Source organism: Stylophora pistillata, chromosome 2 (genome assembly GCF_964205215.1).
Source record: "Stylophora pistillata chromosome 2, jaStyPist1.2, whole genome shotgun sequence".
In the NCBI taxonomy this organism is placed as follows: Eukaryota; Metazoa; Cnidaria; class Anthozoa; order Scleractinia; family Pocilloporidae; genus Stylophora; species Stylophora pistillata.
Window position 1 is genome coordinate 52,395,448 of NC_142520.1, and position 60,948 is coordinate 52,456,395.

The window sequence follows — 60,948 nt, forward strand, 5'->3', positions numbered from 1 at the left end:
TTAGTAGATCTTGCTTCATCCAGTTTTTTCCTCTGACATATCCAGCCTTCAGTTTGCGTAACTTTGACTTTTTCTTTTCCATATAATTAATCAGATCAGATGACGAGATCTTTTTGCATTCTTCCATCAAAATAGCCCGGCTTCTTTTTCCTTTCTTGGTTATCTTTCTTTAATTTTTCCCTAATTCGCTCTAACTCAGCCTTTGCAATCGATTTTCTTTTTCTCAGGTCAATCGCTTTCTTTTCAAATTCTCTCTTATTATTATTATAATTGTTATTATTATTATTATTATCATTATTATCATAAGTATTTGAACACCTGTAAAAGCCCACTTTCTTCGTGAGAGAACGTGATTGTTGTCACGCAACCGCTCTAAATAATCTTGTAGTTTCATGCGAAGCTAGATCATCGAACGACGAAGAACTAAAATTAGGGCTAAAATATGCATGGTCCCAGTCGTTTGGCAATAAAAGGTATTTAGAGATTGGATAAGCCACCCGAGGGCAGGAAACATCTCGCGTTTCACTTGCAAAAAGGACTGGGATAGAGAAGAGAGCTTTTGGTTGAGAAATGTTCAGCAAGCAACCGTGGACGATAATCCTACTCTTGTACGCTGGATCAGCAGTGATCAGTGATCTAATCGGCCCAAATTAACGAATATAAATATAGACTGAGGCAAGACCGATACAACGTAGATAAGTTTTAAGACGGAGCACCGCTGACACCGCTGGATATGCTTGAGTCCTTGTTACTAAATCCCATTCCTGCTTCTGTATTTCTCGAGATGCTCCGGTTAGATTTGCAATCAATTGTGTCGACGCTATATCATACTTTCATAGAAATAAGCTGCGACTGTTTAAAGCCAGGACCTCAAACGATAGTATTACCAGAGCCACAGCTTTGTCGTCATGGATGAAACGATCGAATACGAAGAAGAACAAGATAGGACTCGCGATCAGTTAAACACGGATGAACAAACGATTACGGGTAGCCATGATGTCACAGGAAATACAGCAGAAAGCGGTGTTCCCTTGTCAGAACAGTTGGCCTTTATCATGGAATCAGAACAGGGATTACAGAATCTAGGGGCTGTACTGCAAAGATTTCCGAGTACAGATGAAAATCTTACAAACTCCCAGGATATGGTCGAGTCGATAACGAAAGCGGAAGTGGGAAGACCTTCGACACAAGAAGACGTGGGCTCTTTGACAGCCAGTGAAACGACGACAACAAATATTGCTTTGTACGACAAGGATTTTCAGCGCAAAATCATTTCGCTGCGACACCGGAAATCAACCAAATTAAACCTGAATGTAGAAAAATGTCAAAACGTAGCTGTAGGCGATGGCGCGGAAGTAAGCATCTGCTGTAACAACAACGGGTTTAATAATCAGAACAAGAGGGCGAAATCAACCTCTTCCCCATCGAATGAAAATGTTTCTCTCTTGCAAGCCGATGGAGATATCAAAAACCCGATCTCCTCGCCAAGAAAACAACCGAGGAAGCGATTTCCGCAGAAGAAAAGTAGCAAAAATCATGCCTCGAAAAGGAATTCCTCAAGAAAAATGAAAGCAGAGTGGCAATTTCCAATGTGTTTGTCAGATTTCACAGATTCTGTGAGACAGGAGAAAGACATCGATCAGTGGCTTAAACAACTTAAACAGACCTTGCTTCCCAAAATACAAGATCTGGATGAATTCGAGTTAGTAATAAAGACTATGGAAGAAGATGGAAGACCGAGAGAAAGTTCAATTCCAAACCGTATCGAAAAACTTGACGAGGCTATTCAAATAGCACTAATAACGTCCCTGATGGAAGAGGAAGAAAAGAAAAAATACCAGACCTTGATAATCGAACTGCAGTTTGCATTAGCAGAGTTTTATATAAAGGAAGATTATCTTAAAGCTTTAAATTGTTTGAGAGAGTTGGAGAGAGATCTGATCGAAGGATTCGAAAGTCAAAAATCTAGACTCTACGCCAAAATGGCCAAAGTTATGGAACTGTGCTTAGAATCTTCCATAGACTTTACTAACAATGAGAACGAGCTAGAAATCGCTCCTGGAACTCAGTTTACTGACCAAAACCTGGATGATGTTGTCTTGAGTTACTTCAAAAAAGCTTTAGAGTCGAGCAACAACGAGGCTTTTCTTCAAATATCTTGTTATTTAGGAACGGCATCTGTCCTATTGAAATGCTGCAAGGGACAAAATGAAACTAGGAATTTGACACAAGTGCGAGAGAATTTGAGATCAACAGAAATCCTCTTCAATCGTATTTCTCCAGCATTGAAGTGCCAATATTACTTGGCTGAGGCATTTTTGCTCTACCACGAAGGACGGTACAAAATGGCGAGGGACAAACTAGAAACATTGAAGGCTCCTAAAATTATGATTGCCGACGAGGAAGATCCTATGGTGAGGTTGGAAAGAGAATGCCTAGGTTCGAAAAGGTTTCAGTTTCTCAAAGAGGAATTAGAAAAAGCACTGGCTGAAACAGTTCGCTCTGGAGAGGCGGTTTTCGAACGCATGGCAATAGACGACTTTCTTACAGATTTGAATTTATTACAAGAGAAATTGTAGATCTAAATTACAAGTGCCCGATTTCTGGCTATGAAACAACTCCGCTTATTTCGAATTTTCAAATATTGTATTATCAATTGCAGTTGATCTAAAATGAATGTTTTATCTAGCTTTTAATTTTAAAGCCAGTGAGCCAAACCTTTGTCATCGCCGAAACGTGAGGCAAATCTAAAATTTTGGGAAAGCTATAAAAGCTAGAATTCAACGATGTTTTTTCTGCTTAACTGTTTCAGTTCCTATGTCAATAAAGTTGAACTAACATTACAAGTTGATATAAAATGAATGTTTTATTTCAGAGATGTATTCTTGTACAGCCAGAGAGCCAAAACTATTTGATAGAGGTTGTGAGGCAAAATGAAATTTTGAGATAGCTAGAAAGGGTATAGTATTTAGGTATATTTATCATACAACATATATCAGGTATAATTATTGTGCTCAAGTTTTCGTAAGGAGAATTTTGTCAATAAAGTCAAACTTAAGTCTTTTTTTCCCGTGACGTCAGCCTACTTATATAATTCCTTCAAATTGTCTATTTATACGACATAGTTATAGTTTCAGTTAAGTTGAAAGCTGCCGGATCACCTTGTTTTGATCAATTCTTATTTGACTGTGGGCTATTTGACTGTGGACTATTTGAGGTCGCTTCGACTCACGGTTTTGAGTTCGATTTTGCTTGAACTCTTTTGAAGCGTTTGCTCGTATGCTTTCCGCAATTACAGTTTTCACTCAAAATATCCGATATTTCGGTCCTCGAAATCTAATATTTTGTAGCCAGACAACCTTCACAGCGAATGCTACCGTGACATTATTTTTGCCATCATGTATGATGTGACATCATTTTCTTTTTTTACATTTTTCTCCAACCAATAGAAACTATGTATATACGATGATGCGCAATAAAGATATTTCAACTCTTATTTACATAGAGGAACCCTCTCGCCTTTGACAGCCGCATTTTGATGGAGAAATAGAGTTTCGAAATTACATTCTTCGTTTCAAAGGGCTCAGTTACAACAAATATATCACTGGGGAATTGATTTCACAATACCAAGAGTGAAAAATGTTGCACACCTAGAAACAACGTGGAGAAAATATGAACTAAATTTTAATGGCCGAGTGTAATGGCAAACAAGGACCTCATGACCATAATTCTGAAAGTACTTCCACTAAAAATTGTAACAGAAAGGAATTAAATAGCCTTCAATGCTGTGATTTTGATGGTCAGCAAGTACAAATCGACGCTACAGGTGTCGATGTGATAAACGTGGACTTGATCAGCAATGGAACTGTTTTGTTGGGAGATGACTCGACTGTGAAAATTTGTCAACAGTGTTTTCGTCGACAGACACAACATTCGACACAACACTCAGAAGACAAAACTAAGGGATCGGCGGATGGAAGTGGAGTGCTTAGGTCGAAGAAACGTCGAAGAAAACGGCGAAAGAGATCCTCGCAAGATCCATCGACTTCTCGGAAATGTGTCGGAGACGGAAATTCGGCCGATAGTGAAAACTCAGACGGCGATGAAACTTCGGCATTCCAGGATTTCCTTAATAATGATTCTGACGATGATTAGTCAGGTTGTACTGAGTCAGAAACATGCCAGCGGAGCCGAAGACAGTGGAGTTGCCAAAGGTGAATCGTGCAAGGCAGAAACGCAATTTTAAGGCACTGAAGTTTCGCTTTCAACTGGTCGGTGCTTAGAGCGGACGAGCAAGTCGTAAGGCAGACCACGCTGAACATATCATCAGTCAAATTCTATCAAAATTTAACTATTTTTAATATTTCTGATAACAAAAGAAGTCTCACGTTTTGCGTTTTTCACCTACAGTTATAAATGACTTGAAAATATTATTTATGCCTGTTGATTTTGTGACATAGCCGATGTCTTACATGACTTCCATCATGAAACTATTCCATGCGAAGTAATTTAGTAATTTTTTTTTTTTTTCTGTCATTTTGAAAATTCCCCTATCTCGTTTACCTCGCCAGAAGTTAAACAAGTTCCTCTCAAAAAAAAGAAACCGATTGTTGTTCGAGCTCGTGGCTATTGTCCAATGATCTGTTTCAGTCGAATGAAACTGAAAGCTACACAGGACTTTTCCCCTGAACTTTGATTGTCCCACCTTTTGTCCTTAATATTCCTAAGACGATAATTTTCCAATGAAAGTAAGACTAGCTGCATCAGTATGACAAAAACAATAAATCAAGCAAGATCGGAATCCTAAACATCACAACTACTCGAAACTGAAAGTGTCGAGAGAGCAAAAATTTCATGTGTGCCCTTGAACTGTCTTTAAAACATGCAAGCTTTCCATCGCTGAAACTTGCTACATCAGCACTAACTAGTTTCTTACTCTGTTTTTCAGCTATGTTTGAGATGATGATTTCACACAAATGTTAGGAAAATTTACGAGGAAATATCAGCCGTTGGTTCTCGCGCAATGAATTCAGTTCCATGGTTCATTGAAACCAGTTTTTCAGTTTCCTTTCAAATGTAAGGACTGATCCCGATCACAGTTGCAGCTTCGCAGAGCACATCCGTCAGAAATGGAGCTCGAAACGATGCCTACCTGTTTCAATGATTAAACCCAGATCTCAGTTGTACTTCAACGTTGATATCTAAGTCCTTTATGTATTGGTTATTATTTGAGAAGTGCCCAGACCATTGTGATCAACTTGGTCAACACCGGTATCCCAAGAAAGGCTACTTCCGTTTCCTTGAATGAAAAAATCGAGTCACTTAAAAAATGAAATTAGACGCAAATTTGTGGTAAGCAGCTAATTACGCTCGGTTAGCTGAACACGTGACACCTACGCTTGGCGCTCTGAAGGCTGGGCCTGCGTGACGATCCTACTTTGTGCATTGCGTTGACAGTAACTTACGTGACAAGGCCAAACAAAGAGGCGAGGGGGAATTTTGCATCTCTAAAATCCCGAAAATGTGCTTTCCCATTCAAGTAACTTCATTGAAAATGCAACCCCATTAAAGTTAACCCAGTCCTGAAAATGCAACTCCACTTGGAACTTCCCCGTCAGCCTATAACCAGGGGAGTACCCCCTCCCCCGGGGCTATAGCCTCATCGTTAGTGTTGCGTGATATTCCTAAGAACGATGGCTAAGGTGACTGTCGTTACGCAGCACCACAAAAATGGTGACGCACTTCAGCTCAGGATAGAGTCCAAACTGCATAGAACAATCCAAACCTTTTTTTTTTTTTACAATCCAAAACTTACCGATAGAGACAAATACCATCATGAAAAACTAGAGGAGAGATTAAGCAGTGATATTATCGCTAGTATTTTGAACACAATATACATTTTTACTTCATTAGACGTACTCCTAAACAAACAAAGCCATTAGCCGTTGCATACCGGCGTCCATTTTGAAATCTGATCTTCATTAGCGTGGAAGCTAAAGCGGAAATCGACATCTCCAAGTGTCTTGTTTTTGTGACTAATTATTATTGCACTAATTAAAAACAACCGACTCTTAAACTAAATATTTTCCCGAATTGAGAGGATTAGCGATAATCATACGAATTTTTCTTCAATGAATGATGTAGGCGCCAAGTTTAGATCGAACTTTCGTTTTGCATTGTAGGAGAAAAATCAGCCAATCAGAGCGCGCGATAAAACCAACCACAATAGAACACCAGATCCTAACAACCATTGTTATTGAAATATTGAAACAAACGGTCGCCAAGCATTCTCCCACGAAATATTTGAGTTTTAAAAAGCTTCGTCAAGCAACCACAGAGGTGATACAAGCATAAAATATTTAAGATTTCGCGAGGAGTTGTTGAACGTGGGATAGCTCTCAGAGGAAATAACTGAGAAGAATTGAGAATCATCGTACGCCATTTTTGATTCTCGAAGAGCTGCTTTCGAAATTTAACTCAAGAGCTTCATTTTGACACAGCTGTTCGAGTCAAACCGTTGAAACTGTTTGCAGTTAGTTACAGTTTGGATTTTGTCACCTTCTTTCAAGCGAGGCGTGTAAAATAACGATTTGTTCAAGCTGTAATGCGAATGGCTACTACATACATCTAGTTGTGGGAACGTTAATTTTGCAGAGCGTGAGCTGTAACCCTTGAAGACGGTATATTCTGACAGCTGTTTCCTCATTGTGAAGTTTGAATTCGCCAAGTTTTATTTATCAGCTTTGTATGAAGGTGCTTTGGGGAAAGGTGACAACTTATTCGAAATGGCGAGCAAACTTTGGTTCATGTAGAATTCAAGAACGTTTGGAAGGCTGGTTTTACAGAACAAATACCGTAATTGTTACGACATCAGGTCGCTGCTGAACTGTGAAAGAAAGATTTGCGTGGAATTTGTGGACGTAAAAGGAAATTGAACTTGTCTGAAGGGCAATGTTACCGCCGTCGCTACATTTCGACTGTCGACGAATGGCATATATTTTACCCGTGTTATGGGTTGTTTTTTTAAGAATTAATGTTGTCTCTGCTCAGAACGACTCGTCCATACTGTCGAACTCACTTTGCATTCTTCGATGTCCTTCAGGACACCACTGCTTTAACAATACCGTAGAAACAACGGTCATAGAGTTGGGCCACAATGGCCATATTTGTACAACTACAGATGAATGTTACGGGGAGGATGACCCGTTAGGATTCCGTCCCGGGCCTAGACAAAAACCTCAAACAGTTGTGTATGGCGATACTGTTCTCATAAAACCCAAAGAAATCACAGTAAACTTTCTAAACGTGTCAAGGGACATCTTCTATAACTGTGGCTCAGGTGGACAACTTTTTCAAAATTTTACTTCTTCTCAATTCCGAGTACCATCAAAGTATTTAACTCCACTAGGGATCAAATATTTTATTGCAAAAGATGCTCTGTTTAGCTGTAGTTTTGGTGTTAGACTTGAGCTGTATGTGCGCAGTCGTCAACAGCTGAACTGTACAAATCCAGCATTACCCAACCTGGGTGTCTGTAGTGGAGTAGGTCTTTGCAGCAGTGCCAGTCAGACCTTTTTTACGCGTGATTACGCATGCAATTGTTGCGATGCATACAAAGGGAGATATTGCGAGGAACTTGACAGCTGTCATTCAAGCAGAAATCCTTGTAAAAATGGTGCCACATGTACAGATATCAAAGATGGCACCACTGATAGTTTTAATTGTACCTGTATGCCAGGGTACACAGGGACTTTCTGTGAAACAAATATTGATGAGTGTAGTTCCAGTCCATGTATTAATGGGTTTTGTGTGGATTATATAAATAAGTACGCCTGCTTGTGTGATCCAGGATTTAACGGCCCAAACTGTCACGTTGTTATCCCAGACCTCTGCGCCAATAACCCATGTGAAAATGGTGGATCGTGTGAAAGATCAGGAAGTAAACGGCAAAACTATACTTGTGCTTGTCTTCCTGATTTTACTGGACGAAACTGCACAGAAAATGTCACTAGATCAGCAAGTCTGTTTGCATCTACAATGCTTACTCTAACAAGTGTATCAACAATTGAGCTTCATACTTCATTTATTGGGGATTCTAGCTTTGTTACACAAAGTGTTTCCTCATCTGTTCGGGCCAAAAGATTGTCATCTTCTGTTTCTGAGTCTTTGTCTCAAGGGAGTACAATTGTTACTGGCACCTCAGTATTGGGAACACTGTCACCTACAGCATCTCGCAGGATATCATCATTTCCAGGGTTTGTGATTTCTAGCACTGAATTAGAAACAGCACCTTCACCTTCAATCTCATCTTTAACTTTGCAACAGTCAGTTTTGGGCAGCGCTCCCAGTGGTATTTCAAAGCCAGCATCATCTCTGTCATCATCAACAACCTCATCATCATCATCATTTTTGTCAGTTCACATGTCAATCAGTTCTTCAGTTGAAGCCCTATCCACCTCAAATGTTTATGTTTCATCTTTAGAAGCCATCTCCACATCAGTTGGAATTTTTTTGACAGCTGACACATCCGTGCAGACTAGAAAAGACACATTCAGTTCAGTTACCATGTCGACTGCATTCATCAGAAGTGTTGCAACTCCATCTTTGCACTTGACGTCATCGCTGCACTTGACTTTATCCATGCAGGCATCTTTATCTGATATAGGATCAGGTGCATCTTTTTCCTCGTCATCATCATCCTTATTATTACCAACATCACAAGCAGTGACACCAACCATTGCACTTTCCAAGAGCACCTCAACACTGTTAGGACCAGATGCATCGTTATCTTCATCATTGTCCTCATCATTACGGACATCACAAGCAGTGGAACCAAGCATTGCACTTTCCAGGGGCACCTCAACACCATTAGGACCAGTTGCATCTTTGTCTTCATCATCATCCTCATCATTACTGACATCACAAGCAGTGATGCCAACCATTGCCCCTTCCAGGGGCACCTTGACACCATTGTCTTCATCAGTGTCTTCAGTATTAGTGACATCATCACAAGGGGTGATGCCAACTGTCACACTTTCTAACAGCACCTCTACACTTCTTTCTCCTTCTATGGCATTGCACTCTGAGGTAACAACACCTTTAGCCATCACAACAGCCCTTCCATCAATGTCTACTGTCTTTTTCAGGTCAACTGCTGCAATATCTTCATCGTTTGCTTCATCATCTGTGGTTCCCACAATGCCACCAATTCCAACTACTGTACCTTTGATTAACCAGACATGTGTTCATAATCCTTGTAACAATGGAACATGCTTCAGCGAGCCATACTTACAGTTTGGATTCCGCTGTGAATGTCCTTATCCAACCATTGGACCTGTTTGTCGTGGTATAGCTGGTGAGTGCTGATCAAACTTTTTCTTGTTACTGTTCTGTTTAGTCTGGTTTTGTGCAGTGAATGCGCCAGGGGATGGAGAATTTGAACCCTGCCTGGCTTGGATGGGGAATTTGAACTAAAAGTATCAGGTCTTTCCAAAGGAATACATTGGTTTTATGTCTTTAAATACAGAGATGTTAAAGGTAAAAAAATTCACTTCATTGGCAAATGGTTTAGAAAAAAAAGTGTACAAGATCTGGGTTTTAGAGCATGGTCAATGTGTAGAAAGTCACAGTCACTGATTTTGCCTTTTACAGTAAAATTGGAATTTAGGGTTAGATCAAGGTAAAACTTCTACCTGATATTTTGAGTATTTATGTATATGAGAATGATCCTTCGCAGTAAAGCACTATTTGAGCAATAGTGAAAATCAGACCTGAAAAGAATTTCAGGCCTGTACGGGATTCGAACCACTGACCTTTGCGATACTAGTGCAGTGCTCTACCAATTGAGCTAACAAGCCAACTGGGAGCAGGCCATCAAATTAATTCGATATAAACCCGTAGATGATAAATCAAACAACAACAAACATATGAAACATATGTGTGAACTGCGGTTATGAGACGTATATGAGAACGATCCTTCGCAGTAAAGCACTATTTGAGCAATAGTGAAAATCAGACCTGAAAAGAATTTCAGGCCTGTACGGGACTCGAACCACTGACCTCTGCGATACTAGTGCAGCGCTCTACCAATTGAGCTAACAAGCCAACTGGGAGCAGGCCATCAAATTAATTCGATATAAACCCGTAGATGATAAATCAAACAACAACAAACATATGAAACATATGTGTGAACTGCGGTTATGAGACGTATATGAGAACGATCCTTCGCAGTAAAGCGCTATTTGAGCAATAGTGAAAATCAGACCTGAAAAGAATTTCAGGCCTGTACGGGACTCAAACCACTGACCTCTGCGATACTAGTGCAGTGCTCTACCAATTGAGCTAACAAGCCAACTGGGAACAGGCCATCAAATTAATTCGAATTAATTTGAGCTAACAAGCCAACTGGGAGCAGGCCATCAAATTAATTCGAATTAATATGATGGCCTGCTCCCAGTTGGCTTGTTAGCTCAATTGGTAGAGCGCTGCACTAGTATCGCAGAGGTCAGTGGTTCGAATCCCGTACAGGCCTGAAATTCTTTTCAGGTCTGATTTTCACTATTGCTCAAATAGTGCTTTACTGCGAAGGATCGTTCTCATATACGTCTCATAACCGCAGTTCACACATATGTTTCATATGTTTGTTGTTGTTTGATTTTGAGTATTCTCATTACCTATCTTCTGAATAATGTATGGATATTATAGGGAGAAAGTACTTGTTAATCACTTCTGGGAGCTAAGGATTAAGGGTCAAGCTTTAATTTCATTTGTAGTAACTAAGCCATTTTAGGCAAGTACTAAAAAAAATACATGTGTACATGTTAATTGTACCATAAGATTACTTTTCTACTTTTTTTTAACTTCTTTTTGCAGAAAGTGATCTTCATTTCCCAGCTTTTGGAAAGAACTCTTTCCTGGAACACAAGAGCATATCGTTTAATAATGAAATCAACAGGATAGACATAACATTCAAGACGAATGCCTCTGAAGGTCTGCTGCTCTTTGCAGCTGATTCTAAAAAACGTGGGGATTTTATCCAACTTCATGTCACAGGTGGTAAACTTGAGTTCAGATTTGATCCCGGTGACAGTTTAGTGTACATCCAAAGCAACCAAAGAGTGGACACTGGGGAAATAATAACTGCAACAGTCACGTAAGTTTTTCTTGCGTGTAGGTATGTTATGAATTCAAGTAAAGAAGTGAACTCTGCATGAAAGACCAACCGTCAATTAGCTGTCAGATCTTAACCTGTATCTGTGGCAAGATAGTGAGCAGGGATTATTGCCTCTTGCTCCTGGATATTGTCTAGTTCATTACAGGCAATTACATCCTCCTTCCCCTCCCCTCCCACTCCCCTTCCTCTCCCCTCCCTTTCCCCTTCCTCTCCCCTTCCTCTCCCCCTCCCCGGCCTTGGTACAAATATTTGCCAGGATTTCCCTGACAGTTAACTGCACCCAATTGTGTACTCTAGGGTGGAGAGAGGAATACAGCATGATGACAAGGCTGGGGCTTGAAATTGAAATGTGTTAACTGGTATTATTACACGACTCGGGCAGTCAGAGGGCCAATAACTAAAATCAACCAATCAAAATGCTCTATTGCCAGTCAATATTCTCTCAGTATTGGACCGGGTACTGTCCCAAATGGTCCCGAATGATACCGCACTTGTGTCCCTTTGAACTTAAGTCGTATTTTGTCTTTTTTGTACTGTCAAGACCTCGTGCCGATATTCTCCCAGTACGGCCCTCACGCTTGGGTAATAAGATATATTTCTCTCACTCCAAGGATAAAAAAATTATTCTTTTCACTGTACTTCATACATTTCTAACAATTTTGCCTTTGAGAGCCCCCTCTTAGTCAATAACAACGCAAATAAATGAAGGTGTCAATATCCAGCCATCTTGACCTCACACTTGGTCAATAACATAGATGACTTTCATGGTGTAAGAGTAGTAAATGACAAAATGAGATGCAAATTGTCTTTTTTTGTATTTTGTGAAATATTTCAGGTATGACAGTTCTTCCTCACCACCTTTTGGCACTTTGCAAGTGAACAATGGTGCACAACTTATAGGTGTTGTCCAGGGAAGACTCCGAGGGATACAGTTGTACAATAACTGGTATGTTGGAGGTGTTCCACAAGGCTTTGACATGCGCAGTGAAACAAGAGGCAATGCTGCCCCCTCGTCATCCTTTGTTGGGTCTATAAGAGATGTGCAAGTGAACGGAGAGACGATAAACTTGTCAGGTACTTTCATTCTCGTTGTGTGTGAATAAAAGATCCTACTCACTTACTTAGAGCCGGTTATTTAAACAGAGTTTAGGCGTTGTTCTATAAAACCGCGTCCTAAACAACTCTTAATCCTTTTATGTGAAAATTGATTTTTGTGAACAGTGTACATGTCAAGAAGGCCAAAAGCTAGCAGTGGAAAGACATTCATTTAATTCAATCAACCCTTTTATAGAGAAAGCCTGAGGCCCATAGACTGCGTAAAACCGTGGTTTGGTAGGAAATTTATTTTGATAATCTTCGACGCCAAGCCATAGACTCGGGAAGGGGGTGGGGAGGGGTGGGGGTGGGGAGATGGATGCAACTTTCCAGTGATTTGATTGGGGCTGGTCAGGTCACACTTCACGTGACCCGACCAAGCCAAGGCTCTGGTAGAGTCGACAGCACAGAATTTTACTATCTGTGGTGTACTGTCAAAAATTTGTAGAATTCACGTAGATTACGTTTCTCTTTTTAATTACTGTGCACACATTCCTTTTAGATGCAGAAAATTGGTTTAACATCAACGAGGGTGATATGCCAGCCTGCCAGAGAATGCCGTGCCAAAATAACGGAATATGCACAGAAATCGACGGCAATGTACTCGATTACGAATGTAATTGCACAGCGGACTATGAGGGGAGAAATTGTGAAGTACACAAGGCCTGCAAATCAGAGAATTGCAATGGAGGGGAGTGTATACCCAAAGAATCAAATCCTAACGATTTCATTTGTCTTTGTCCTCTGGGTCGAGTGGGTGTACAGTGTCAAACAGGTAAGGTGGCTTTGTTCTCTGTGCCTAGAAACAATAAATCAATGATTGTGCAGTAAATATTCTCCGACTGTTTTCAAGAGAGAATGATGTGAGTGCATGGATTTTCGTACACTGTAAACGTAAATAAAATATTAACAAAATCAGGACGCCAAAGGTTGTATTCTTGTAAATAACTCTTTTTTTTTGTCTACGTTCTTATTATACTACGTAAAGTACAATTTACCTTTTTTCTGGCTCAATTCACCCAACATTATGCTTTTGAAAAAAAGTTTTTTTCAATTTCGTGTGTTTTTTTCAGTCATCGAGATAACCGTTCCATTGTTCACCATTGTACAAGGCTTCCCATCATACTTAGAGTACCCAGTACCAAAGGATGCAGTGAACAACTTTCACGTGACCTTCCTCTTCAAACTCGACAATTCGTCAAAATCTTGGAACGATAGCCTGTTAGTATACAGCGCACAGAACTCCTTTGTAGGGAGTGCGGATGATTTCTTTGCAATTGGATTGAAAGACAACAAGGTTTTACTGCAATATAACCTTGGTAGCGGTAGTGCAAAAATCTACAGTGAACCGGTGGACATGCGCAGAGAGTGGCATGTGGTAGTCGCTGGACGAGATGGGCGCCAAGGTTGGCTCTACGTTGACACCCAACCGCGTAAAGAAGGCGAGTCCCCCGCGCCTCTTATGGGACTCAACTTGTTTGAGCCACTTTACATCGGCGGTATTCCCAATACACGTCAGCTTCCTAGTACGCTGGAATTTAAAACCGGAGGATTTCATGGCTCTATATATGACGTAGCCATTAGATTCGCCGCGGGAACTTCATTCGTCAAACTCTCAACTTCGACAGGTATGGCCGACGAAGCCAACGATTTGGCGGTAGTCAAGGGAAGAAATGTCGGTAATGAAAGCTACAATGAGTGTAACACCCTCAATCCGCCATGCTTCAATGGAGGAAACTGCACCCAAGAGGGGGCGACATTTATCTGTTCCTGCCCAGCGGAATGGACCGGTCTCTACTGCGGTAATCAACGCCTGCCATGTTATGGTTACAGTCCGTGTGTCAGCGGCTCATGTCGTCCTGATGGACTGGACACCATTTGTGATTGTCCTTTGGGGAAAACAGGGCCATTGTGCAGTCAAGGTTTGCGAAACTTTTTGTCAATTTTTTTTAAAAATATTTTTATTGCTTTATTTTTTTTGGCGTTAGTGAAGGTGTTTCATCTAACCAACTCCAAAGACAATCTTAGTCATGTCCATATAATGTGCTTTTGTGTTTTAAATCCTTGAAAAGGCTGGAAATCCACCAACAAAACAAGACACAAATACAAACACAGCATATATGGGAGTCCTCCCCCCTTACACTCCCAGCATCCACCCCCCCCCATCCCTGCTTCCACTGTGCTACAACTACCCAAATGATCCCTCTTGAAATGTGAATGAAAACCTTTTGGTGGAAAATACCGAGCTGTCGCCGTTTAGCACGCTTAGGTCTCAAAGACATTAGGGCGTTGTATTTTTTCGGGAATTCTGCTTGTATCACACTTTTAAGATTAATCTTTGGGAAGGATCAATTGATTGATTTTGTTAACACACCCTCCCTCCCTCCCTCGCGCAGCACTTACTGCGGCATAAATGCATCCTAACTACACATTTCCTTAAAGTGCCTGATGTATGATACGCTCTTTTGTTTTCTTCTTATTGTAGACATCATAATCCAAACGCCGTTGTTCCAGAATTTTTCGTACATGATGTTTTCCAAGACAAACATAAGATTAACCACACAGATCAAGATCATATTCAAACCGGAAACGCTCGATGGTATTCTATTTTATGTGTCTCACGAAGAGCAGAGCACGACTGGAGACTTTTTGTCCATTATTCTACACAATGGGTAAGGTTTTTCTTTATCCGCCCTATAGGTGAGGACGCGAGTCACGCGCGCACAAGATACTGACATTCACGCGTGCCCTCTCTCTCGCGTTTACTGGTTTCAGTTACTTGCGCATGTCTCAACTGCTTTCCTAATTTACAATCTTCCGTTATGTTCTGATTGACAACCAGTGTTCCCTCCCTCTTCCCTCTTTCTCCTATGTAAGCCTTGTAGGAAATTATTCAAGTAAAATGTAGCATTTTAACAACACAAACGAGTTGAAAGATAAAGGCCTTAAAAAATGAGCGCGTTTTTTACTCAGTCTTCCATTATGTTTGCAGCTTTTGTTGGGTGAAGGTCTGTTTTTGAATGACTTTCACTTTTATTTGTTGCATTACTGAAACGTCTAAATAAGATTTCCCTTCGTTATCATTTCTAATTGTTCTAGTTTATTCTCCCGCTTTCAGATATATTAAGTTGAGATATGACCTTGGCAAGGGCGTCGGCGAGGCCAGGAGTAACGTTACGGTCAGTCTCAACACATGGTACACTGTCAAAGCCATTCGAAATGCGCGAAATGGAAGTTTGACCATCAATGATGGTAACCCTGTCTATGTCACTTCGCCTGGGTCGGCTGTGGCTCTGGACGTTCGGTCAAATTTCTACTTGGGAGGGGCTCGCAAGTTGTCAAATGTCAATCCGAGAGCAGTGGACAACGCGGCGTCCTTTGTACAAGATTTCTCTGGCTGTATTGATCATTTAGAGGTGGGTTTAGTTTTTGATGAGCGAGAGTCTCAGTCCCAGGTGACTTAGCGGTTAGCGCTTTGGATAAGGATTCCAGGTTGATAGGCCTGGGTTCGAGATTTGACCGGTCATTGTATTATGTTCTTGGGCAAGACACTTAACCCCTTAGTGTCTCTTTCCACTCAAGAATGGGTATCAGCGAATTGTTTGGAAAACTTGACAAAATGCCGGGTGAGATGGGGAAGTGGGGGGTGGGGGTGGTTCGTGCGAGCGCGTGCGCCTGCGATACATCAGCATCCCATCTAGGGGAAGTAGGAGTACATGTTCTCCTAATCACTTTGATCGATGGAAACTGGCTTAAGTCCCGTCCAGATGAGCCCCTTGGCTCGACTGCTTGCCTTTCGTTGCTGAATACTCTCAAAGCCAAAAAGCCTATCCTCTCACAACTTATAACATTCTTTGCATGCTTTAACATCCACCACCCAATTTCTAGCTGTTTTAAATTCAAAGTTAAGACATGAGTGGAAATAATCAGGAAACTGAAATAGAAGCTTAGTACGCACTTCAATCTGTACGTGTACGGTGTTTCTATCTTTCTTGAGAGATTTTTAGAAATGACTCAAAATATTCTCTTGTAGGTGAATGGAATCCTCTATTTTCAGCCGAATACTGCACCAGTGGAAGGAAGAAATATTGCTAACTGCCCCGATAGCTTCAACAACCAGCAAGCTGTTTAGACCCAAATCTTAAGGAAATGGAAATTGCAATGCCGTTGTTCAGGGAGCTGATCAAATTTTGAACGACATAATGTTTAGTGAAGTATCCAAGTTCCCTTACTTAACCGAAATCAACTGTTTGATTCATAACTGGATTCTAAATCAAGGGTTGCTGTTAATCTCCAAAGCGAACTTTATCTCTTCATAAGTGACAATGAAGAAGCTAGTCAAATGAAATCTTACCTTCACTTGAAGAAGCCGATGACGACCAACGAGGCACGAGGCACGAAAAAGTGTCGCATGTGTGTGAAATGGAACTGCACGCAAAGGGACACAAGAAGCTAAAAATGACCCTATGAGTGGCTCAAGGGTTTATAGTATAGTTGAATGTAGTGAAACAATTCGTAGCACATTCTGTTTGCAACTTTGTGGGTCACACAATTTTCATCTGCGCAACCACTCTACACAAAAGAAACCCTGTAATCTTGATCGGTGATGGAGTTTTCGTCAGTACCAGGATCGAAATGGATGCTAAATTTTCTATGACAATGCGTTGAGTTAAGGTTTTCATTGTTCTGAAATCCTGTTTGTAGATAAGGTAAAACAAAGAACTTTATCATGATGACACTTGGCATCGATTTGATGCGAAAACAGCTCCTAAACTCCAGCGAAGTAACATTGTGTGGAGCGGTTACACTCACTCAGCTCAGACCAGAGTTTTAAACCCTTGAAATCTCGATTTTCTAGTTTTTTATATTTTAATCCGTAAGACACTTCAAGTCAACGCACATCTACAATCTTTCAATTATCGATTGCCTTCTTAATTACTAGGTGGAAAGACGTATTACTGTAAGTGCTGTTTATTCCATGCATTGCTAGGACCATGCTGCAGTAGAACCAAAGCAACACTTTGATCGAAACCGTGATTAAATCTACTATTTTTCATTGTATAAGAATTACCTCGATTTCGTTTTTAAAATATTAATATATGAATTTATTGAATAATTAGCTACTTTACTGTGATTGTACAAAGTTTTATTTAGTTGTATATACATATATAATACGTAGCAATAAAATGTTTCGTTAGTCCATTAAAATTGAGAGGAGTCGAGTTCATGATTCGAGCCCCTTCAATAAAGTTCCACCCTGGTGATATTGTCTTTTTTGGTTCCAAGTAGAACGTTCTTGTCTGGTAACCATGACTTTTGAAGGTGTGATGTCCTTTTACTAAAAGCCTTTTGTCGCTTGGTTTGTTTCTCTTCTTACGCCATACATTGGAAAACTATTATTATAGAACCTATGTTATCAAACCTAAGCTTCTTAAGTTCACATCTGAAAAATCAGGCCGAAGAGAGCTCTAGTTGGCCAATTTGCATCAGTAGTCTGTATGCCTATAAAGTCACTCAGCAAGGCTGGGCTCTTCATTGGCCGATCAAAGTAAATGTAAGGAGCTGCCATTTTAACCTGTAAGCACAACAATCAGAACACTGATTAAACAGCAACGGAGAATTAAAGTGTGCATGACATTACCAGCAATCCGAGACATTTTACTCCCGCGGTCCGCGAGGTCAGTAGTTTCTTCAGGTTCTACTGTTCATGCGCTATGGCGTCAGATTTCATGTAAACATGGAGCGAAGTAGATTTCCGCGGAGGAATCGAGTTGATTATAAAGCACTAAATGTTCTTTCTACAGTGGATTTAGAAGTTCATTTGAAAGGAAGGAGAAAATTTAAAAGCGGATCTAAAGTTTATTTTGTGGAGAGACTTATCAGCCGGCGAAGATTGAAGAACGAGGTATGTGTATTGACCCTTTTATGTTCCTGCAGCTATATTTTACTTCGGATGAAATTTATACTACAATCGAAGTAAGTTCATAAACAGCTCTAATCAATCTCTGACAATTTCAGGACTTTGAATACCTAGTAAAATGGAAGGACTGGCCATTGTGGACAAGCACGTGGGAGCCTTCGGCTCATTTGAATGAGCATCTTATCAGGTATATTTAGTTTGTTTTCGATGGTGATTTTAAGCTTAAATGTGAGCTTCATTATAGAAGATGGTTTGATCGTCTTAACCGTAACACGTTTTCGATTCCAATCTTATGTTTTGTTTTCTGCATTAAAAACTTTCTAGGGCATACAGCAACCCCACTGTTACCGTGGAAAGACTACAGAGCGCATCAGTTGCATTTCTGGAAGGCATTCTTTCAATCCTAAAATCGAATGCGGTTAAAGTTCTTTATTCCACTGAAATTAGAATGGATCATGATATTGTGAGATACGTTTTTAAAGGAAAAGGTAAAAGAGCAGAAGACGGAGTTAGTATACTCTATGAAAAAAATGATTTTACTCGATTTGAACTTCCACCATATTGGTACTATTATTTCAATCAACTTGGACAAGGAATAGCAGTTGACTTTCCTGTTAAGTTAAAAACTGTCCTTAACAATTCAAAAAAACGTTACGTTTTATCCAGTGGTCAGGTCAAAATTGCTCCAAATTTTCCAGTTGAAAAAGTTATGATATATGTCAACAGGAAAGCATGCGATTGTAAAAACATTTAATTTATCTTAGAACAGATAAATATAAAACAAGAAAATCTACAAAATAATTTTGCAGAGATTTCTAGTGGAATATGTGATTGCAACAATTGAAAATCAAAGAAAGTTATATGCTTTATGATTAAATACACTATATCAAAATTATTGTTATTATTTTGTTGTAAGCATATAAACAAACAAAAGTTTAGTATTCATATTAGCATTAAAAATTATTCACAAGATATTTTTGCAAATAATCAAATTAAAAAATATATTTTGTGATACATGTCTGCATATCTGTTGTTCCTTTGCTTGCCATAGTTACTGATTTTGCTTCAAAATCTCAACCAATTGACATTTTTTCAGCTTTGCAATCCCTTTCACATTAATACCTATAGATTTGATTTCCTGTCTTAACTGCTTAACAGTCATTTTGTTGTATTTATCTTCGCTTAAGTTATTTCCTTGTACATCAGCTCCATTGTGGTCATTTTGTAGTTCTCTTAAACATGCCCTCTTTCTTTTTTTTCGTGTCTCGATGATGCCATCCTCCCAGTAAGCTGCTTTTCGTTTGGTGTACTGCCTTTTTTCTCTCTCGCAGTGCTTTAGTGCCTCCTGCCTGTGTTCCAGAAGCAGAACATCCTGAGCCGCATCCCACTTATTTGATTTTTGAAAGTATATTTTCTTGGCATCATCATTATTTTTTTCAATGCCTTGACCAGTGAACTGTCTGAAGTTTTTATGATTTTTGATGAACATTGGTACATGATATACTAATGCATGCATGTAAGGAGTCACTCTCTTCTTTTCATATCCTATTCGAACACCACCAAGTGAACAAAACAAATTTACAAAGTCTTTAGATTTCTGGAAAATGTCAAGGTAAAAGTCACCAGCATTTGAATCAGAGTTGATTAAACTGTAGAGTGTATAAAAATCTTTCCAGAGTTTGATGACTGTTTCTTTTGTTTCTGGGAACAGGATATCTAGTTCTTCGAGTTTTGCTGGCAAAAGTTTTGTCAGCTTTTTCTTGTCAGACCCAACAAGGCTAGTCCAGTCATATGTTCCACTGCCTTTCCCATCAGCATTTTTTTTCTCCCAGAGAGAAAAAGTTATGCCGAGTTCATTGATTGTTTTAATGAGAATGTCAAGGTTTACACCCTTTTCCTTACCCCGAGCCATGTTAAAATCTTGCTTTGCATCCTTCTCCATTACTTCTGTGATTAAATTTTCAGTCAGTTTGTCAGTTACTCTCAGCATTAAATGCAATTCATCAAGAATAATGTGGTCAAGCTCAATAGTAAACAATGGACTTTTCACACATGAAAATTTCTTTGAAGAGGAACTTAACTCTTTAATTTCTTGGAGTGTTCTCTTGAGCTCTTCGTTATAATGGGACAGATCTTTGGACATGTCCCACCTGAAAAGCTTGTGCACCTTACACCAAAGGCATGCATAGTCTGAGGTAGCCCCAGACATCCCCATGGCCATCAGCAAGAACTTGTAGTCTCCACCGAGAAATAATTGAACAGCTATTTCTTTGTCATTAACCTTGATCTTCCCATTTTTATTCACAGAATTTATGTCATTGATAATTTCTGAAAATGATGTCTCAATTGTTTCATATTTTTCAGGGCCATTGACTACACCAATTGTCCTGTTGCCCTTTGATGACATAACTAAATCCCCTGTTTGAAGGAGTGAGAATGACATTATCATAAAATTTGCTGACCTCGACATCTTCGCACCATCACAACTGATCTTTACCTTTATTGGTTCATCACCTTTGTGGTTTGAATTTGACTCCAAAAATTGTTTGATGTGATCTTGTAGAGTTTCAGAAAATGAAAGTTGTGCACCAGGGTATTGACCTGGTGTTCTTTCAATATGACAGAGTTTATTCAGTTCATTCCTCCTTTGTTTGATCAAATATGTCCTTGGTAAATCTTCAGACAAAAGAGACAACTCATGGTAAAGTTCATCACTTGCACAGAATTTGTCCAGTAAAAATAGAAGAGTTTCTAGGTTGTTCTGGTCAGTCTCATTAGCTGACAACTGGTCAAATTCCAGGGTGTGAAATTCATTAGTTGCTGCCTCCTGGACCTTGAGAAAAGACAGCTTGAGTCCATGTGACTCAAGAAACCAGAGGGCAATTTCTGATTTTTCTTTCAGCTCCTTCAGTCTTCTCGATTGCTGTCTTTTTCCCAAACTGTCTATAGTTTTCCCTTGGCAAAGAAAACCAGTCTTTTTCTCTAAATTTTGTATGTACTCAGAAAGTTCTTTATTTTTTTCTTCAATATCTCTGAACTTTTCCTCTGTAGTTTTGACCGTTTCTCCCATTTCATTTTCTTTTCTTCTTATTGCTTCCATCATTCCCCTTGCCAAGCTTTCCTTCTCCTTCTCAAGATCCTTGTACCTCAATTTCCATTCTTTTATTTCTTGCTCTGCAGCAGACAGATTCTCTTCTATTTCATGAGGCACCACAAGCTCAGTTTCATAAATGTTAAGGGTTAGCCCTTTCCTGTTTGCCTCTTCTCTCTTACTTCCACTAACTTTCTTCCCAGTGTATTTGTTCACAACTGCACCGGCTTCACGTCTCAATCTTCCGTGGATTCTTGATCCGTTCTCCTTGCTTACTTTAAACCATCGACCAGGAATCCAAAAATTAAGAAGGTCAATGTAGTTTAACTCATTTCCTCTCTCGTCTTTTATTCCAACAAGCTCATGCCATTTCATCAAAATTGGATACGGGATGTATATTGCCAGAGCTATTCGAGATTCTTGAACGCATTGCTGTTTTATATAAGAAAGAGGAGATTCAGTGACCTTAAGTTGAAATTCTAGGGATTTCTTTTCGAAATCGAGCAAAACATCAGACATTTTTTGACGATTCAGACTGGAATGAGCTCACAGTGATACAAGTTTTGTTTTTTATAATTGGCGCGATTTGGCGCTTGTAGGAGTCTGCAGATTGTTAAAACAGCGGTAAAAAGCGTGGAAATGCTAGGCTGCTAAGCTGAAGTAAATATGGCGACTTTTTTCACGAAGAAAACGATGGAAAGTGGTCGTTCTTCGCGTCCTACAGGACATTCGCGAGCTCAGGTAAAGGTTACGTCTAATAGTGAAAAAGCCCTATTTTCAAGATTGATTTGCGGCCTCCTATTTTATCATGGAAGGCTTTATTTAACGTATTTGAAAGATCGTAAACTGAAGAAAATTTTGAGGGGTCGGCACCGATGAAAGCATGAAACACACGGACAGCTCAAAGCATGGAAGTGAAGGTAAGTGAAGGTATTTGGATGAAACTATAAAGGAAGTACAACCGAAGATCTTTGTTATTTTACCTCTATTCCGCGGCTCGACGAATAAACGAAACGGTGAAAAAACTTTCGCTTCGTAGTGCAGTTGCATATTATTTATCAACGAGAGGTCGGCACGTAGAATTTAATTTATTTAAACTGCCAAAAAATAAGATTTTATTTCAGATCCCATACATTTCTTTGTATCTTCGGGAAGCCATTTTGAAAGTAATCTTTGATTGACGTACGGTATTTGAGACGCAATATGACTCGCATTGCTGGTAATGATTGTGTTTGATTATTGAGACGGGAGCGAACGACGGAACATGACATTATTAAAAACACCAACAAAAATGATTCTGTTAAAAAAGCAAAGTATCAAATCGAACAACAACAAGAAGCGTCACTTTGTTGTCAACTCGGTATTAAAAAAGAAGATTGACGATTCTAACTAACAAAGATCACTAGAAAGCAAAAATTACACTTTATTGGAGTAATATAACGAGCTCTACCTTGCGCGGGTTGAAGGCTGACATAGTGCACCTCATGAATATGTCCCAGCACAAGTGCTTTGCTTTCGTCAACTGGACAATGTGGCGTAATCATTACATCATTGCTATGGGGTAGACTGCTGACCACACGAATGCACGTTTCATAGCAGTTTGCTGCGGCACACAGAATCACGTGATCACCCCAAGCTCCATCTTGTTCCATGTGTCTTAAGTAGTCAGTCCATGTTTGATATCCATGGACAAAGTGAAACAGATCTGTTCCATTCGGCTGTAAAAAAAATCAGTTCAAGAAACAAACTTAAAGAGGATTGTTGATCGGAAATCGAGCGCGCGGAGTACGAGTCATGGAGTATTATTTTTAAGAATGATACGAGACAATCTTTAATTAGCATTTATTGTAGAACAGCAACGATTCGCAAACAGCAGAAAAACAACAGGAAAGATCCATCATTAAGAGAATAACAGGAGTTCTGTTTAGTGTTATCTGATACATGTTCAAGAGAGGGCATTTTTTAAACCAAAATATTCAAATGACTAAAACCGTAAAAGTCTACTACTTCGGAGGCCACATTAAGTAACAAATGGATTCAACTGTAACCAACATCATTGTGCAGCTTCTTGAATAATAAAATTATGCCGTGAACACTGGGATATGCTCTGGTGGTGTTGACCCGTTTTCACACTTAACCTTAAAAAGAGCAGCAAGTGAAAAACTCTGTTCGACATACTAACAACAACTTACTAGTTTTGGGTTATTTCTGAGGTACTGAACCAAGGTTTGTCTTAATGTGCCATGTGTAATTTTGATTCCTTTAACAATTTCCAGTTGCTCTGACAAGGCATAGAACATGCAATTTCCTGATCCTTCATTGTCAGATATCGTGAAGCCCCTGTTTGATGCAATATTCCTCAGCCCCAATGATAGATCTGTTCTGCTCTTGTCTTTGCTTGCATCAAGTTGCATCTGCTGAAGTTCCTGGATGATTCGGTCAAGAGAACCTAGAAGGGACAAAAAGTTTTTTTAATCTAACAGCATGAAAGAAACGAAACAATTCCCCATCTTTACAGAGAAGTTTGGGGGTAAAAAAGGAAAAAAGGGCTTCAACCACTAAACAACCAGTGTATTGTCCCGCTACTGAGCCTGGAAATGATAAATTGTGACTTTTTATTTGCAAACGAATATACTAAAAGTAAAGAGAGAAGATACAATGAGGAAAAATTTACGACAAGGTTTACACTCTGACATATTTGCAGAACTGTAAAAAGAACCCCAGCGCCGGTTGTTTAAACAAAGTTCACTCAGCCGTTTTTTGACAAAACCGCGTTCCAAACTATATTAAATTTGTGGTAGTACATTTTTTTAATGAAAACCGCGGTTAGGGTTAGACCTCGCATAAATGAAGGATTAATCGCATTAATATATGATTGCTTCATTATTGTGTCGGAAAACGACTTCATTCTGAATAGCCCGGACAAATACACGTTTTGATAGCAACAGCATTTAATTTTGGGCTTCGTTTCGGGAAAAATCCAAGGAAACTGTGAATGAGTCGTGGACACATCGCGTTGGAATGAGTTTTGAAGATAATTAAATTCCAATGGGTAACTCCCTGATACAGTTGAAACTACTTGGTATTTCTTTGAACTGCTGGGGTGATGTTGGGTGAATGGTCAGAATTCACATTTTAGCTATCGGTCAGTACAAAATACAGACTGTAAACCGGGTACGAAATCCAGACTGGGTGCAAAATGCAGACTGCAGACTGTAGACTGGGTAAAGAATGCAGACCGGAAATTTTGAAAACTGTCATCTCGTCTGATACGTGATAACAAATGTCATGTTACAACTTACTGAGTGTCACGCAATCGCCTCTTAGCAATCACTTTCACGATCATTTGCACTATTTTGGAATATTCTTTGCCCGTTTCCTTGCATATTTCCTTTTTTTTTAACTAAGTGGCCACTGAATTTGGTTTTTAAAAAAGCGGCCACAATCGTTCTCAAATAGAATTTCAAGCCTTCGTATTGTCTTCTCATTTTGCGCGCGAGATGTCAGTACTTTGTTGACAAAAATGTGGACTTACACCAAAACTGTTCCTTCGACTTGATATATTTCTAACGTTCAGGGGTGTACACACAATGATTTTTATAAATTAATGTTTGCGTAGTTACCAAACAGATGAGAGGTAAAACCATCAGAAACTTAAACAATTGGCCAGTCACGAAGACAACGCCTCGCTTTCCCCAATAAAAATTCGCCGCTTACTCATTTTAGCTATATATAAGGATGTAAATACTGACGGCTCGCAGTGAGAAGAATGAAGGCTTGAAATTGCATTTAAGAACGATTGTGGCCTGGACGCTTTGTCAAAAAAAAAATATACCCGGGAACGGCGAGGAATATTCCACAATAATGCAAATGATGGCGAAAGATGATCGCGGAAAAGCAATTGCATTAAGCGTCTTCACTCACAGTTACACCTTTAGTCTTTCAAAGAGCTTTGACGTCCCAGTTAGCACATGCGCTAACTCCGACGAGTATTTTAATCAAAATCGAAACTCCTTCGAAGAAAGGTCCAGTTAAATTTTAAAGTCGCAGCATTCCTTCGGAAATGTAATAGAGGTGTTCCCGTATAATTTCGGAAAGTCGTTATTATTATCGATTTGTTTACATCTGAGTGCGTGATACATTTGCATATTCTGCCCCATTCTAAAAGTCGTTTGTACGCTTCACCTACCCACGACTAAAAAAGAAGAAAAAAAAACGCCCCAAGTCTTCCTGTTTTACGCAATTTATGTTTGCTTTCTGGTGAAATGGAATAAAAACTTCAATTGACTAAAACAAAAATTACACCAAGCCATCCCCCCAGATCAGAAAGTAGAAGAAAATGAAACTAGTGTAAACATATCTTTGGATCATAACCGGAGAAAGTAGAGGTACAAAAATAACATATGTCTCTTCCGCAGTGCAAAATATTATCACAAGTGCCATTTTCAAAAAGCGTAGCTGGCCTGAAGTTGAAAGAAAAGAAAAGGAGAAATATTGGATCTTCTTCAAACCTGTATGTTACTCTTTGGGGATGCCAATTGCCATGTATTATAAATATTTTGTTACTTACTTGGAGTCAGTAATGAATCAACTGTTAGTTGTTCGGTTGGCGTATCGACATCTTCGCCCTCCTGAGTTCTGAATCTTGGGTCTTGTCTTTTGGAAGCTATAAAGATAGAAAGAAACCTTTTTTCAATATCACACCAATCGATAAGAGGATAAAACCACTGATTACTATTCAGGTTAAACATATTTTTTTATATGTAGTGTCCCAGCTTTCCATGATGCTTTATAAGGGACTGAAAGCCGAGTCGTCCCCAAAAACACTTTTTGAAGGATATTAAAAATATTCTCACCACGAACAATGTCCCACATCTTCTCCACAAGAATGTCACACTGTTTCTCCCAGCTGAACTTCTCTTCATAGGAACTCCTCAGTTGCTGAATCTCATGGAGGCGGTCTGATCTTTCCTTCGCTCGGACACCAGCAATTGCCTTTGCCCACTCCTTAGGGTCCTCAGAATCCACAACAAATGATTTGCCTGATGGCACAGTGCACAATGCTTCACCAAATCCTGAGTTGCCACTGACAAGAATGGGAAGACCAGCAGACAAAGCTTCTAATGCTGTTAGGCCGAAACCTTCCGTTCTGGAGGGCATCATGCAGAGATCAACTTCACAAAATGTTTCTTTCAATTCCTCTTTACTCTGCACGAACTTCCTCACAGTCAGCTGCCTTTTATCAATTCCACTCTTCAGCAAATTCGCTGCAGCCTCATCTTGTTTACTGTCATCTGCACCCACGAAAATCAGATGGTAAGATCTGTCTTTCAGTTCAACTATTGCTCTGGCAGAGATATCGTAGCCCTTCAGGCTGAAGTCCTCCGGATCACCACGACCAAAGGTTAGAACCTTAAACTTGTCCATGTCAACTGCAGCTTGCCTTACATCAGAAAACTCACTGAACGTGCATGGCGTCAGTTGAATGATATCTTGGTGCTTCTCGCATGAGCGCAGGTAGGAAGAGTAAGCCTTTGTCAACTTTGGTCCAACTGCTACCACAGCATCTGCCAACTTACACAACTCCACTTCAGTTCTGTTCTTCTCATTTCCTTTAGAAATGGCCTCAGGATAGTCTTTGTACATTCCAAGTTCTTCAGGTGCAGTGTGCACTACCTGTATCCACCTGCACTGGTGCGATTCTCTAATAAATTGCGCTTGTTTACCAAGCTTTGCTCCATGACCCAGTACTATGTCAATGGCCAGATCTCTCGGTGGGGCACTCAGCCAGTCAAGGGGGTCGGCATAACCCGGGCGTCTTTGTGCCTCTCTCAAGGATACATTGTGACTTATTGCCATTCTCCTCTCTTCTTCAGAACAGGCAGACTGTGGAGCAAGGAGAGTGACGTCCACTTGGGGATGTTTGGCCAACAGAATGGCAAGCTGTCTGTTTATGGTGGACAAGCCTCCCATTGATGAACTCCACTCACTGCCCAGGAGAGTTACCTTCAGTGCCGTGTCAGACTTCATTGGATTAACTCCAGCTGGTGCACCCTGTGATTTGGCGCTGACATTTGAAGACCACGACCCCTGGGCGAAAAAGAAGAGGTCATATAAGATTCTATCACTTCTAAAGCATCATGAATTTTGGGTATGCTCCTACTAATTTATAATGATAAATTCATTGCCATGGCATGACCCAGAAGTATAACCTATGAAAATAATTTCAACTTGAAAAGAAATGTCTGACTTATCTTTGAAATTGGAGGTAAACTAACCATGATAACGTCGTGCACGCTGATTACAATCTATTCAGGATTCTCAAATGAAGAGCATTAAGGAGAGCGATAGAAAATTTGAATCAGAGAAGGAAACAAATTACAACGACTGGTAATACCTGGCTCGTTCTTTTCACGAACCACTTTTCCAGCCCACAGAAAGGACGTACTTCATCCCAAAGTTCTCTGGTACAGATAGCTGCTTGGCCTTCATTTGCATCAATGAGATGGAAGCAGTTCTCGTGTGTGCAAGTGGTTTTTATGTGGTCCGAGCATGCTCGACGTGGTCCTTCTGTCCCTTGATGGCAGTAAGGACATGCAACACACAGCCTGTACTGCAGACCCCTCAGGTATGGCAGTTCTAGTGACAAATTCTGTAGGGTGTCTTCGATAAATTTACGCACAACAGTTGCTAGTTCAGCTGTGTTCTGTCCTACAACCAGATGAGTTTGTTTCTTTTGTCTCAAGATTACCTTCACAAATCCTGTTTGACAAATGAGGACAAAATCATGAATATCTTCCCCAATGATGAAACATGCTCCATTTTGGTACAGAATGGGTTGATGCGTGGGCCATTTCTTAGCACACCAACGAATAGATCGTGAGACAAGCTGTAAGAAGAGACCATGAGGAACAAAGCCATGGACAAACAGGAGATACAATGGACAGGGATCCGTTGATGAAGGCTTCATTTCAAATAGTCTGTCAGGTGGACGCTTCAGTTGAGCTGGTACAAAGTACTTCACATCAGTTGGGGAAACTGAGAACTTAGCAATCAAACCAAATCGCTCCATCATGTCTAAGATGTCTTCTTTGATGATTCCCTGTCCAATAAAGCTGGAGAACACATGATCGACATGTTCGATGCTGAGGATGCCACTTCCTTCAAGTTCGTGCCAGTACTTAGCATGTAGAGAATTCTATAAAATATATAAAAATGAACAATTGAACATTAGGAAAGGCCACTTAATGTTCTTTGAATTTTTTCCTCGTGCATGGACAAAAACTAAAAAAAGTTTATTTCTATCAATGCATCAAAATGGTGGGAAATTAAATCCCTAACGAGCAAATTTGTATCTTGGCTTATAAGAGGTGTATACTAGTTGTTTAATCACCAAAACAGAGGCCGATAGCCCATTTCTTTATAGTCCTGGTGCTCATCGATCCTTTCATATGATAATAAGTTTTCATTCACATGCAAATTAAACTCATTTTCACAAGAATGGTCGAGCGCAAGGCCTCGTTTTGAAAACAAGGCCAAGAGTAATTCGGAAAAGGGCTATTAGTGCAGGAAAAAGAAGTATTCACTTCTTTGAAAACAATTAGCAAATCAATGCAAGTCTCTTGCAAGTTATGAGCTGAAAAGCTGCAAAAGGTACATGACTGAAATAATTTGTGGTCCACAATTTGAAAAGATTTTAGAGTCACACTCTTAGTTTTCTGTTAGTCTTAATTGTTGAACAACATTTTCCAAGTAAGGTAGCCTTTCTCAAAACAGAAATTTATTTTCTACCTGTTTATTGAAAGGTGGTATGGTTATCAGCTGTTTAAACAGATCAATCAACCACTGAGTCTTCAGTACAACGGTGCTGCGGTGCTTGATTATCATCCCCAGGCCATGGTAAAAACTGATCATGGAGTCAAACTCTTTTACATCTTCCATGAAACACTCTTTCCTTGCATAGTGCTCAAGTTGTCGCAGATTTCTGTGATAAATCTGTTTAGCCACCAAAGCTTCAATCACTTTTTCAAACAGAAACCACCTAGAAAGCAACAAAATACCTACAATGTATTATATGGCATAAAATTGGGTCTTAAATTCAGTCAGACATGCATGCTGGTGTTTAAAGTCCTTAAGTGCTAATACATGAAATGCCTCATACTATCTGCAGCTAAAACAGACATGATTATTTTTAGCAACATTCAAAGTCAATTCCAAGAACTGTGCCTAACTAATCCCGGTTAGCTCAATAAATAGAGCGCTGGACTGTTGTGTGGGAGGTAGAGGGTTCGAGCCCCCCCAGGTCTTAAAATAATTGAGAAGAATTTGCTACCTTTCTATAACATCAAATAATGGTTAGATATTCTAGTCTTCTCAGATAGGGAGGAATAAATGAAGTTCCCATCTCCTGTAGGGTTAGGGGTAGGAGACATTCATTTCCCACGCACGAGATTACTGTGTGATGGATGTCCTCCCCTGGGGTGGGATGGGTGGGTTTACAGGGCCCACAGTAATTGGTGCAAGCTGTTGCGGTGTCCCTGCCAGTCGGTAAAGCTAAATAAATCATAAATCATAAATGAATCATAAATCAATATCAATCACATCTTCTTATCTTTTAGAATTATAACATTGTCATAATGACACAAATTTAAATTTTGTTTGTCTGCACTGAAACAACTGCTGTGTATTTGTACAATCTATAGTTTTGGGTCATTCCACAGTATTTTGCATGTCACGGAGGGGACAATTCAGACGAGAATATCATGGATAGCTCCTCAGCTTAATATAATTCAGTTCACTGAGGACTTCTGATGGATATAGAACAGCTAATGATTGTTTAAATCAAACTATTTCCAAACGACGTCTTCCACATTTGGGGGGAATTAGTCATTTATTTAGATTGTCACGGAGAGGACCAGAGAAACTATGAAAACTGAAAGTTAAAATTTAATCTCAGATTTCTGTGAATGAATAACGGCAGCAACAATAATTGAGTACAGAGTTTATTTAGATGTTAATCATCAATAAAACTGCCTTAAATGGAAAAGGCCTTCCTCCTCTCTTACATTGTACAGGAACAGTAAGTGCTCGTGGTTATCATCACGGAGGGGACTGTCACGGAGGGGACTGTCACGGAGGGGACCTTTTGTCCAATAGGCAGCAGTGATCAATTTGAACCAATTTGAACCAATTTTCCAGCCTTAATATGAGTTTACAGCCCCAGTTTAGATATTCTTTAAAGCTTGACCACATCAAAAAGGTTGGCTGTTGTACGTGTCGTCAATCCTTTAAAGACATTTAATTTATGGCTGGAAAGTTGTGTCATGCTGTTTGTTCATATGATACAACACATTTCTTAAAAAAACCTTCATGCTTTTTCATTTTTTAGTTTTTATTTGGAAACTTTAGGTTCATGTAAAGTACTCAAGATAACACCAATGGTTCAATGGTGCATACAAAAACTTCAATCTTTCTCTGTATTTCTTTGTCCTCTCTTAAGAACTCATTTCAGCTCTAAAGCAACTGCCAGTGCTGTGGTGATCATGCTCAGAGCCTACAATCCCAGAATCCTTTACTTTTTGTTCATGTATTAGTTATGAAAAGTGCAACTCTTTCTTTGACTGTAAAAATGTTCTACTCACATCCACTTTTGACCTAAATTACTTGAATCTTAAACTTAATAGTTAAATTAATTTCTCTTTTAAGTGAGGAGAGTATAGTTTGTTGCATTGCATTTATCTTCAGTGGCAGTTAATTTTTCCTCATTAGTGATGTCCCCTCTGTGACAGTAATGTCCCCTCTGTGACAGAAAAGTCCCCTCTGTGACAGAAGTTCCCCTCCATGACATTTTTATCCTTTTAAAGTAATTAAAAGGAAAAAGAAGAGGGAGAAACTCTTTACCACTTTTGAGTTTGTCAGCCCATACTTCAATAATTAACAGAAGTTTCTGCAGTTATCCCCATTTATTTTAGAAAGATCATAATTTTTGTGGGTATTTTTGTCACGGAGGGGACAATTCAATGTTGGACAAAGCATTACATCTCTTCCGCACAAAGCCAAGAAACAAATTTAATAACATAGGAACTCTGGGTAAACAACTTAATGTCCTGACAGTTATTATTAGATTTCTTCTCAAGACAGATCTACAGTATTTATTTAGTGTATGTCCCCTCCGTGACAGCTTTTTTGGTATCAAGGTTAATTTATGATAATTTATGACACAAAATTACAGTGCTGACATCTCAAAAGTATCATTTTATACAAATTTGGCATTTAACCAGTACAGAAATAGAGCTTAATAGTCCTTTTAGTCAATTTTATTTCTTAAAGCTTTATGTCCAAAATACTGTGGAATTACCCTTTTGCAAATTTTGATGTACCCACAATTTAATCTAGTGGTGGAAGGATATTTTTTAGTACTTACCTGCACATATAATTATGCTAAATACACTGTGTACAATTGAAAAACGTTAGCATGGCTGATTTGAGGAAAAAAATCGATTTTGAAGTGCATGAACTGGGGTTTTTCCGAATAAATTGTGTTTTTTACTTACCTCACTGGTATCTTCTCTCCCATATAAGGCTCCTGCTTCAACACCTTCAGGATTGTGTTCTGTAATTCACTTATACCGTCTACTTTTCCTTCTTGCTCTGCAGGATATATTATTTAGAAAGGGAATTCAAAGCATAATGCAACACAGAAACATGCATTCTACAATGAGCATAGTATGATAGCATAGACTTGTATAATTGCAGAGATTTTATGGATGACAACTTAGCTAAAATAACAATCTCTTTAGATCCCCACATTTTAGCTCTTCTGTTCCCTATAATTACTCCATACTCTGAAATTAATGGCTCCATCAGCAAAAATTAATTTGACTGTATTTGATGTTGCCAGTATATTCAGAATATAGAGTACCTGAAAGCTTAAAGGAGAATGCAGGTATAAAAAAAAAAGAACAACAACTCTGACTTTTTTCCACTACAAGTCCTAACTCATTCAGCCATGGTAGTATCTTTTAATACCTCTACAACTCCCACGAAAATGTTCTGTGTCTCTATCCAATTGCAATTAAATTTATAATGAAGCATGACACAGCTCCTGAATTGCAACAATGTAATAAGTCAGATAATAATTATTGTATGCTCAATGCTTGTCAACCATCTGCCACATGGGCTAGCGCTTTTGGTTACAAAAATTGCTAAAAATCAAGTGTTCTTGAAATTCATCCAAAGACAAGCTATTATGCAATTATTAAGTCTACAATTACTGCAAGTAACCTATGGACAAGGATACAAAATGAAATCATATATCTTACCTGTTTTATCTATCCCTATCTGCATTCCAATCATCTGGATAAATGTTTTCATCAAATTAGGCCTCTGAGTGTTGTCAATGCAGAATAAGGGTTTGACCACATGCTTCTCATATTCCATACCAGAAATTCTCTTCTGAATTTGTTTCTTTATTGCTACAATGTCTTCAACTGGTTTGTCAGCATGTGTGCCAACAATGAACACTGGGGGACGCAGGTAGGGCAGCTTGTGTTGTGCATCATCATCTGTGTCATCATTGGCCAGGGAAACACTGTGTACTGTAGCCAACCATGAGAGCAAATTCTCCATGTTTGTTTCATTGTTAGGGTTTTCCAATTTCACATCATTACTCCCTTGTCTCATGCAGGGCTCAGCTGGGGCATCCAAAGCCTTGCTGAGATTGTGCACCAATATGTATAGTGCCCGCTGTGATAGGAAGATAGGATGGCTGGCATAGTACAGGTGCTGCCCTGCAAAGTCCCAAACATCCATTGTAACATAGGATTCTTCTGAGAGTAAGGCACTTTTGATGGGTTTGCCTTTGGCATACTCCAACCACTGATAAACATGCTCCTCAGTATCAGGCAGTTGAGAAACATCAATCATCACATCAGGCTCAGCTTGCACGTTTTCATCTTTACATTCAGTAGAATGCTCATTGCCATTGTTTGGAAGAATTTCTGTGAAACATTCATCCTCCTCAACCTGAATGGACAATTAAATGAAACATTATGATTACTTAAGTGTATATAATTATGTATTCAAAACTTGACGTTATGAACAGGCTGCTAAATTGTAAAAAATTATGATCACCTCAGTCTAGAATAATGTTAAGGGGCAAGTTTCTAAAAAAACTGTTGTAATGTTTTGGTGAGGGGGGTATAACAAGATAACTTGGTTTACCAACTGAGTTGAAGTTGTAAATTGGCTACTGTAGAGAGTTCTGAAGCTGACATCTCAAGTGTAAGAGCCTTTAGACAGAGAGAAACTTAATTGCATAGAATAAGACATTGAAGAGCAAATCCTCGCACCCTGGAAATAGTCAACTCAGACCAAGAAATGTTTGTTGAGACTGAAGTTTCATAAGCATTAGCATAACATACATTCATTAAAGCTCCTCTCTAAGGATTTTATAGCCAAAATGTAAAAAGAGTTATGAAAACATTATATCAGAGAATAAAAAATAATTACAACTAAAAATTTATATATAATTGGAGAAAAAAATCTCAAGTTTCCTTTAAGTTAAGAGAAGACACCAATGGAAAACCAATTGAAGAATGGAAAAATCAAAAGATGCCCGGGTAAAAGTTTTGCATGTATGCCTTCATCCAAGATGTTTAAACAAAAATTACTTGCAGTTCTTTTTTACCTGATGTGTAAATAAAATTTAGTCTCATCTAAACTTTTGTGAAAACATCCAAAACAAACAGACTGTTTCAGACACAATTCTGAATGTAAGAAATTTAGAATTTTAATACAGAAGAGAATTTTAAAAAATAGCAAGTTGTAATCCTATTCATTCTCTTTAAAAACAAATATTTCTCAAAAGGCTAACTTGGCTGATTTCCTCCCTTCTCCTCCTTTTATAAAATTCTCAGCATTTTTATTAAACTCTCAAACCTGCTTTGACTTGAAAACACCTTCAACTTCATCTTCTAATTTCAGTTCTCCTTCTTTGGTTGTCTCTTCCTTTAAAAATTGAGAAATATCTGCTCCACACATTCTGCCAACCACAATCTTTGCTACATCTTTTGAACATTCAACCAGTCCTGGTTTACTCTCCTTGGTCAACTGCCAGTTCTTGACAGCTTGGTCAACATCAATTTCACACTTTGAAGGATCCACTTCAATCCCCTCAGTACTCTGTTCTTTAGGGTCAAATGGAAGGCCTAAAAGACTCTTCTTCAGACTGGTTTTACCGGCGCGATCCTGACCAACCAGTATAACACGACCACGGTAAACTTGTACATATCCATCTTTTAAAGCCTCTACATAAGCCAACTGTGCTGCTGGTCCTTGCGCTCTTTGTCTATCCACACGGTCTAATTAAAAAAGTCATCATGATTGAGCCAAAGGAAAAAGGCTAATCAGAGGAAGTTGTAATTATTATAGTAACCCTAAAGGAAAAGCAATTTCTGCTTTTATAAGTTTCAAACACAATCTGAAAAAGGCCTGATAAGTCAGTTTAATTACATGTCCTTTCTGCATAAAGTTAGAAACTATGCTAGTATATACATGTAAAAATTTTTGCATCGTTGAGTTAGGTAAACACAATGACTATTATAAACTGACTCAATGAAATGAAACATTAAGAGTAAATTGATTTTAATGTGACTGATCAAACTAAACAAAGGCAATAATTGATGTCAATTCTGCCAAATGGTGTTTGGAAAACAGAAAGAAAAATCACATTCCCAAAACGTAGCAATTGATAGATTCTAAAATATTACAAGGACAGCATAAATTACGGTGTAACAATTATCAGAATTACTCCTGACCAGTTAAGACAAAAGTTTTATTCTCAATAACCTAAACTCTCATTTTAAAATCATATTAGTCCATAAATTCTTTATGATAAGCTAAATGTTGTTACATTCCTAATAACTTCCAATAAAATAAAGCAAAAATTATGGAGTTACAACTTACAGTACTATATATTCCTGGATGAGAAATGATTTGTAATAAACTTAATTCTTCCTTTTAAAATTAAAATCAAATAAACAGAAAGCAAAAATTACAACAGCAATTCCTACAACTGTGAAATAGTTTGCAATAAACTTCTTAAATTCCAATCAACTGGAAAGAAAAAATTACAACTTACAATAATCCCTTACTGTAAAATGATTTGTAATAAACTTTATCCCTCCTCAATTCCCTATCAAATTATAGTACACTGTAGTTCAACTTAACCTTCAATGTCAGCCAAGTCGTTAAAATAAACCTTTCAAAATATAACTAAAACTTCCAGTACAAATGTCATGTATTTCCAAAGTGATGCAACCTTTGTTCGATCATACAGTATAACTGTGACAGCATTTACTTCATTATTCTTCTCAGGATTTATTATAAAACTATAATCAGCTGCCTGTAATTATCAGTAACAAGCAGCATAACCACTTGCAAGTCAACCATTAGAACCAATTTAGTAAATAATGCACATGTCACAACATTAATGTGAAGAGGAGTTTCTTTTACTCACCTGGGACTTCTGAATGTAATGGGTGAATCTTATCCTTTAGCTCCATAACACTTCTCATTCCTTCAACTGTAAAAGGATTCCCTCCCACAGACAAAACATTGAGTTTCTTCAGCTCTTTTATAGCTGGACTCAACACAGTCAACTGATTGTAACTCAGATCCAGTTTCTCCAGCTCCACCATCTCCCCAATAGCATCAGGGATGCTGGTTAGATTGTTATGTAAGAGGTTCAGCAGTCTGAGTTTCTTCAGCTGTTTTATAGCTGGACTCAACACAGTCAACTGGTTGCCACTCAGCCACAGTTCCTCCAGCTCCACCATCTCCCCAATAGCATCAGGGATGCTGGTTAGATTGTTACATAAGATGTACAGCCGTCTGAGTTTCTTCAGCTGTTTTATAGCTGGACTCAACACAGTCAACTGGTTGTTACTCAGCCACAGTTCCTCCAGCTCCACCATCTCCCAAATAGCATCAGGGATGCTGGTTAGATTGTTAGATGAGATGTTCAGCCATCTGAGTTTCTTCAGCTGTTTTATAGCTGGACTCAACACAGTCAACTGGTTGAAACTCAGCACCAGCATCTCCAGCTCCACCATCTCCCCAATAGCATCAGGGATGGTGGTTAGATTGTTGTATGAGATGTCCAGCAGTCCAAGTTTCTTCAGCTGTTTTATAGCTGGACTCAACACAGTCAACTGGTTGTGACTCAGCCCCAGTCTCACCAGCTCCACCATCTCCCCAATACCATCAGGGATGCTGGTTAGTTTGTTATATGAGATGTCCAGCGCTCTGAGTTTCTTCATCTGAGTCAAACTTGTAGGGAATATGGACAGCTGATTTGCTCTCACATCAAGACTCGTAAGATTCTTTAGTTTTCCAAGATTTTCAGGTACTGTTGTAAGTTTATTCTTTGACAGGTCAAGTTCCTCCAACTCAGTCAATTCAAACAAAGCTGCAGGCAATTCATGCAAACTTTGCTCACTGAGATCTAAACTCTTTCCTCCGAAAGATGTTAACATCTTTCTTCTTAACTCTTCTTTAGAAAGAAATTCCATTTCATTCATGGGAAACTGTCACAACAAAAATAAAAGCTGTCATTAAAGGTGAGTAACTTAAACTAACTTGCTTTGGCATTATAACCATTCAACCAAAAATGGAAAAAAAGAGGTTTATAATTTAACTTCTACTAAACCAAACTAATGAGTTATATTTTATTCCTCTAAGTACAATCTTTGGAAGCCATCCACCCTTCAGTGTTCTTTTAAACACTCTGAGTAAACACTGCTTATTTGTAAAAAGCTCTAGTTATTTATTTTCATGTCAGACATTTTGACATTGACATTAGTCTCACTGTATAATTTTTTTTGTCAAAAATAAACAACTGCTTGCGTTATACATGTTAACAACAAGGCTATTACAAACAAGAAAATACTTCAATTTTAAAACAGAGTTTTCCTGACTCTTTAAAAACAACATGAAGATTACTTTTATTGTAAAGGTTAATATCTAACAGGAAAGAAATCATTAGTGCAAATCTATGGTTGGTTATGTTTTGATGTGATAACCTTAAACAGTTGTAATATAAACCAAAACATGAATGATTTCCAAGCTGAAAATATTCAAACCAAGTGGCTATTTCCAGACCTGTTATTTCATTTTATCCTCTGTAAGTTGTTTTCATTTGCAATTGACACAGAAAATTACTCAGAAGATGGTCCTGCAGGTTCTTTAACAGAAACTGATTTCATAAGTCCTTCTCTCTGACATAATTCATTGTTTGGAATACGAAAAAAATAGAATGAGAGCCTTGTTTTTGTTTAATTTTTGTTTTTTTTTTGTTTTTTTCTTTTTTTTAAGAGTTTGTCACCCAGCATGATGCTTTTGAGACAACAATTTTCAATTTGATACATCTTGCATGAGATCTAGGTCAGCAAAAGTTGATGTACACATTATGCCATGTAATGATGTGGTTGATGCAATAAACAATTTAATTACAAAGAGTAAAGAAAACTGATAATAATTTTTTGTTTATGTTTAAAGTAGAACTAAGAAGGGAACCAGCTTCACAAAGGTACATGATGAACTTGCTTGGAAGCCTCTCAGCATCAGGAGAGAACTACATACATTGCACCAATTTTACAAAATAGTCAAGAATCTTGCTCCACATTATTCAACTGAGCTATCGCCTAAACTGTCAAGTGGATACAAATATTTTCGTCTTAAATCAAGAGAAAACTTCACTCAATTTCCTTGTAGAAAATTCTACATTTCAAAAGTCTTTTTTCTCCACCCATTATCACTGGCTAGAATTGTCTGCACCTAGTTGTCCCAAACTCTGTATCTCTTCCCACTTTGAGATCAAACCTGGTAAATTCTCTTTCTGAATACTGACACTAAGTTATACGATTGTTCTGTTACATGGCATGGATCTGTTGATCACACCTACCTCAGACTGGGTTTCTATTGTCTTTGAGAATATCTCTTGAAAATTAATAGCTGTGCATCACCTACATACTTCCCAGTGCAACTTTGACTCTGAATTACTGAAATACTCTTTCTTGTTTTTTTTCTTAGCTACACTGAGCTCAACGTAATGTCCTAATTCTACCTCTGCTGCAAATATTCTAGGTGAAGCATGGTCACTGAGCAGCCATGCATTAGGAAACTAGATTTGTATTGTATGGTATTGAGTCTGTAAATTACAAGGTCAACTGTGGTTTTTTTCACAAAGTACAAAGTTTGATAATTAATACTAATGGCTTCTCAGAGGCCATTATTTGATTGTTTAAATAATAAACCCCTCTAGTTTTGTAGGTTTAACTCATTGTTATTGCCAATGAAGGGTTGTTTGTGTGTCTGTTTGTCTGTGCGTGGATAAATTAGATAAAAATTTATAATATTGTAATCCCCTCCTTAAGCCTAGGTGATTTTGGGGAAAACAATGAAAAATGTGCTTAACCCATTAACGTCCAGTGCGCCCGTATGCGCCCATGGGGACCCACACCCTTTCTACGCCCTGTGACGTCATCAATTTTAACTCTGGAGCACGAATTCGAGCATGTACTTGAACGGGTTGAAAATATCTTGCAGACGATACCAGAATGAGCGCAATTGAGTGGAGGAGATTGGAGAAATAGCCAAAAAACCGTGTCACTTTGACTGGAAAATCTGCACGGAGATCATCTTTCACTACCCACCTACCTTTCCGAGCATGTGCTTTGAAAATAATGAGTAGTTTCTGAAAAATCTCTACACCAAAATGAAGCCTACTCAATTTCCAGCAAGTGAGGAGAAACTTTAGGCAAGGAGAGGGGAAAAAAAGGGCAGGAGAAAGAGAGAAAAGTAGAAGTTGTAAGTGGGGCGTGACTTTTCAACCCAAAAACTATGTCGAAATTTTGCTCTCTGCGCGTGCCCGAGATTTTCAGGCCGCCATTTTGCATTTGGATCGAAAAGCCGTCGAGTGCACGAGCTGTCAAGTGGTTTTTGGTAAGTTCGAGCCTTTAAAACCCCAACAGTGACCCGAAATCTGCTGGACTAGCTTCAAAACACAGTTTTCCACAAAAGCTGCGGCCATTAATGGGTTAATTAAAAAAAATTAATAAATAAATAAATTCAACACTCACTGGAAATATTGCATTTATCATGTCAAGTTTACACACTATGGTATGTTGATTGAAAGCTCTAAGCAAACAGGTTTTTCATAGTAAGTCCAATGTATAATAATCAAAGATATTGAACACAAACAGGGAAGTATTTGTTGCTTTCGCAAACAAGAAACAACAGGCTAAATACTGGAATCACAATTTTTTGGCTTGAAATGCACATTCAAGTATGCTGTGGTTTCTACATCTTATACAACAAAAGATTGTTAATAAATCAAAAATGACTGAGTTCAAGAGTTTCTAAGACTTTGACATACCTTTTCACTTGTGAATTACCAAAGCAGAAAGCAAGCAAGTATCAAATACTAAGTGACATTATAACGGCATGAAGATCATATAATCATGCCAACACTTAGTTACTTTAAAGACCTTGGCGGTTGCGAATACATTTCTAACTTGTATCTGATAAAATTAAATGAAGTACAATCCGGGAAATCAAGCGAAAATTTTGTTATCAGTTTAAATGCTCTCATTACTTGTTGTGAATACTAATCGACGTCCAACAACTACAAGACAGATAACGATTACACCTAATTGACGTCAACACGATCAGAAACAGTTTCTCTGGTGCATTCCAATTCCAATATTGTTCCGTTATATTGCTATCATAACTTAAAATCACTGTTTTCCTCTTGCTGTTGCTTGGAGTTTCTACTTGAACTCGTCTGTTACAGAACATTGACTGATTCCTGCAAGATCGTATGACGAAAGTGCTCTGCATTTGACGAGTGTCGTTAAAGTATGAACAACAGATCAGAACCCAGCAAACTTAGAATACAAAGGGAAAGAAAGAGTATTGGAGATACCAGAGAATTAGATTAACCTGACGGGAAATGACGGCAAAAACACTTGAGGGGAAATGACTTCAGTTGTATTATCTTTGTTCGCATTTCAGGAGTCTAGTGAGGCTACGCTTTACACAAATAGGCTAAATTCTCATCTGTGTTGAACATAATACTTATGTCTCAGCAAAGTGAACAACAAGTGCGGCGAATTATGACGAAATCAAAGACAGACGGTGAACTATTTAGCTGTTCGGCTGCTAGTAGACACTCCCTAACTCACAAGCGAGGTTCGATTTACATCACAATGCTTCTCACATGTCATGCAACCACGCGTTGACGAGTAGATTTAAGGATGGGTTTAGTTAGTAGACTACTTTGATACTAATTGAGTCCGCATGAAAGTGGTTAATTTCGAGCCAATTGGCTGTGCATTTTATTGCGTGAACTTCACATTATTGGATATTGTATGAATGCACTCAACTAGTCAGATTTGTTGTGGTGAGTCTAAACTATAATAATCAAAGCCCTTGAGTAGGAACAGGGAAGTATTTGTTGTTTTCATAAACAAGAGACAACTGGCCAAATACTGGAATTGAAATTTTTTGGCTTAAAATGCATATTACACGTATGCTGTGGTTTCATTGTTGTATCAACAAAGATTGTTAGTGAATAACAAATATCTGAGTTCATCTACATAATTTTATTAAAGTTGGTAACACCTTGAGGGGTATCACACCAACTATAAAAAAAAAAAGAAAAAAAAAATTTGAAAACTAGGAAACTGTTAAAAAATTTAAAGTTTAAAAGGTTTCTAAAAAAAAAGCAATCGTATTTTTCGCCCTTCACGTAATCCAGCAATTTCTCAATAAAATGGGAGTGATATTTAAAGAGCTTTCCCTAATTTTTTGAAGATTTCGATTTCCACGAACGCGTAGGGGAAGAGCAATTTCTTAGTCATTAAATAGCTCACTTGTGCTAAAGGTTATTCTAAATCATGTGATCATGCATCTGAGAAATTCCTGAATATCAAATATTTGCTTGCGCTCGACCATTGAAACCAAACATCTTTATGTTGAAATCAGGTAAATACCATGGAAATCAATGAGATTAACAACATCAATTCAAACAGGTTACCTCGAAAAACATTTTGAACCGTGGAGTGTAAATTTACCAAAGTATTCGGATCTGAGACGCCCGATGATAATGCAAGTATTTAATCTTTGACTTGCATATTTCCTCGAAACTCTAACGGAATCTCCCCCCAAAAGCTTCCCCTTAAACAGAAAATCTTATTTTATGATCAGCTCTTTCCTTTGCCTGTTAACCTGATATTTTTACTTCAAAGCCTCTGAAACAGAAGACAAATCGATGATCGCACTTTCGAATTATCGTAAAGAACATCTTGAATGTGAAAGAACACTACAAGCCCCTCACTGAGGAATGCTGCATACAAACGGTATCGCTTATCATGCTTAGTACAAGCGAGGATCCAAACTACAAATCTCTTACCTGAAAAGAGGGTAAACTTGGCAGGAAACGGCGGCGAAATCTGTTATAAACTGTGCTCGGTGACTCTCAAGCTTAAATTGAAAGCTGCACCCAGTAAGCAGAGAAGCATTCTGTCTGCGCATGCACATGATTTGAGTTTCGATGAGTTTAGCCGCTGGTGCGCGCCCTCACAGACTCCAGCTTTTCTTAACTGACACGAAGTTGTGTGCAATGGCGGTGCAAGCAAAATTGTTTTTCGATTGCAAGTGTGTGCACTAATTTTTATCGTAAACGTGACAGAAAGTGTAAAAAGCTCGAAGCATGGGTGTATAATTTGCGGGAACAAGTCTCAGAAAACTCCATTTCGTGGTGTACACAGGTAGTCAAACGCCGACTTAGAAGCTTATTTTGGTTTCCTCGAGACAACATCGGGAGACATTTGTGAAGCCTGCAGAAAGGCTCTCCAACAGTGCAGAAGCAATGGGAAGACATTTCATCGCGTTAGTGTTTTCTCGCGTTTAATTTCTCTTAAATCACCTACAGTTGTGATGCTGAAATAAAGATTGAATGCTGCCCCGTGCAGCCAGAGCCACAGAAGTGTTATCTTTTCATTGATATTGCCAAACTTAGTTTGTAAACAAGTCAACGAAAATGTAAAACAAACATTTTCAGTGGGCTTGAAGAGTAGAATCCTTCTAAAATTTGGTATTTATCATTTGTTCAAAGTATGTTCAGTCGAATCTCAACCAACCCGGACGAGTTCCGAAGAGAAAAGGACCAGTCATGTCAGTGTCAGGTTCTGAGTGTGTAGCTAGTGTCTTAGCTAGTGCAGATAATGCTAGGGAGATGGTAGTTATACCAAAGGAGACCTATTTTAAAATGGAGGAAAATTTGAAGATTTTGTCGCAAAGTAAGTAAAATCGCTTGCTTGGTCTACCTTTGAATTCCACTTTCACCTGTAATCAGTAGTGTAATTAATTAGTTGAGTGTAGACACCATCTTTAATAATAAACAAAACTGTGATGCCAGGAACCTTTTCAGTAAAGGATCAATTTAAATTTCGAGATACAAGGTCTTCAAAACTAAATAATGTATAAACAACAACCCAGCTAGAAGAAACTTACAACCATAGTTGCTCTCAGGGGAAGTGTAATTTTGAGCAAGATATTAACAATTTCAAGCCTCTGAAATTTAATAATTATTTGGCTAGATTTGCTCCCAAACTCTAGTATAACACAACCTCCTACCCCTGGTGAATGCCCCCCCCCCCCACACACACACACACACACTCCAAGCAAACTGTTGCTGTCTCATATCACTAGCCCTCTTTGATAAGTAGCAGGGGAGTAGTGGAAATTAATCAGTCAACAGGAAGGCAGACAATTTACTTCTGGTATGCACTTTGAAGTAACCTTCCAGCCATGCATCAGTCTCCAAAGTTATACTTTCAAATAAAGAAATACTGATGGAGGAGCCTCAGTCAGATGAATTAGCTTCAAAGTAACTGATAAAACAAAGAAATAAACAAATAAATAAAGATACATTTGAATAAAAATCCAAACATGTATAATTTTACTAAATCCTAAAATGATACAAACAATAGTACACAATAGCAAGCTTACATACATGTACAAGCATTATTCATTCAGAGTCTATAGTTCACTGTTCAAAGACATAAATAATAAATTGAACCAATAGTTGTAGTATTATTTTAAGGTTGCCTGTGTACGGAGCTTCATAAACTGGCTTTTGATGAACGTAAGCCTAGTTTTGACCTTTTTCTCACAACAACACTTTTCCCTTCATGAGGAATTAATGAAAACAAAGGCTACTTTTGAAAGACAACCTGATTCACATAAGAAAAGTAACAGCTATCATCTGTTTCAATTCAAAGAATGATTGTACATAAAAGTAAATTTAGTTCCATGTACATGACAGGAATCTTCATCTAATGCATTACAACAAGGTCAACTCTTCACAAATATTTAACCCTTGAAAGCCATATTTTGAACATTATACTTGTCTGAGATACGTTTTATTCTTCCATGTATTCTGTAGGATATGACATAAAGCAAGAACTCAGCTTGGTCAAAAACAAAACATACAGCAAGTTAATTGCTAACAAGGGAATCCACATCTACCAGCCTGAAATGTTCAGAGAATTCTGCATCTCAGCAGGGGCAACAAATATTTTTGATGCCATTCTTGATGCAATTACATCAGCAAGGCACTCCACAGACGTAGTTACTAAAAGTTGGAATCACCTGAAACCACCTGAAACCATCTGAAACCACCTGAAACCACCTGAAACCACCTGAAACCATCTGAAACCCCCATGGAAACCATCTGAAATTACCTGAAACCACCCAAGAAGCCATCTAAACCCACGTGAATTAAACATTATCGCAAATCGGTATCTTAATTTTTAGCATGACGCAAAGCTTCTGTATTGCTAATTTACTCTACTTTACGTCTATTTTTATCTGTTATCTCACTGTCACTGACAATGAAATTAGTTTCAGTTTCGCGACGCATTCCAAGATCTCGTTTGATAACAAAGGGAAGAGAGATAAATCTTGTAATTACACGCTGTGTACACGTTTTTCGAGCTGCGCGGTCTGCGGTCTGCGTTCTGCGTTTTTGAGGTCTGTGTTAACGAGACACCTGAGTTGCTTTGTACGATTGTACCAAAAATGATTTCATATAGTAGAAGTACTTTAACGTTAAAACAGATATTCCGAGATCTCGTCTGATAACATCAATGACAAAAGAGAGATAGATAAATCTGGTAATTACACACTGTATACACAAAGGAAAACTGATTGCGCACACGTCGACTGACTCAAAAGGCACACACATAACCTATGCAAGACTGGTACGGCTCGACAGTGGAGGGTCGTAACTGCGATATGTTCAATAAGAATTCAACTCCAATGTTTACATAGCAGTTTCGCTTACGCACTCAGTGATCCCGTTTGATAACAAAGGGAAGAGAGATAATCTGCTAATTACACACTGTGTAGACCTTTTTCGAGGCGTGGCTATTCGAGGTGTGCGGTTTGCGGTGTGCGGTTAGCGGTCTACGGTCTGCGTTCATGTCTGCGTGCTTTCATGTAATTTTCAGGTAATTTCAGATGGTTTCAGGTGGTTTCATTGGTGGTTTCAGATGGTTTCAGATGGTTTCAGATGGTTTCAGGTGGTTTCAGGTGGTTTCAGGTGATTCCAACTTTTAGTAACTACCACTCCACAGAACGTATTAATCTCAATAAGAGAAGGACTGTGTCAGTTATTTATAACCTTTGCTACTGTTTGAGTCAGGCATGCAATGCACTTCAAACTGACCCCGTCCTTTACCTTAGGAGTTGTAATCTAAATCAAGAAGGTATGGATACACAGCACATTATGGGTCTCTCTTGTGCAAGAAGGACAGTGAACACCACTGCTAAATTGTTATCTGAAAATCATTCAAACATTTCATTCAAGATGCCATTGAAAACAAGTGGCTTTTAGTCCTGATTATAGATGATTTCACCTCAATTCACACCAAATGAAGACCAAAGAGAGATAAGGCATCTGAAACAAAGTCAATGTGTACAATAGTCGTTAAAGCTTTTAAGAACATACCTGCTGTAAGTGTGCTGCAGGCCGGTATCATGCATGATGTAAATGGCATCAGTATAAACACATGCCTACAAATTATAACATCTGCATCATCTATGCAAAACATGAGCAGTTCATATGCTTCTGTAATGCCAAACTGGATTACCAAGGCTTTTTTCAACCCAGAACTTCAACGCCAGCGACTCAACAACCATCAGTATTCGGGAAATGACAATGTGGAAACAATGAGAAAAATGGATGAGCTACATCTTGTTGACTTTGTGGAGTTACAACTTAAGTCCAAAGAGGACTTTAATACAGCATATAACATAGCAAAGAGGACACTTTAATACAGCATATAACATAGCACTTAGTGCTGGTTTGGGTGATTATGCAAAACAGTTCATTATTTTTCAGCCTGGTGATTGGCCATGTCAATTTTTCTGCAGCCAAATAATATATCAGTGTGTGAAGAAGTTTATCAGTTATCAGCAGCCTCATCAAGTCAACTGTCAAAACATTCAAGCTGCATCAGATCATTTGGCATATTCTTATCCATCCTTAATTGGTTCTGACAATGAGCAAAGTTTGCCATCAAACTTGTCTTCTCAGCCCTCTATTCTCTCTGTGATTCCAATGATAGGTCCTCTCCACATATCCTTGAACAGTAGAGAACACATTGTTACTTCCTTCCATCCATTTTTCAAAACAGTGTGTGAAAGCATTTTTACTCGATCAAAACTGGCAGACAATCCAAAACCCTGGAGGATCAGCTTGCTCTTAGAAATTGTTTACGGAGGATGGATATTAATACGAGAATCTGTGATGAAAAAGTTTTGGTGATTTAAAGATCCAGAGTATGGAACACTTTTTAATCTTTTGGACAACTACATACCCTTAGTTCTTTCTATTTACAGCATTTCTTTTAACCTTAATAATTTCTCAGAATACTTCAGAGCGATGATTCGAATATGGATTATGTTCACCTGCCTTAAGTGTCGTCATTACAAGAAAGCTCCACTAATCTGGCTTAACATGTGCTCACACTGGGGAAAGCATTCACCCCAACTTTATAAACTTCTTTGTAACTACATAACAATTTTTGATGAGTATCCTGTTGAAAATACCCACAGCATTCTACGTGCCCAAACAAAGCCCTCTGACAGTGCCGATGAATTAAGAAATAAAGCCAAACAAGTTTTTGAATCAAAGGAACAACAAGCTACCTTTAGATCAGCTTTCACATCACCATCACAGTTTTCATTTTCCCAGAACCAACTACAGTTTCTCAAAGTCAAATGTGCTCAAGTACTTAGTTCTATGTTAAGAAGAATTGCTTCAACACAAGGACAAAGCACACTCTCGTCAAATGGAAATACAACTTCTCAAGTAAAATTTCCAGCAATCTGTGCCAACTATCCCATCAAGAGTACTTCTTTACCTCTTGGGTATCAAGGTAATGTTAAACCTGATGCAGCTAAGCAATGTGACTTACCTGAATGTATGTCTGGCCAAAATGATGACTGGAAAGTTTTAACAGGTTGCTTTCATTCCTTCCACAATACCTGTTTGAATGGCTTAAATTCATGTCCCTTATGTAAGGACTTCCTGAAAAAGAAAGTTCAAGAACTTGGTCAAACTGCAAAACAAGCAATTCTTAATTCTAATTCAAGCACTGAAGTACCAGCTGTGAGCAAGGGCAAGGAAAATGAAAGATCTGATTCAGGGTTAGATTCACCCACTGAAACTACAACTGCAAGAGAAATGGAGCAAGATGAATTTGAAAATACTATAAGACAGCTTAATCATGAAATTGCAAGTCTTAATCCAACTTCACAACCATTCCCAATTTCCAGCAATAACCAAAGACTCACAAAAGCTGCTTCCAACACCAGAAAAACAACTACTAAGGTCCCTCCACACTGCAGAAAATGCCACCATCCTGTTCGTGGATACAAAAGATCAAACAGTTCACAGGTTAAATGTGATTTTTGTCCCAACAATGTCTGCACAGTAAATTCAGGCAATAGTTTCTCGAGATGCAACTGTTCATGGCACAGGGAAAACCACACACAGAGAGACACTCCACCAGCTCCAGCATACCAAATAACTGTAACCACAAACCAGCATGTGGATGTGACTGAGTGGCTCTTGCCTCCAAATATTTGCCAATCAACCATAGCAGGGAGTCTGATTGGAAGTAATGCCTGTACAGTTATTGCTATGCTAACTGGATGCCATTTTCTTGAAGGTAAAATTTTCATTCCTCAACAACTTCAAGATCTATCACAGGTAATTCCTCTCTACAGCCAGCTAATTCTCAAGGGGAACCATATTTACAGCTTGTTTCATGTGCCTGTGCAACAACCAAACCTGGAAGTCAAAGAGGTCCTTCAGTACAACAATGAAGAATTTTAGAAAATTGAACTAATTGCAGACTTGGGTTTTTTCACTGTTGAAGACCTTGAATCTTATCTTACAAGCTACCATTGCCAGCATCCAACATTTGCTGCAGTCCTGATTGTGCCCCCAGACAAGACAATGGTGTTATGCTTCAGGAATGCAAGTATTTGCCTCTTTGAAAGTCACAGACATGGCCACCAAGGAGGCATTATAGACTCGAGCTCTTCTGGAAATGCCCACAATTTTGTGCGATACGTTGAAAGGATGGTAGTGAGAGACTGGGAAATGCAGTTGCAGGGATCAAACATAGCTGTACTAGGTCTAAAGTAAACTCTGAAAACTTAACTTTAGACCTTATACAGCTACTGTATGTATCGAACATTATAATTGTTCTACATTTTCCAAGTAAGTTGCTCAGCAGGTGTTTCATTCATTTGGTGAAATAAGTAGCAAAAAACATGGTCTCAGGCATACACATTATGAGTGAAATGCAAGGTTTACAACACATTCCAAGAACATGTATGCTGGTTAAATTATTTCAAATCCCATATTCAGCTTCAGAAATATATTAAATAAATATTTACTTCTCTTTGCAAGTAAGTGAAGTTCCATTACTACAAGTGTACTAAACAGTACTTTGGGGTCGTTCGAACACTCTGCCGAAGAACTGAAACGTACACGTCATTTTCGACCGCAAATACGTTTAAAAGAAATATTTGCGGCGAAAAGCACGCATTTTTTCTGGTTAAGGAACTTCCATAGCTCGGAAAAGGGATAATTAAAGTATTCGCTTAAAATAGTTTTGAGTTGGGGCAAAATACCAAAACTAAGTTTTCGTCAATTTTCTGCCGGGACACTCACTCGAAGGGCAAAAACATCATCTACGCCGTACGTAATAAAAATGATAAAATACAACACAATTAAAGAAGAACTACCAGGTAAGACTATTATAACAAATGAAATGGACTCCAGGAGTACCTCTAAAGCAGACTTAAACGACATATCCCATAGACGTTCACTGCGATCTATGACTTGGAAAAACTACCATAATTTGCTCCGTTGAAATGCACCAAAAGTACTCGCAATAAAGTGTTAATCCTCGTTGCTGTACATTTTTTAAAGACTGCAATCCCCAGCGGCTGTAAAGAAAAGGTAAAGACATTATTAATTGTCAAAAGATACGAGTCGAAAAAGCAAAACAAAACACACGTGCGAGCCGTTATGTAATTATGTCATAGAGCATGCGTGTCACGCATGACGTCCCAACGTGACATCTCCTCTTCTTGAAAAAAAAGTTAAAACATAAACAAGATTCTAACAAATAAACAAGGTTCTAACATGTTGTATTCTGTCCGTAACTACGTCTCTTTAATCACATATAAGATAACTAATAACAAACGAATTTAATCGACCTCTCCCCCTTGTCGCTCCACGTGTCAAAAGGGACCTTAAGCATCGATGACTTTGGGTGTCACGGACGTTCGATCGTTTGCAGGAGGGGGCACCTGGGAACGACGTTGTCGCCAACAGAGTTTGTGACATGACTGCGTTAAGCAAAACAATTACGCTAATTTACAGACGTTGTCGGTCGACCGTGAAAATGTAAACACATCCTTGGCGTGCTCTCGATCTTGACGATGTCCAGTTTAAAGGAAGCTCGAGAAATGTTTTCTCTAGCATGGAGTCATCATTTTATTTCCGAAGAAGAATTTTTGTTATTGTATGACGCTAGTTTCTCCAAAAATCCATCATTTCCTCACGCCGACTACGATCGTTTTGATCTCGATTCTATGGACGAAGCAGAGTGTTTTCGGGAGTTTCGAGTAAGAAAAATGGACATTGTTAGACTTGCTGATGCCCTTGGATTACCTGCGAGTCTGTGCTGCCACCAACGAACTAAGGCCAACCGCATAGAGGGACTGTTGCTAAAAAGATTTGCATACCCATGTCGTTTGGGTGACATGATCCACAGATTTGGACGAAATGAATTGCTAATAACAGGACAGACAAATAAAAAACTAATATCAATTTGCTTTTTATGTACTTACAAGTTTTTAAAAATAACATGATAACTGTGGGGACTGTGGTTGTCTAATCACTTAATCTTCTGTACCAAAATAAAAATAAGGGCTTGTGTTAAATAAATGCTCATTACACTGTATGGCAAAGTTCATAGAGTTTTTAATCAAAATCTTGTTTCAAAGTAATGTGCCCAGTTTTATATTATAGCAAGTCATGTAAATTTTAAAGTTCTATACATGGCATTAATTTCTCATCAGTAATATACCTTTTGAGGATAAGTAATTACAATGTATATACTGGTGTGAATAAATTGTGTCATCAACAAATTATATAAAATGTAATACAGAAAGCAAGAAGACATCACAAGCAATAAAAAATATGTTAAGCATAAAAAATATGTAAGCAGTCAATTTCATCACACTAACAGACTCCAACTGAAGTAGATGGTGATTCTTTTGATCAATGAAGTTAATATGTACCGGTCTGTTGCTTTGGTTGGGGCCGATACAATCATAGTTTAAAAAAAATGTTTTAAAAGAGTAGCTCAAAAGATATTCAACAATATTACAAAAAATAAAGGCATGAAATATATGTTTCATGGTATAATATTGTAAATCTGCAAATAAGTGGTGTCCAGGGTACTTATTCAAATTTTGAGTTAAAACAGTAGGGTGCTTATTCAAGAGGGATCCTTTTCAGTTCACTTTAAACATGTTCACAAGCTGAATTGAAAGCAAGTATTAATGTTCAAATCTGGGCCAGGAAAGGGGGCAGGGTGCTTATTTCAAATTTTCGTGGATATGAGAGTGCTCTTCTTTTTTCAATTTTTCTTTTCTAATATTGGCATAAGCATTTTATAGTGCTGTTGTTGCTGTTGAGCCATGTAGGTTTGCATTTGTAGCAACTGCTGCTGTTGTTGTTACTGGAACTGTTGTTGTTGTTGTTGTTGCTGCTGCTGCTGTTGTAACAGCAGTTGCATCAGGCTGTTATGCTGCTAGTCAAGCAATTGCTGCCTCTCAGTCTCTTTCTCCAACTGCACAGATCTTATTTCTATATCTCTCTCTTTTAGCCTGTTCTCTTCAGTTGCCTGCTCCCTCAAATAGGCCACCATTGCAGTTCCATTGGATTGCCTCTTTTGGCCTTGTTTTGATTTTCACCATCCCCATCTGAAAGTGACTATTTCTTTGTTTCACTCAATGAGTCCATGGCTTTGAGCCTGATATCCTTAGCTTGCTCTTGTTCTTTCTGTTATTTCTCTCTTGTGTTTTCATCCTCCTCGTCTCTTGACTGATCACAGGCCTCAGCTCTCTCTATGATTTCTTTGAGTAGTCTGTCCAGCTTGGTTGGCTCGGGACTGATGCCACTGGCTTTTAACTATTGTGAAGTCTTTTATTTTTTAATTTTTCCACCAGGACCATATAATGATCTCTTACAGACCTCTTGTTAACTTTAAACTCTGCTCTTTTGTTGAGAATGTTGGCAATTTTCTCCCAAGCCTGTGCTCTGCCCACAGTCTTCTCTTTAGCCTTGTATGGCTCAGCCTGCAAGACTTCATGGCACAGGAGAATGTCTTTCTGTTCACTCCATTCCATTTTACCACTGTTTTAAACAATGCAAGAAATTTTAGCCTTTAAAAGATAACTTATACAAGTATCCAGTTAGCTTACATGAACATCATGCCCAGTTGATCTGATATGATTAAAAAATGCTGTGTTAAACAAAGTACTTTACGTCAGTTGGGGAAACTGAGAACTTAGCGATCAAACCAAATCGCTCCATCATGTCTAAGATGTCTTCTTTGATGATTCCTTGTCCAATAAAGCTGGAGAACACATGATCAACATGTTCCATGCTGAGGATGCCACTTCCTTCAAGTTCTTGCCAGTACTTAGCATTCAGGGGATTCTATAAAATGTATAAAAATTCAGCAATTCTGGATAAGGGAAGGCTAAGTAATGTTCCTTTTGAACGTTTCCCACATACATGTAAAACAACTGAAAAAGAAAAGTTTATTTCTATCAATGTACTGAAATGGTCAGATATTAAACCTGGGCAAATTTCTATCTTGGGTTGCTCAGAGGTGAATACGCCCACTAGCACACAAAAAAAGAACTATTCAATTGTGTGAATACAATTATTGTGAGCAGTAGCAAGTTAATGCAAGTCTCTAATTGTAAACAAAAAGGCTAAATCAGTATATAACCTGACAAGCTGCAAAAAGTACATGAAATAGTATGTGGTTAACAAATCATATGATTATAACTGTACAATAAACAATAAAAAGACACATGTTCACAGATCAAAGAGTCACAGTTTTTGCATTAGTTACTCCTTTCTTCGAAAAAACATCATGCTTAGTTTCCTGTTGTTCTAATTTATTGAACAACATTTTCCAAGTAAGCTAGCCTAATTTCTAAAGTGAAAATAGTTTCCTACCTGTTTATTGAAAGGTGGAATGGTTATCAGCTGCTTGAACAGATCAATCAACCACTGAGCCTTCAGTACAACTGTACTGCGGTGCTTGATTATCATCCCCAGGCCATGGTAAAAGCTGATCATGGAGTTAAACTCTCTTCCATTTTCCATGAAACAATCTTTCCTTGCATAGTGCTCAAGTTGTTGCAGATTTCTGTGATAAATCTGTTTGGCCACCAAAGCTTCAATCACCTTTTCAAACAAAAACCACCTAAAGGGCAACAGACTACTGAGAATGTATTATGGCATAAAATTAGGTACTGATTTCAGTCACTCAAGTATGTATTTGTAGTCTTGTAGAGTACATTCATATTTTGGCCTTATGAAATCTTCAACTTTCAGGAACAATCAACATGGTTACTTTTTGCCGCAACGTCTCAATTCAAAGAACCCTGCCTTCTCAGATATCAATTACATCTTCTCATCTATTATAATCATAAAATTGTCTCCATGTCAAGAGTTAGAGTTGTTTTTCGTCTGTACTGAAATGACTGCTCTGTATTTGCACGATCTGATGTTTTAAGAATTTTGATGAACTTTAAAGTACTGGAGGTGAGATATTTTTTGCATTGATATAAATTTTCATGCATGTTCAGCTTTGCTGAGTATCTGAATTATATTCAAAGAAATTTCATTGCTGTATATTTTGAATAAGTTATTGATCCTGAAGTTCTTGAACTGGAGTTTTTCCAAATAAATTGTGCTTTTATTTACCTGACTGGTATTTTCTCACCCATATAAGGCTCCTGCCACAACACCTCCAGGATTGTGTTCTGTAATTCATTTATACCATCTACTTTTCCTTCTTGCCCTGCAGGATATATTTAGAAAAGGAGTTCAGACCATTAAGCAACAAAGAAACATGTGCTTATAATGAGCATAATTTGTATTTTAATTGTATGATTGCAGAGATTTTACAGCTGACAACATAGTTGAGATGATGAACTCTTCAAATCCCAATATTTTAAGTCTCTGTTCCTTTCTCCAAACTCTGAAATTAATGGATGTGTCAGCAAAAAATTATAGGACCCAGTATGGTGCCACCAGTATATAAAGCAGCCTAAAACTAAGCAGAGTGCAGTTAATGAAAGAAAAATAACCTAACTTGCTTTCTTGCTTTTACTACAAGCCTTATCTCATTCTACCAGTCTTTTAAAATTTTAGTGGAACACAACACAACCACTGAATGTGAGTTAGTTTATATGAATGCTTGCAAACCAAATTGTAAAGTGTTTTTAAACTGATGAACGTCAGACAAGTGTGTGTGTGCAGCACCCATTGAAGAAAATCAAGTGTTCTGATTGGTTACGCAAGCCAGTAAGATGGACTCAGGATCGCACACTTTGATGCCACACATCAGAAAGTGTGTGGAGCAGACTTGCAAAGTTTGTAACTTTTTGTCAATATCCAGCCATCGTCACCTCACACTTGGGTCGATAATGCATATTATACAGTCATCAATTACTTAAGAAACATATAACAAAGGATACAACATAAAGGCAAACATCTTACCTGTTTCATTCTTTTTTTTCTGATTTCGACTCTTCTGGATAAGTTTCTTAATCAAGTTTAGTCTCTGTGATTTTGTGTTGTCAATGCAGAATAGAGGCCTCACCACATGTCTCTCATATTCCATACCAGAAATTCTCTCCTTAATTTGTTTCTTTATTGCTGCTATGTCTTTGACTGGTTTGTCAGCATGTGTGCCAACGATGAACACTGAGGGGCGGAGGTAGGGCAGCTTTTGTTGTGCATCATCATCTGTGTCATCGGTTGCCAGGGCAACACTATGTACTGTAGCCAACCATGACAGCAAATTTTCCATGTTTGTTTCATTGTTAGGGTTTTCCAATTTCACATCATTTCTCCCTTGTCTCATGCAGGGCTCAGCTGGGGCATCCAAAGGCTTGCTGAGATTGTGCACCAATATGTATAGTGCCCACTGTGATAGGAAGATAGGATGGCTGGCGTAGTACAAGTGCTGCCCTACAAAGTCCCACACATCCATTGTAACATAGGGTTTCTCTGTGAATAAAGCACTTTCAGTGGGTTTCCCCTGAGCATACTCCAACCACTGATTAACATGCTCCTCAGTATCAGGCGGCTGAGAAACATCAATCATCACATCAGGCTCAGCTTGCATGTTTTCATCTTTACATTCAGTAGAATGTTCATTGCCATCGTTTTGCAGAATGTCTGTGAAACCTTCATCCTCCTCAACCTGAATGGAAAATTAAATGAAACATTATGCCCACTTAAGTATATATAATTATGTATTCAAAACTTGATGTTATGAACAGGCTGTCAAATTGTAAAAAATTATGATCACCTTGGTGTAGAATAATTTTAAGGGGACAAAAAAACTGTTGTGCTGCTTTACTGAAGGGGGTATGACAAGATAACTTGGTTTACCAACTGAGTTGAAGATGTAAATTGGTTACTATAAAGAGTTCTGAAGCTGACATCTCAAGTGTAAGAGCCCTTAGACAGAGAGAAACTTAATTGCACAGATTAAGACATTGAAGAGCAAATCCTCCCACCCTGGAGCTAGTCGACTCAGACCAAGAAATGTTTGTTGAGACTGAAGTTACATAGCATAACATACATTCATTGAAGCTCCTCCATAAGGATTTGATAGCCAAAATGTAACAAAAGCTATCAAAAAATTATGGCATAAGATAATAAAAAATAATTACAACTAAAAATTTATATATAATTGGAGAAAAAATCCCAAATTTCCTTTAAGTTGAGTGAAGACATCACTGAAAAAGCAATTGAAGAATGGAAAATCAAAAGATGCCCCTCATTTTTATGGTAAAAGTTTTGCATGTATGCCTTCAGTGAAGATAGTTATTAAATAAATAAAAATTACTTGCAGATCTTTTTCTTTTTCTAGACTCATCTATCTAAACACTCGTGAAAACATCCAAAAGAAACAGACTCTTTCAGACATATTCTGAATGTAAGAAATTTAGAATTTTCATAAAGAAAAGAATTTTGAAACATATCAAGTTTAAATCCAACTCATATTCCTTTAAAAAATATATTTTCTCATGAGGCTAATTTGGCTGCCTTCCTCCCTCCTCTTCCTTAATTCTTCCTTTCATCCTTTCCTGGCTCTTCCTAAAACAAAAAGAGTTATAGAGAGAGAGAGAGAGAGAGATGTTACATTCTCAACACTTTACAAAACTCTCAAACCTGCTTTGACTTGAAAACATCTCCAACTTCATCTTTTAATTTCAGTTTTCCTCCATCAATTGTATCTTCCTTTACGATTTTCTTTCGAGAAATATCTGCTCCACACATTTTGTCTGCCACAATCTTTGCTAAATCTTTTGAACATTCCAATAGTCCTGGTTTACTCTCCCTGCTCAACTGCCAGTTTTTGACAGCTTGGTCAACATCAATTTCACATTTTGAAGGATCCACTTCAATCCCCTCAGTACTCTGTTCTTTGGGGTCAAATGGAGGGCCTAAAAGACTCTTCTTCAAACTGGTTTTACCGGCACGATCCTGACCAACCAGTATAATACGCCCATGGTAAACTTGTACATATCCATCTTTTAAAGCCTCTTCATAAGCCAACTGTACGTGTGCTTTGCTTCCTTTTGCTCTTTTAGAGTCTAATTTAAAAAAAAAAAAGTTGTCATGATTTAGCCAGAGTAAAAAGTCTAATCAGAGGAAGTTGAAATAATAAGAAACCTAAACAAAAAGCAATTTTTGTTTTAATAAGTTATAAAAACAATCTGAAACAAGCTTAGAAGTAGGTAAGTCAATTTAATTATGTGTCTACTATGTATAAATTTAAAAACTATCATTGTATATGTACATACATGCAAGAGTCATTGCATTGGTGGGTTTGGTTTATAGTACACATGACTACTATAAACTGACTCAATGAAATGAAACACTAAAAGTTAAGGCAATAACTGATGTCAATTCTGCCAAATGGTGTCTGGAAAACAGAAAGAAAAATCACATATTCCCAAAAGGTAACAACTGATAGATTTTAAAATATTACAAGGCCAGCATAAATTATGGTGTAACAATTAATTATCAAAATTACTCCTGACCACTTAAGACAAAACTTTTATTCCCATAACCTAAACTCTCGTTTTAAAATCATATCGGTCCATCAATTCTGTATGATAAGCTAAATGTTGTTATATAAATTATGCTTAATAACTGCCAATAAAATAAAGCAAAAATTACAGTTACAACTCTTCCAAGATAAGAAATGATTTGTAATAAACTTAATTCTTCCTTAATTAAAATCAAATAAACAGAAAGCAAAAATTACAACAGCAATTCCTACAACTGTGAAATGATTTGCAATAAACTTCTTACATTCCAATCAACTATAGAAAGCAAAAATTACAACTTACAACAATCCCTTACTGTAAAATGATTTGTAATAAACTTTATCCCTCCTCAATTCCCTATCAATTTATAGTACACTCAACTGTAGTTCAACTTAAATTTCAATGTCAGCCAAGTTGTTAAAATAAACCTTCCAAAATATAACCAAAATTTCCAGTACAAATGTCATTTATTTGTTAAGTGATGCAAACTTTGTTCGATCATACAGTATAACTGTGAAAGCAAAACTTCATATTCTTCTCAAGCTAATATTATGAAACTATTGTCAGCTGCCTGTAATTATCAGTAATAAGCGGCATAACCACTTGCAAGTCAACCATCAGAACCAATTTAGTAAATGAACATGTCACAACAATAATGTGAAAAGGAATTTCCTTTACTCACCTGGGACATCTGAATATACTCTGTCAATCTTATCCTTTAGCTCCATAACACTTCTCATTCCTTCAACTGTAAAATGATTCCCTCTCACAGACAAATATTTGAGTGTCTTGAGCTGTTTCATAGCTGGACTCAACACAGTCAACTGCTTGTCATTCAGCCATAGTTCCTCCAGCTCCACCATCTCCCCAATAGCATCAGGGATGGTGGTTTAAGTTAATGTTATGTGAGATGAACAGCCATGTGAGTTTCTTCAGCTGTTTTATAGCTGGACTCAACACAGTCAACTGGTTGTCACTCACCAACAGTATCTCCAGCTCCACCATCTCCCCAATAGTATCAGGAATGCTGGTTAGTTTGTTCTGTGAGATTTCTAGCACTCTGAGTTTCTTCAGCTGTTTTATAGCTGGACTGAACACAGTCAACAGGTTGTAACTCAGCCCCAGTCCCTCCAGCTGCACCATCTCCCCAATACCATCAGGGATGGTGGTTAGTTTGTTTCGTGAGATGTACAGCACTCTGAGTTTTTTCATCTGAGGCACACTTGTAGGGAATATGGACAGCTGGTTTGTACTCACATCAAGTAACACAAGATTGTTTAGTTTTCCAATATTTTCAGGTATTGTTGTAAGTTTATTCTTTGACAGACGAAGTTCCTCCAACTCAGTCAATTCAAACAAAGCTGCAGGCAATTCATGCAACCTTTGCTCACTGAAATATAAACTCTTTCCTCCCAAAGGTAATCATAACATCTTTCTTCTTAACTCTTCTTTAGAAAGAAATTCCATTTCATTCATGGGAAACTGTCACAACAAAAATAAAAGCTGTCACTAAAGGTGAGTAACTTAAACTAACTTGCTTTGGCATTATAACCATTGAACCAAAAATGGAAAAAATGAGGTTTATAATTTAACTTCTACTAGACCAAACCAATGAGTTATATTTTATTCCTCTCAGTACAATCTATGGAAGCCATCCACCCTTCAGTGTTCTTTTAAACACTCTGAGTAAAGACTGCTTATTTCTAAAAGCTCTACTTATTTATTTTCATGTCAGACATTTTGACTTAAGTCTCACTTGTAATTTTTTTTGTCAAAAATAAACAACTGCTCGCATCATACATGTTACCAAAAAGGCTATTATGAACAAGAAAATACTTGAATTTTAAAACAGAGTTCTACTGACTCTTTAAAAACAACATGAAGATTACTTTTATTGTAAAGGTTAATATCTAACAGGAAAGAAATCATTAGTGCAAAACTATGGTTGGTTATGTTTTGATGTGATAACCTTAAACAGTTGTAATATTACAACTGTTTAAGGTTATCACATCAAATTTATATTATAAACCAAAACATGAATGATTTCCAAGCTGAAAATATTCAAACTAAGTAGCTATTTCCAGACCTGTTACTTGATTTTATCCCCTGTAAATAATGTTTTCATTTCCAATTGACACAGAAAATTACTCAGAAGATGATCCTGATTCTTTAACAGAAGCTGATTTTCTATGTCCTTCTCTCTGACGTAATTCATTGTTTAGAATACGAAAAAACCAGAATGAGAGTCTTTTTGTGTTTAATTTTTTTTTGTTTTTTAATTCATTATTTTTTTTTTGAAGAGTTTGTGACCCAGCATAAAGCTTTTGAGACAACAATTTTCAATTTATGATACATCTTGCATGAGATCTAGGTCAGAAAAAGTTGTTGTACACATTATGCCATGTAATGATGTGGTTGATGCAATAAACAATTTAATTACAAAGAGTAAAGAAAACTGATAATATTTTTTGTTTATGTTTAAAGGATAACTATGAAGGCAACCAGCTCCACAAAGGTACATGATGAACTTGCTTGGAAGCCTCTCAGTATCAGGAGAGAACTACATACATTTAAAGCCAATTTTACAAAATAGTCAAGAATCTTGCTCCACATTATTCAACTGAGCTATTGCCTAAACTGTCAAGTGGATACAAGTATTTTTGTCTTAAATCAAGAGAAAACTTCACTCAATTTCCTTGTAGAAAATTCTACATTTCAAAGGTCTTTTTTCCATCCATTATCACTGGCTAGAATTGTGTTGACCTAGTTGTCCCAAACTCTGTATCTCTTCCCACTTTGAGAGCAAACCTGGTAAATTCTCTTTCTGAATACTGACACTAATTTATATGATTGTTTTGTTACATGGCATGCATCTGTTGATCACACCTACCTCAGACTGGGTTTCTATTGTCTTTGAGAATATCTCTTGAAAATTAATAGCTGTGCATCACCTATTTCCCAGTGCAGTTTTGACTCTGAATTAGTGAAATACTCTTTCTTGTTTTTTCTAAGGTACACTGAGCTCAACGCAATGTCCTAATTCTACCTCTACTGCAAATATTCTAGGTGAAGCATGGTCACTGAGCAGCAATACAAGGAAACTAAATTTGTATTGTACATGGTATTGAGTCTGTAAATTACAATGTCAACTGTGGTTTTTTTCACAAAGTACAAAGTTTGATAATTAATACTAATGGCTTCTCAGAGGCCATTATTTGATTGTTTAAATAATAAACCTCTCTAGCTTTGTAGGATTAACTCATTGTTATTGCCAATGAAGGGTTGTCTGTTTGTCTGTGTCCCTGAATAAATTGGATAAAAATTTATAATATTGTAATCCCCTCCTTAAGCCTAGGTGATTTTTGGGAAAACAATGAAAAATGTGCTTAATTAAAAAAAGTTAATAAATTAATAAATTTAACATTCACTGGAAATATTGCCATCCCTATTTACCATCCCTATCCATCATTTACCATCCCTATCCATCCTTTACCATCCCTGTCCATCATTTACCATCCCTATCCATCCTTTACCGTCCCTATCCATCAATTACCATCCCTATCCATCATTTACCATCCCTATCCATCATTTACCATCCCTATCCATCAATTACCATCCCTATCCATCATTTACCATCCCTATCCATCATTTACCATCCCTATCCATCCTTTACCATCCCTATCCATCCTTTACCATCCATAGCCCTCCCCAGCCGTCCTTTACCATCCCTATCCATCTTTTACCATCCCTATCCATCCTTTACCATTCATATCCATCCTTTACCATTCATATCCATCCTTTACCATCCCTATCCATCCTTTACCATCCATAGCCCTCCCCAGCCGTCCTTTACCATCCCTATCCATCCTTTACCATCCCTATCCATCCTTTACCATTCCTATCCATCCTTTACCATCCCTATCCATCCTTTACCATTCCTATCCATCCTTTACCATCCCTATCCATCCTTTACCATCCATAGCCCTCCCCAGCCCTCCCCAGCCGTCCTTTACCATCCCTATCCATCCTTTACCATCCCTATCCATCCTTTACCATCCCTATCCATCCTTTACCATCCCTATCCATCCTTTACCATCCCTATCCATCCTTTACCATCCCTATCCATCCTTTACCATCTCTAGCCCTCCCCAGCCTTCCTCATCATCATCATCATCATCATCATCATCATCGTGTTTATTTGTTCAAGCAGGTTGAATTTATTGGCAACTGTATAAGCTGATGTGGACCTGCTGTTTTGCCACCCAACCCACCCCAGGGGAGGACATCCAGCACACAGTAATCTCGTGCGTGGGAAATTAACGTCTCTTACCCCTTACCCTTTAAGAGACGGGACCTCCGGCTTTACGTCCTATCCGAGAAGACGAAACAATGTGAGTGAAGTGTCTTGCTTAAGGACTCAACGTGAAGCCCCAGCCAGGACTTGAACCCGGGCCGTTTAACCCAGAGTCCAGCGCACTGACCACTGGACTACTCACGCCTCCTTTACCATCCCTATTCATCCTTTACCATGCATAGCCATAACCAACCATCATTCACCATCCCTAGCCATACCTTACCATCCCTAGCCCTCCCCAGTCATCCATAGCCATCCATAGCCGTCCTTTACCATCCCTA

At 38.2% G+C, this 60,948-nt stretch overlaps 4 protein-coding genes, 1 long non-coding RNA gene and 1 pseudogene across 5 annotated transcripts; 4 read left to right on the forward strand and 2 right to left on the reverse strand.

Annotated features, from left to right (window-relative positions):
* The first annotated feature begins 6,249 nt into the window (after positions 1–6,249).
* Positions 6,250–20,809, forward strand: LOC111345031 (uncharacterized). The gene is made up of 9 exons (XM_088750485.1): positions 6,250–9,355; positions 10,873–11,152; positions 12,009–12,247; positions 12,771–13,043; positions 13,342–14,190; positions 14,754–14,940; positions 15,387–15,684; positions 16,302–17,946; positions 20,553–20,809. Exons 1-8 carry the CDS (start codon positions 6,952–6,954, stop codon positions 16,398–16,400), a joined length of 4,629 nt encoding a protein of 1,542 aa, XP_088606611.1. The 5' UTR covers positions 6,250–6,951; the 3' UTR covers positions 16,401–17,946; positions 20,553–20,809.
* On the reverse strand, positions 17,345–41,848 carry LOC111320252 (uncharacterized). Its single transcript, XM_088750453.1, has 12 exons — positions 41,753–41,848; positions 35,798–36,866; positions 34,219–34,640; positions 32,601–33,303; positions 31,833–31,929; positions 29,071–29,320; positions 27,677–28,477; positions 26,136–27,369; positions 25,850–25,945; positions 23,472–23,728; positions 22,730–22,997; positions 17,345–17,843 (listed from the first exon to the last, which is right to left on the reverse strand). The coding sequence occupies exons 2-12, from the start codon at positions 36,858–36,860 to the stop codon at positions 17,839–17,841; spliced, it is 5,196 nt and encodes a 1,731-aa protein (XP_088606579.1). The 5' UTR covers positions 36,861–36,866; positions 41,753–41,848; the 3' UTR covers positions 17,345–17,838.
* LOC148740276 (uncharacterized) lies at positions 17,976–19,204 on the forward strand. The gene is made up of 3 exons (XM_088750598.1): positions 17,976–18,173; positions 18,287–18,375; positions 18,513–19,204. Exons 1-3 carry the CDS (start codon positions 17,976–17,978, stop codon positions 18,940–18,942), a joined length of 717 nt encoding a protein of 238 aa, XP_088606724.1. The 3' UTR covers positions 18,943–19,204.
* Positions 41,849–43,264: 1,416 nt separating the features above from the next.
* Positions 43,265–57,795, reverse strand: LOC111346959 (uncharacterized). The gene is given in 10 exon segments (XM_088750509.1): positions 43,265–45,990; positions 46,827–46,939; positions 48,713–51,355; positions 51,488–51,661; positions 52,193–52,442; positions 52,946–53,042; positions 53,744–54,452; positions 55,430–55,854; positions 56,996–57,209; positions 57,211–57,795. Coding segments are annotated over 8 exon segments (2,454 nt in total). The 5' UTR covers positions 57,790–57,795; the 3' UTR covers positions 43,265–45,990; positions 46,827–46,939; positions 48,713–51,349.
* Positions 43,777–48,328, forward strand: LOC148740277 (uncharacterized; annotated as a pseudogene).
* On the forward strand, positions 57,474–59,564 carry LOC148740278 (uncharacterized). Its single transcript, XR_015997142.1, has 3 exons — positions 57,474–57,611; positions 57,768–57,828; positions 58,798–59,564. It is a non-coding gene; the product is annotated as an uncharacterized LOC148740278 (long non-coding RNA).
* The last annotated feature ends 1,384 nt before the right edge of the window (positions 59,565–60,948 follow it).

What these genes read in the sequence shown, in the direction of transcription:
- LOC111345031 (XM_088750485.1), top strand. Translation starts at nt 6,952, where the DNA reads ATGTTACCGCCGTCGCTACATTTCGACTGTCGACGAATGGCATATATT. An exon ending in ATAATAACTGCAACAGTCAC is followed by an intron (nt 11,153 to 12,008) that starts GTAAGTTTTTCT and finishes GAAATATTTCAG; the next exon opens with GTATGACAGTTCTTCCTCAC. An exon ending in GCTGTATTGATCATTTAGAG is followed by an intron (nt 15,685 to 16,301) that starts GTGGGTTTAGTT and finishes ATTCTCTTGTAG; the next exon opens with GTGAATGGAATCCTCTATTT.
- LOC148740276 (XM_088750598.1), top strand. Translation starts at nt 17,976, where the DNA reads ATGCGCTATGGCGTCAGATTTCATGTAAACATGGAGCGAAGTAGATTT. An exon ending in GGCGAAGATTGAAGAACGAG is followed by an intron (nt 18,174 to 18,286) that starts GTATGTGTATTG and finishes TGACAATTTCAG; the next exon opens with GACTTTGAATACCTAGTAAA. An exon ending in TTGAATGAGCATCTTATCAG is followed by an intron (nt 18,376 to 18,512) that starts GTATATTTAGTT and finishes AAAACTTTCTAG; the next exon opens with GGCATACAGCAACCCCACTG.
- LOC111320252 (XM_088750453.1), bottom strand. Translation starts at nt 36,860, where the DNA reads ATGAATGAAATGGAATTTCTTTCTAAAGAAGAGTTAAGAAGAAAGATG. An exon ending in GGAGAGAAGATACCAGTGAG is followed by an intron (nt 29,321 to 31,832) that starts GTAAGTAAAAAA and finishes GTTGCTTTCTAG; the next exon opens with GTGGTTTCTGTTTGAAAAAG. An exon ending in TGATTCATTACTGACTCCAA is followed by an intron (nt 23,729 to 25,849) that starts GTAAGTAACAAA and finishes TGTCCCTTCTAG; the next exon opens with GTTCTCTTGACCGAATCATC.